This window comes from Arachis hypogaea, chromosome 18, assembly GCF_003086295.3.
Source record: "Arachis hypogaea cultivar Tifrunner chromosome 18, arahy.Tifrunner.gnm2.J5K5, whole genome shotgun sequence".
In the NCBI taxonomy this organism is placed as follows: domain Eukaryota; kingdom Viridiplantae; phylum Streptophyta; class Magnoliopsida; order Fabales; family Fabaceae; genus Arachis; species Arachis hypogaea.
The window spans coordinates 39936126-40008214 of record NC_092053.1 but is presented as its reverse complement, the minus strand read 5'-3'; the positions used below and the strand labels follow the sequence as shown (position 1 = coordinate 40008214).

Sequence of the window (72089 nt, the reverse complement as noted above, 5' to 3'; positions counted from 1 at the left end):
TTCAACAGGGAGATGACAAGCTTTTCCATAAACTAAGCGGAAAGGACTCATCCCAATAGGTGTTTTGTATGCTGTTCTGTATGCCCAGAGTGCATCTTGTAGCCTGGTGCTCCAGTCTCTTCTATGAGGTTTGACTATCTTCTGCAAGATACGCTTTATCTCTCTATTCGACACCTCGGCTTGCTCATTAGTCTGAGGATGGTAGGCTGTTGCAACTTTATGAATTATCCCATGCTTCTTCATTAGTCCTGTTAGTCTCCTGTTACAAAAATGGGTGCCTTGATCGCTCACGATTGCTCGTGGTGATCCAAAGCGACAAATAATATGGTTTCTCACAAAGGAAACAACAGTGTTAGCATCATCATTGTAGGTAGGAGTTGCTTCCACCCATTTGGAAACGTAATCCACAGCTAACAATATATAGAAATAACCATTAGAATTTGGAAATGGACCCATGAAGTTAATGCCCCAAACATAAAAAATTTCACAGAAAAGCATAATCTGTTGAGGCATCTCATCCCTCCTGGATATATTACCAAATTTCTGGCATGGAAAACAAGATTTACAAAATTCAGCAACGTCTCTAAAAAGAGTAGGCCACCAGAATCCACAGTCTAAGATTTTTCTAGCAGTTCTTTGAGGGCCAAAATGTCCTCCACTCTCAGATGAGTGACAGGCCTCTAAGATGGACTGGAATTCTGATTGAGGTACACACCATCTAATTATCTGGTCAACGCCACATCTCCATAAATATGTCATCTCATATATAATATTTAGACTCGCTTTTCAGCTTGTCTCTTTGATGCTTAGAAAAGTTCGGAGGAAAAGTGCGGCTAACTAGATAATTAGCTACAGGTGCATACCAAGGGACTATCTCAGATACTGCTTGCAGGTTATCAAATGGGAAATTATCAGCTATAGGAGTGGAATCATCTGTAATGTGCTCAAGGCGACTCAAGTGGTCTGCCACTAAATTCTGGTTACCACTCCTGTCCTTAATTTCCAAATCAAATTCTTGTAATAGTAGTATCCAACGTATAAGCCTTGGTTTGGACTCCTTTTTAGATAATAAATACTTTAGAGCTGCGTGGTCTGAATACACTACTACTTTAGTACCAAGTAAATAGGCTCGGAATTTATCCAGAGCAAAAATAATAGCAAGAAGCTCTTTCTCAATAGTAGTGTAATTCGACTGGGCGGCATCTAAAGTTTTAGACGCGTAAGCAATAACAAAAGGATCCTTACCTTCACGCTGAGCCAGTGCTGCTCCTACTGCATGGTTGGAAGCATCACACATTATTTCAAATGGTTGGCTCCAGTCTGGTCCTCTCACAATTGGAGCTTGAGTCAGTGCGGTCTTCAGCTTATCAAACGCCTGTTTGCAATTTTCACTGAACTTGAATTCAATATCTTTCTGCAGTAGCTTGGATAAGTGAAGTGCTACCTTACTGAAGTCCTTAATGAACCTCCTGTAAAAACCTACATGGCCAAGGAAAGAACGGACCTCTCTCACAGAAGAGGGGTAAGGTAAACTAGAAATAACATCCACCTTTGCTGGGTCTACAGAAATGCCAGTATTAGACACAACATGTCCTAGTACAATCCCTTGTTTAACCATAAAGTGGCATTTTTCAAAATTTAATACCAGGTTTGTACTGACACATCTATCTAATACTCTAGATAATCCATCTAAGCAAAGGCTAAAGGAATCGCCATAAATACTAAAATCATCCATAAAAACCTCCATATAGTCCTCAATTAGATCAGAGAAAAGACTCATCATGCACCTCTGGAAAGTAGCTGGTGCATTGCACAAGCCAAAGGGCATTCTCTTGTAAGCATAAGTCCCAAAAGGACATGTAAAAATGGTCGTTTCCTGATCCTCAGGAGCTATATGAATCTGGAAATAACCTGTGTAACCATCTAGAAAACAATAATGCGATTTACCTGACAGGCGATCCAGCATTTGATCAATGAATGGAAGAGGATAGTGATCCTTACGGGTTGCTTGGTTGAGGCGTCTGTAGTCAATGCAGACCCTCAAGGCGTTCTGAACCCTGGTTGTCAGGAGCGCTCTATGCTCATTCTTCACTGCAGTGACTCCAGACTTCTTTGGCACCACTTGTACTGGGCTTACCCATTCACTGTCTGAGATGGGATAGATGATATCTGCCTCCAGTAGTCTGGTCACTTCCTTTTTGACAACCTCTAGTAAAGTGGGGTTCAGTCTTCTCTGGGGTTGACGGACAGGTTTTGCTCCCTCTTCTAAAAATATTCTATGCTCACAAACTTGAGGGTTGATGCCTACTATGTCTGCCAAACTCCACCCAATTGCCTTCTTGTGCCTCCTCAGCACACCGAGTAGCTGCTCTTCCTGTTGAGAAGTGAGTTCCCTTGCAATGATAACCGGAAACTTCTGCCCATCTTCTAGGTAAGCATATTTGAGGTGTGGAGGAAGGGGTTTTAATTCTAACTTCTGATCATGTTCAGGCTCTGGGTTGTCTGGAGCTGGTAACAGTGGTAAGGCACTGTCATTGTCCTCTGAGAATGTCCCCACACTTGGACCTTGTCCTGTGTGCTTCTCTTCAAATTTCTCCTGATGAACTTCAGCCACGGTTTCATCTATAATATCACACTTGAGGATAGAGTGATCCTCTGGATAATGCTTCATAGCTCCATTCAGATTGAAGATTACTACTCGGCCATCTATTTCAAAAGAGTATGTTCCTGAAAAAGCATCTAATTTAAACTTTGAGGTCTTCAGGAATGGCCTTCCGAGTAGGATTGATGATGGCTTGTATGAGTCATTTTGGGGCATTTCTAGGATATAAAAATCAGTGGAGAACGTGAGTCCCTTAATGCCTACTAGTACATCTTCAGTAACTCCAACCACTATAATAATGCTTTTATCTGCTAACACAAAACGAGCTGCCGACCTTTTTAAGGGAGGGAGCCTCAAAACATCATATATAGACAAAGGCATTATACTTACACATGCTCCTAAATCACACATGCATTCAGAAATTATCACACCACCAATAGTACAATTAACTATACAAGGACCTGGGTCACTACACTTTTCAGGTAAACCTCCCATTAAAGCAGATATGGAACTTCCTAAAGGAATAGTTTCTAATTCATTAATTTTGTCTTTATGTATACATAAATCTTTTAGAAACTTTGTATATTTAGGTACTTGTTGAATAACATCAAATAGAGGAACAGTTACCTCAACCTTTTTGAATATCTCTACCATTTTTGGATCAGGTTCCAGCTGCTTCCTGGGCTTCCTTGCAAGTTGTGGAAATGGAATAGGAGTGGTATTTTCTGCAGTGTCTGCGCCTTTTAGTGCTTCCTCATGTGGTTGCACTTCTTCTTCTTCAGCTACGTCCTGTATGTCCTCTTCTTCTTCAATATCTTCTATTTCCACTACCTCTTCAGCTGAGGCGTGTTCTGATTGGTCTGGCTCCTCTTGGTTCCTCTCCTGCAGTGTGGTTTCGGATCTCAGGGTGATGGCATTGATGCCACCCTTGGGATTGGGTAATGGTTGAGAGGGAATACCACTGGAGCTCGAAGGTTGATTATTGGAGTTGTTCATTGATCCAATCTGGGAGACAAGAGCCTGCAAAGTAGCGGTCAGACCATTTAGAGTGGCAGTAATATTGTTTTCCATGGTCTGCTATCTCCGATCAATAGATTGTAGTAAGTCATCATTGGCAAATGCAGAAGGTTGGGTAAATTGAGAGGTCTGCTGTTAGGTATTCTGTGGTCCTTGGAATTGCCTTAGGTGAGGTGCTGTGTAAGGCTGATTCCGATTCTGCTGCCTGTTGTTGTTGTTATTTCACCTCTGATTTCCCTGATTATCTCTGCCTCCTCTGTTGTTGTTGTTGTCCCTCCAATTCTGGTTAGAATTGTCTTGCCATCCGTGGTTGTAATTGCCACCTTGATTGTACCCTTGGTTAGGGCGGTCATAGAAGTTATGTGTGGCTGCCACGGTGTTGTCTTCCTGCTGGAGCTGCGAACATTCATCAGTATAGTGGCTATAATCAGCGCAGATTCCGCAAACTCTCTGTGGGACTAACTGTTGGTTTTGCTGTGGTGGAGAAGGTTGAGCTTGCTGAACTTGTTGTTGATTAAATTGCATTTGCTTCAGCAAGTTGGTCATTTCACAGATACTCTGAGTTAAAGCAGCCGTCTCTCTGCTAGAAGATACTTCTGCCACGGCTTTTGCACGGCCTTATTTCTGCCTGTGATTCCTAGTAGATTCAGCTAAATCACTGATTAATTGCCATGCCTCATCAGTGGTCTTGTACTTTTTCATGGACCCATTGCTAGCACTTTCCAATGTGGTCTTATCTTGGGGCCTCATGCCCTGTGTAACATAACCGAGTAACACTATCTTGTCAATCATATGGTGGGGGCAAGCTTCCAGAAGATTATTGAAGCACTCCCAGTACTCATAAAGAGTTTCAAAATCATCCTGAACAATCATGGAAATGTCTTTCCTCAGTTTATCAGTAACTTCAGCTGGAAAGAACTTTTCCAAGAATTCTCTTCTCAGTGTATCTCAATTGGATACAATTGCTGCGGGTTGAGTGTAGTACCACTCTCTTGTCTTTCCCTCAAGAGAAAATGGGAAGGCTTTTAGCAAAATTGAAGTTGCATCTGCACCATCACGCTTAACAGTAGAACAAGCTGCCTGAAAGTCTCTCAGGTGCTTGATAGGCTCTTGAGTAGGTAAGCCATGAAACTTGGGCATCAAATTGAGCAATGCGGTCTTTATTTCAAAATCTGTAGCTACCGCTGGGTGATGCGCTTGAAATGGTTGCATTGTAAAATCAGGGGCTCCAGCCTCCTGGATAGTAACACTCCTGGCTGCCGCCATGTTACATGTGCGTGAAACAACCAAATCAGTAGAACGGGGGCTAGTTTCTTTCTCAAGTGACGTTTCAGATCCGCCCTCAGAGAGGACTAACTGACGCCGAGCTTGCCTTATTCGTGAAATAGTTCTTTCAATCTCAGGATCGAATACTAGCAAGCTTGGATCAGGAAGCAAACGTGTCATCTAACGAAAGAAACAAGCAGCTCATAGTAGCAAAATAAAATAAAATGCAAATAAATAAATTCCAATTAATAACTTTAGCACTCTATTGCAACTCCCCGACAATGACGCCAAAAATTGATGGGAGCGGAAATTGGCAAGTTAAAAATGATTATAAAATGTGCGTTGCAAGTATAGTTCTCAACCAACCAGAAATCCGCTCATCAATTTAGAAGGGTGTCACAGAAATTAAAATTAAAATACTGGGAGTATGAATCCCAGGTCGTCTCCCAACGAGTTGTAGAAAAGTGTGCTATTTTATTAATCAAATGGTTTCAAAAAGGTTTGAGTTGAATGGCAGAAAATTAAATTAGAGAATTTATATAAATTTAAATAAAAGCCTTGACTGGGAGTTGATTAGCTGGAAGCCCTATTCTTGTTGCAGTACTCTCAAGATTAACTGATAATTGGGGGTTATTCTGTTTAGTTGTCCCTTACTAAGTAAGGGGAAGTCAAACAAGTTAGAATGCTATTCTATCCACAAGTTCCAATCCGCTCTTGGGAGGATTGGTGTTAGTGACTAGAGAGCAATCCAACAATAAACCCAATTACAATCTTTCTCTTGAGCATCCCAACTCAAGGGTTTCTTTCAATCAACTCCCCATCAAGTTAGGGAACTACTCGCTCATTGTAAATGAAGAATTCATAACATAAGAAAGGGGATTAAGGAAAGACATGATAAATAATGATCAAAAGATTAATTGAAAATAAAAGTAATTCTTGTATTAATAAATGCTAAAATAATCCAATAGTAAAATTAAGTAAATTAAGGAACATGGAAGAGTAAGAGACAAGTAAAGAAAATGAACTAGAGTGTCGAAGTCTTGATGAGGCAATAACTCTTCTCAATATCTCAATGCAAAAACAATGAACATAACAAATCCTAAAAACTATGAATGTGTAGAGAGAAAACCTAGAGGAGAGAAAAACTAGATCTAAAAACTAAAACTACGCGGAATGAAAGTTGTTGTTGGTTTCTGCATGTTCTCTGACTCTAGTCTGCTTTTATCATGTCACGCGGTCGCGTCATCCATGCGGCCGCGTCACTGCGATTTTCTCTTCTTCGCGCGGTCGCGTCATCCATGCGGCCGCGTCGCTTCTCGCTGGTCATCTCCTCAATTTCTTGTGTTCCTTCCATTTTTGCAAGCTTCCTCTCCAATCTCCAACTCATTCATGCCCTATAAAGCCAGAAACACTTAACACACAGATCACGGCATCGAATGGAATAAAAGAGAAATAAAATACATAATTAAAAGTCTCTAGGAAGCAAGTTTTCAATCATGCAATAACTTCAGGAAGGAATTATAAATGCATGCTTATTTAACGAATAAGTAGGTAAAGATCATGATAAAACCACATAAATAAACACAATATAAACCATAAAATAGTGGTTTATCAGTGCACCATCTTGTGCATACGCACGCGTGTTCCTTATCGCGCTCTCTGTGCAGCCGCGCAGATGTGTGCGTCCGTACGCGAGCTTGCACTCCCTCTGTTGGGAGCGTTGGCACAGCCTGTGCGCGTGAACCCCTTTTTTTTTATCTAGTGCGTGCGCACGGTCCTGTGTGCGCGCACACACATGATCATTCAAAAAAAAAAAACTTTCGGCCTTCTGTGCATGGGCACAGCCCTATGCCCATGCACACCTCAAACCATGGCCTCTGGTCGCGGCGTTAGCACGCATAGTGCAAACGCACAACCATTCTCTTTTCGTCCATCGACGCGTACACGTGACCCACGCGTACGCGTCGGCTTGCATTTTCACCCATTCACACGTACGCGTCAATCTTCATTTTTCGCCGCACCACGCGCATGCGTCCATCGACGCGTACGCGTGACCCACGCGTACGCGTCGCCTTGCATTTTCACCCATTCATGCATACGCGTCGATCTTCATTTTTTGCCACACCACTACGCGTCCACGACGCGTACGCATGACTCTCTGTGTGTGCGCACATCTCTTTGTGCGTACGTACGCCCCTGTTTTCACCTATTACACTTCTTTTTCTTCTCTTTTCTCTACTTCTTCTCTTCTTCTTCCTTCCACCCCTCTCTTCTCTTGCTTTTGCCCCATTTTGTACTTATTCTTGTTATTTTTCATTGCATCTCATTTTTTGCTTTGGTAATTATATTTGTTTCACTTTAGTTGTTTGGTAATTAAATAAGTTGCAAGTATTTTTTTGACATTGATTGGGTTGCTTCTTTCTTGAATTTGGTTGATGAATATGTGCACTGGGCATTAGCTCTCTGTTTAATTGCCTAAGGAGATTTTGAGTTTGATACATATGTTGTCACGACCATATGTGCTAGACTTTATCCTTGTTTGGCATCTTGAATTATGCACCTTCACTTTAGTGAATTGAGTTGAAACTTACTTGTTCATCATGATTTCCATATTAAATTCATCACATGACCGATACTTGCTCCTTGTTAATGCTTTGCATTTGTTTGAGTGACTTAGCTTGATTCTTATCACGCTTATCACTTTTTGTAACAAGTATCTTTACCATGTGACTTGTTTTGAATATTTCATGATGAATAAGTGACTTTCTTTTCACCAATGGATTGGTTATTGTTTATTGTGTCATTTTATACCAATTTTGAGCTTTCACTTACACAATTTCAATATCCAATATCAAATACTTAATTCACTTTTGTAGTTACCTAGGATTGATTGTACCTTCAGTTTGCTCACTCTCTACTTGCAAGCTAGGCAACTTAATTGAGCAACCCGGAACCCCCGCATCCGCCAACTGAAGGAGGAGCTCTTGAGAGACTTTCTCCCCGGATTGTGTTCGTGCACGGAGGACCGTGCAATGCTTAAGTGTGGGGGAGGATTCGTCTTTGGGGAGTAAACTTTCTTTTCCCAAACACTTTGCACTTTATTTTTGCATGGTATATATTTATAGATAGAAGTTGTGAGTGGATGATGTGAATAGCATATGCCTAGTTCATTTTGATCCTAATTATTCATGTTAATTTTTGCTTGTTGAAAATTAGGAATAGAACTAGAAAAAATTTTTATGAAATTGCATCCATCACAACATATATACATACATATAGGAAATAATTTTGGTGAAAAACAACAAATATTTCCAAGAATTTTGTTTTAGGGCATTCTATTGAATTGATTTAGAAAATTATTTTTAAACTTGCTTGAATGAATTTTTGTGGAACATAGAAGAGAGAAAGAACAAAATACCTTGTGAGTCTTTGAGCTTTAATGAGTGGTTACACATTTTAACCACTAATTTTGTTTATTGTGCGATATATCTCTTCTATGATTGTAATCTTGGTTCTGCTTGATTCTCTATTTCCAATGATTGATGTTTTGAATTGCATTGAGCATGATTGAGGCCATCTTTGCATAACTCACTCACCCATATGGCCTACCCTTTCGCATCTACCATTGTTAATCCCTTTGAGCTTTAATTATCCCCATTGTTCTTGATATTAGCACATTACAACCTTAAGCAGAAAACTATGAATTTAACTTGGATTGTATCCTTGATTAGCTTAGGTTGAGGAGTGTGTATCATTTAAGTGTGGGGAGAATTTTGGGAAACATTGGTAATAAATAAAATTGTGCATTTTGGGTATTTCATTAAAAATTTTGGAAAATGGGAACAATCATATATGAACTACTAAAGCCATATGCATAGCACTTTTACTTTCACTAAAAAAAATCATCATAAAAAGGGGATGAAAGTTACCCCTAAGTGAAGGAAAATGAATAAAAAATGCATATGTGATATGAATGATAAGTCATACATGAGTGTTTGTGAAAAAAAAATTGATGGAAGGTTAGGATTGTATTTTATTTTGATTTGGTTGATATAGGTTGGGTTGGATACTTAAATTAATCAAAGATTCAATCATTTTAGTCCACTTAGCCATATCTATCCCACCTTAAACCTAACCCCATTACAACCATATGAAGTCCTCATGATAATTGCATTCATGCATCACTTGTTGTTGATTGTTAGATGAAAAGCAATTCCTTGAAAACATGATTAGAAGAGACTTGAGTGATTAAACCTTTAGACACCGAGTGCTTAGAGTGTATATACACCTAGTGAGGGTTCGATCACTCAACTCTATGTTTCCATACCTCTTATCATGTATTCCAACACGTTGCTTCATTTTTGATGAGTAAATAAATTCTTTAGATTTTTTATTGCATTGAGTTATTTCTTTGCATAGCCCTACATGTCCATAATCTTGCTTGAAAATTTGTTTGTTTGTTCTCATATATATATAGTACAGACATACTTGCATGCATATAAGTAGTTGCATTGATAAGTTGCTTACCCTTTTGTCCCTATCCTTTGAGTGGTTTAGCATGAGGACATGCTATTGTTTAAGTGTGGAGGAATTGATGAGTCCATATTTTCCGGTATATTTTGGTTTGATTTGAGTGGATTTCATCACATAAACCCACATTTATTCATCTAAATAGCATGCTTTTGTGTTTTCTCCCTAAATTGTGCTTAATTGTGAAAACATGCTTTTTAGGCCTTAAAATAGCTAATTTTATTTCACTTTTATTCCATTTGATGTCTTGATGTATTTGATGAGTAATTTCAGGTTTACAACGCCAATATGGATGCAAGAAGTGATGGAAAAGCATGGACAAAGGGAGAAAGCATGAAGAAATAAAGTTTTGGAAGATTCAGCTTCCGTGCGTGCGCAAAGTAATGCGTGCGTACGCACGCGCACGCAAGTTTGGCGACGCGTACCCGTGACCCACGCGTACACGTGGGAGTGGATTTCACTAAACGACGCGTACGCGTGACGCTGCAGTCACGTGACTTCATTAATTCAGCACGCTGGGGGCGATTTTGAGGCTTTCTTGGCCCATTTCTGAAGGCTTGGAAGCTGAAATCAAGTGCTATATGTAGGGAACTTCATGCCATATGAAGGGGAGCTCACTTGTAGGATAGAAACACATAGTAGGAGTAGGAGTAAAGTAGTATAGAAAATTCTCTCTTAGGGTTTTAATTAGGTTTTGTAGCATTTTATACTTCAAATTGGATTTGGATTATAGCAATTTTATTGTAAGTATTTGTTTAATTCTCTCTTTTAATTACACTACTTGTTCTACATTTTCATCTATTGTAATTTCCTTTGTCAATTTACATAGTCTTGCAATTTTGGATTCCTAATTTTTTAATTTGATGTTGATGGCTTTTATATGTTTGTTTGAGTTGTCTTTATTGATTTTGATCATTTATGGTTCATAGTTTTTATTAAATTACCAATTTTGCCATGTTTTGTAAATATGCATACTAGGTGCTTGATGAAATGTCAACCCTAGCTATGGGTAAATTTTCACCCCTTGGCTTGGAAAAAATCAGTCCATGGATTACTAGAGCCATAATGTCCAACATTTAGTGGTAATTCTTGGGAAGTTAGTTGATTCTTGTTTCCATTAAAGCTATCCTTTTATCAACTATTTTGGTAAGTTGGTTAGAATTTATGGATTAAGATCAATTATGCTTGCTTGACTTACTCCTCGATGTTTGGGGTTAACTAGGGGAGATTAACTCATGATAATTATCATAGTTGTGGTTATGGCAAGGAAGGGATTCCATAACTCATCCTAAGTCAAGGTTTCTTTTATGTTTGAACCACCTTTCCATCACTTTATAGCATTACTTGTTTATATTACATACATAGTTCTTTTATTCCTTTATTGCTTTGTTAATTGCGATTTTGTCTAGTTCTTTTATCTCTTTATTTGTTTGCTTCCTTATCATTGAAAACCCCTTTAATCTTCACAACCAATTTTATGCACTCATTGGCATTAATTCCTAGGGAGAACAACCTGAGGTTGAAAGACTCTCGGTTTATATGTTTTGTATTTGAATATCTAAACTTTGATGTTGAGAGTTAGTTGTTGGTTTAGCTATACTTGCAACGAAGTGATCTTATTTTAAGAAATTCTAGATCAACACTAATTCTCACATCATCGGGCGACACCAATTCATAATTCTTTTCATCCTCCCTACACTCACAGATCTTATGAAAACACCTAAGTTTCTCACAATACTCAGGATCGGCTACAGTAACACACATCAAGACTATGGAGTCTAGCCAATCAGCCATACCAGTAGGGACCTTGGTGGACATCTCGACAATATTCTTACAAGAAGACATAAAGCAACTACACCTACAGCAAAGAAAAAAAAGGAGTCATTACCAAAAATAACTCAGACAGCAACAGAAAACGAAGGAACAACCAACAGGTAACAAGTATGGCAGCAAAAGGGCACCTCAGGATCCATGCAAAGAAATCAAACACCAAAAAACCTTGGGACACCCTTTGGAGGCAGTACAGATGCAGAAGAAACCTATAGGAAGATCAAAACCCTAGCCCCTTCACCAAAAAGAAAAAGGTTCACCTAAAGCGCCTACATTCCCCCAAACCAAGCAATGAAGAATAAAAGATCGCGATTTCAAAGAAATGTAATCACCACAAAGCTCTCAAAAAGCCCAGCAAGATCAAAACTTTGTACAAAAAAGGCATGTAGCAGTAAAGTTCAGAGAAGCATGATAATCAAAACGCGTAAAATAAAAAGGCGTGAAGTGAAAGCACCAACCTGTGGAAGAAGCTAAAACGAGCAAAGCAGCGAGCTATGAACAATCTTCACCAAAGATAGTGGAAGCTCCAAAAACCAAGAAAGGAACAATCTTGAGGATGAAGGAAAGGAAGCTCCTTTCGCTGAGCAAGAGAAATGCACGAACAACCTAAAAAGCAAACTTCAAGAAAGAAATGAGCTTAGGGGCAAGATCGAAGGACGAAATGAAATAGAAAGGAGAAGGAAACTGAAACTAAGAGCAAAACCTCTTCTTTGATTTCAAACAAAAGTTTAAAGAGGGAAAAGAAACGGCAAAACAAAATGAAAGCCCAATTAATAGGCATTAAAGGCGCGTGCGTATTCCCAAGAAAGTAACCTCTTCAAGAAACAGATGCGGCAATAAAGGAGCGAAAGCAAAAAATACTTCGCATTCAAATACAACTCGCGAACAGAAGAACAGATTGGACCAAGATGCTTGAGCACGACTTCCCAAAGAGATCAAAAGCTCAGAAAGCACGATCTCATGGAAAGGTCCGAGCTCAAGCAGGGGCACTGTTCATACCCTGGGTCGAGCTAGGCGATCCGAGTTGGACGAAGACAAAAACGACCGACCTCTTATAAGGTTGGCTCGTCACCGACCTCTCCCCAAAGAGCTCGGCCAAACCGTTATAAGGGCCTAAGCAGGCCCAAAACAGAAGATCACAGCCCACCTGAAGGCGGCTGGCCAAAAGATAAGTGGACTCACCCACAAAAAGATAAGATAAGATAAGATAACAAACTTAACTCAAGGGAGGTCACTCCACACTACTATAAATACACTGGAGCACCCAGGTATAACTCATACTCTGATTCTACACAAAAAAAATTGCCTAAAATCCGTTCTAACTTAAGCATCGGAGTCTCTTGCAGGTACCACCACCCTCCGGTGACCAAGGATCAGCAGCATCTCCAGATTCAACAAGTCGGACCCAACAGCTCCGATCACACCCGAAGATCTCATCGGAGATCGACCTTCAGTTTCAGGTAACCCTCGAAATACTACCCATCAGTAATGATTGAGATATGAGATTTTTAACACACTTAGATGAATAAAAATTAAGCTAGATTGGTCAAATAATCAACTCATTCGTTCGATTAAGTGTTGGGATTCAAATCTTGCCTTATACATGTAATAACTCATTGACCAGCAGTTAAACCTTATATGAAGTTTAGATCTGTGATATATTAGTGTCTTTAACTTATTGTGCCATAAAATACTGTAAGAAAAAAACAGAAAATGAATACAAATTTAAATATACTTTTAGAAAGTCTAAGGAGTCAGCAATTTTATTAAAATCTGGCCAGCACTTAACCAGCAAAAGAAAAGTGAATAATTCCACACTATTGAATGAAATCTCATACCATTAAAAACATCAATAATAGTTAATTAATAGCTACAAATCACAAAAATTGCTGACCTCTAATAGTTCTTGTATACTTTATTTTATAAAACCACTAAGAAGACAAAAAAATTATTTTTTATTTAAAAACTAAAAGGATAATTAGAGTAATGAATAATTATGATCTAATAATATATATAGTAGTTATGTTACTCATACATTAAAAAGTAGTCATTAAATTACTTATTTAAATAAAATATATATTAAAATATAAAATATACATTTAAAATAAATTAGATAATATATAATAAAAATATATAATAATTAATTTGATAGTTAATTAGTTTTTTTTGGTTCAGTTAACATTTTTGATATATATATATATTTGGACATGTATATGTATTTGTGTACTTAGAATAATACTGATTTCTCTAATATGGTTCTTCTGAGTTTCTGAAAAAAAAAAAAAAAAGCCTCCGTCCATTACAAATGAGCTCATCATTTCTCACAAAAATAAAAATAACTGTTATAAAAAAAAAAACATTGATGCTCCATTATTCCTTTCTTCTTTCTTCTTTCTTCTTTCTTCTTTTCTTTTTTTTTTTTTATTTATTTCCGCCTATCTCCATTAAACTGCATTAAAAATTCCACAACCAAACATAAAAGTACTGTAAAACAAAAAGCATCAAATTAAAGCTCTTTAATTTAACCTAGGGCTTAATAATAATTTCAATGACGGAAGCACTTGAAGGAGGTAACAGTGAGGGGAAGCATTTCGGAGTTGTAGTACTTAAAGAAGATAGGATGTCCTCTAATTGGTCTGCCATTGTTGACAACGCAGTCAGTGTTATTAACTGCCCTTAAAACGTAGGGTGGGACTGGAATATATTTCATTGATTTGATGAATGCTCCACAATCCACATGTAGGTCAGTTATTGTAACGGGGCAAGTGTTCACAATTTCTCCATTGATCACTTTGTTTCCATCATATTTACCTTGGAATATCTTGATGTACCTATCCTTGCATTCCACTGCGGCACAATCTGCCAATACTATACCATTCAATCCTGAAAATATATATAAAAAAACAAAACAAAATGGATAACTGGAAATAATCAGTTTAAAAAGAATTATGCTTTATTCAAAAATTTTGAGATAAAATAAAGTTGTTGATTTCAGTTTTAATTATTATTATTATTATTATTATTATTATTATTATTATTATTATTATTATTATTATTATTGGATTAATAGACATTAATAAATTATACAAACAAAGTTTTAAATTTTCATTATATACCGTAAATAGTAAAAGTAGATTATTATTATTATATAGAATAATATTTTATCCAGGAATAACTTCGTAAATAATATAGCTTTCTATTTTAAAAGTATTTCTATGGATAGATAAGAATGTATGTATAATTCATTAGTTAGTGGCAAAATTTTTAAATGCTAAGATTAATTCTTGTTTTGTTGGATTGGAAATACTAGGAAAAAAAAAACTTTACAAAAATAAACTGCTAGATTTTAAAGCTACTTGCTTGAATATACTACCTTTGTGAGCTGACTTACATGTTTAATCTAAAAAGGGGACATTTTGCTTATGAACTATACATGCATCAATTTATGGTTCTTTGTTTCTCTTTTTTCTTTCGGATATTTCAAATGCATGCCTTATTTGGTGTTTTGAATATATCTTCCTTCCGCATAGGCATAGTATGATTTAAGTTAGCATTGTACGTGTGCGTAGGAAAGTAATCCTCTAGGACAACTCAACTAATTTGTGAGCGAAATTAAAGTCCCCTTTTCTTTTAAAAATAAAGTAAAGTAGTTTCAACACATCTAAGACATGGATAAAAACAGAAAGTAAATAATAATAAAACTACTTGTTCATCATCCATGAAACCACCATGATAGATTAAAGTTGATGACCTCCAACATTAATCAGCAATCACATCTTTAGACTCCAAATCCTAGTTAGGATTTCGTTTTAAATATATATAATGTGGTATCATAATTTATACATAACTAGAAATGGATACAAAAGGGGTCATATGGAATCATTTACCTGTTCTCTCATTAAGTTGTCTTGCATCTGAGACAACAACAAAAAAGGTAAATTGGTAAGCTTTTAACCCACACGCATCAAAACCCAAAAGAAATTCATAAACAGTATAAAAATAGTACAGCAACAAAAATTAAAAACATTTGAACAAAAAAAAGGGTTATATATCATACACCAAAAGGAAGGGAAATAATATAAAATTGTTTTTAATTTTTCTTCAGAAAAAAAAAAGAAAGAAAATAAAGATCAACACATTCAAGAACCAACCTGAAACAAAACCATTGACAAGCATTAGCAGAACTAGAGAAATGGCCCTGTAAGAGATTGACATGGTTACGTTTCTTTTTGCTAGAATAGTAGAGTATAATATATGTGCTCTCTCTTTGGTTAAAGTATACGAATTAAGAAGAATAATGGCGTATATATATATATGTATTGGTTTTTAGTGCCAAATATCTTGTTACATGTAACTTAGTTTAGTTTTTGTTAATTAGGAGGAATTCGTTTTTATTAATCAACCACCCAAGCCAATCACAGTTTAGGCAAAAAGAATTAAAAAAAAAAAAACAAGTTTGAAGAAGTATAAGCATTATTGTACGGAGTTCACCACACGAATGTAACTGTGTCCGCTTTTCTCTCGAACTGCCGTAATGGCTTCTGACTGCCCCTCTGTGGTTGGTTCATTGCAACCAAAACGGAAGTTTTGTGCTACACATTATTGTGTCATTATATTGTTGGATAATTTCAGTTTCGATTTACGAGTTTAGTTTTGTCTTTTTTTTTTCTTTTTTTTTTTCACTAAGCTAAGGGTATGCTTGTAACTGTTAGAATGAGAATTAATTTGATTTGTAAATTTTATGTATTTATATTGTAACTTTTTTTTATTTAGCTAAACTTGTATTCTAACGGCACATGTTAAGATTATAAAATGAGTAATTTTTTATTAGCAATGCCACATGGTCAGTAATTATTATTTTTTTTTGTTAGTATGTGGTCAATAATAATTTACACTCATATTTATAGGTATATAAAAATATATAATTTGTATTTATATTTATCAAAATTTTGCACACATGAATCAATACAGTTTGTATCCATATTTTAAAATTGACACATAAATTAGTAAAAAATTTTTGTTAGACAATTTAATATTTATTCTGGTCAAATGATGGAAAAAAATATTAAAACTTGTTTGTCCTCAAGAATTTTTCATTTTTTATTAAAAATACCAAAGTTTAAGTTTTTAATGTATTTATTTTATATTTATTAAAAAAATTAAAAACTTTTTTATTTTATAAGTTTATCATGTATCTTTAAATAATACAACATTAACTAAATATCTTTTTAATATTAGGTTAGAGTTGAATTTATTTGGTAAATGGAAAAAGTCTTTTTATCCTTTACACATATATTAATATAAAAGAAAAAAAAAATTGAAGATAGAAATCGGTGGTAGTTAGAGAAGTATGTCGGTGATCTAGTTACTAACTGATACGAGCATATGGTTGCAGAATTAAGTAAAATTTTGTTTTTTTCTTAAAAAAAAAGAGATATAAATGCGACACTCAAGAATATATGAATAGGTGAGTGATAAATCTTTATTTTGACCACCAGAATTTGTCTTGATAAGGTTAAAATAAGCGCCACAAACAACCTTGATAATATCATATGATCATTATAATTTTTTTTTTTTTTTTTTTGTATGATTTAAACCTCTCAAGCGCCAAACTGGCAAATAGTACAACAAACAAATGTAAAAGACATACAAGCACAAATCACAACTACAAACAAAAGATTACAAGCTCATAAATCATATAGAAAAGGTTACAAAGTGAAAAAGTAATGCAACACAGGGTAACATGATAAAAAAAAAAAAAAAATTAGGCTTGAATCTTGCACACCTTGGACAGCAGCATATTATAACTTCATTTATACGTGATACATATAATATCATTTTTTACTCTTTCTACATTTAACTTCTTAGCAATGAAAAACTTTTTATTCTTTGCAGATCACAAGCACCAAATTATAGCATGAAAGAACTATTTCCATACCTTATTGAATTGTCGTGACATCTTATGATCCATCCAAGATCCAAAGCACCCACTTATATGAGCAGGTCACACCCACATCAAGTTTTTTGCCATGAGAGCTTGACCACATTTATATGCTCAAGGAAAATGTGCACGAGAAAAACGAATGGAAAGTAGTTTCAGTTTTATTATTATAGAATATACACCTCGAGTTTTCTTGTGCCACAATACCACATTTGATTAACCTATCCTTTGTGTTGAGTTTCTGTTGGATTTCAAACCACAACAACAATTTCACCCTTGGAAGGACAAGATTAATTACTCCATAACTTCTTATCAATTTTCCTACATAAATCACCAGCATCCATCCCTCTATATTTATATAATTCCTAAATAATAGATTTCACCTTGTGTACTCCCTGGTTATCATACTTCTATAGCAAGTTGTCATCTCCCTCCATCTATATTGCCTCTTACTCTTGCTAGAATAGCAAGTAACACTACAAGAAAAATGTTTAGTACCATCAAATTTATCGTCGGATTTACCGGCAGTAACGACGCCGAATTCTTAAAGTTAAGTAATTACCGATAGATTCTGTTTTCGATGGTAACATTTGGAGGGAAAATAAGTTAAATTGGCGTGTCCATTATCGTCGAAAAAATCCGATGATAACTCCAATTAGTAAAAAATGCGTTTTGGTGACCCGTAATGGTTTATTGTCGAAATTTTTCGACGGTAAAAGGGGCATAAATCCAAATCACGAATCTCTTCCCCCTCATTCGAACCCTCACCACCATCACCTCTCTCTCTCTCTCTCTCTCTCTCTCTCTCTCTCTCTCTCTCTCTCTCTCTCTCTCTCTCTCTCTCTCTCTCTCTCTCTCTCTCTCTCTCCAGTCACTACCCCTCTTGCCATCTGCCGCTATCGCCGAGACCATCGCCGTCGGCATCCCCTCTCTGTCACCGTCAACCCTTTATGCTGACCCCTCATTCTTTCCCTCAATCTCTCTCTCCTTGCCATCATCACCATCTGCCGTCACCATCATTTGCCGCCACCGCAACTTTGGCGACCACTGCTGCAATATCTACCTCTTCCCTTTTTTCTTGTTCTGTTCTTTGTTACAGGTTCTTGAGAAACTCTTTTTCAATTCCTTTAATTTTAGTTTAATTTAGTTTAGGTTTGAGTAGAATTTCAATTTTAATTTTGAATCAATTTTAAATTTAGTTCAATTTAGTTTTCTAATCTTAGCGAATTTAGGATGATTAATTTAGGTTAGATTCAATACATTAGGTTTTGAATTGTTGAAGTATTTGAAATTTTCTAATTGTGTTAATTGTTGCGTTGATGACTAATTTGCTGAGAAATTATTGCTAAAATTATTTGATAATTATTTAATTTTAGTTTAGTTTAGTTTAGGTTTGATTAGAATTTCAATTTTAATTTTGAATCAGTTTCAAAGTTAATTCAGTTTAGTTTTCTAATCTTAGTGGATTTAGGTTGATTAAGTTAGATTAGATTCAATACAATAGGTTTTGAATTGTTGAAGTGTTTGAAATTGTCTAATTATGTTAATTGTTGCGTTGATGACTGTTTTACTGATAAATTGTTGCTGAGATTTTTTGATAATTTGATATTTGCAGACATGATGATAGATAGAGGTACTGCGGATCAGGCTACTGATCATGGTCGTAGTCGTGGTCGGGATAGAGGGAAGGTTTCTTTTGGTATCCTCGATACTTCTGGATCCTCTCCCTCTACTAGGACCACCCCAGTGACGCCACAGGTTGGGGTTTAGTATACCAACATTCATCATGGTCCCTAACCCTAAATACATACCTCCGTCTACGGCAACAATACCGCCTCCTACTGTTCAGTAGCCTGCATCCACATCGATGTTGCCTCCAGCGACAGATGCTGTGGCCCCAGGTCCAACCACGGAAGTGAGACAGCAGCTGATGCCCCTCCACTACCTTCCATCATACAATTGACCATTTGGCCTGATGGCTGCATGGGATAAATATCACGTTCAAAGTCTCATGTATTTTCTGTTTATGGTTATCGCTGAAAGTATCTGAAAATTGATTCTAGTTTAGTAGATTTATGTTTGAATACTGGTTAGTATTTTTAAGTTACAATGATTATGATTAACCTTATTGCTGAAAGTTCCTGAAAATTAATTCCTGTCTAGTGGATTTAGATTAATTTGGTTTCCTAGTTATTTTTTCATGTTTCAATTATTCTAGTTGTTGCTGAAAGTTTCTGAAAATTAATTTTTGTTTAGTAGATTTAGGTTAATTTGGCTGCTTGGTTAGTGTTTTCTGTTTCATTGATTACGATTGTTGCTAAAAGTTCCTAAAAGTTTATTCCTATTTAGTGGATTTAGGTTGATTTGGTTGCTTGGTTGGTGTTTCCTGTTTCATTGATTACAGTTGTTGCTGAAAATTTTTGAAAATTGATTCCTATTTAGTGAATTTAGGTTAATTTGGTTGCCTGGTTAGTGTTTCCTGTTTCAATGATTATGGTTATTACTAAAAGTTCCTGAAAATTGATTCCTGTTTAGTGAATTTAGGTTGATTTGGTTGCCTGGTTAGTGAAAATTTCTGAAAATTGATTCCAGTTTAGTGGATTTAGGTTGATTTCGTTGCCTGGTAATTGTTTTAAGTTTCAATGATTATGATTACTGTTTAGTGAATTTAGGTTGATTCTTGTTTGTGGGTTATTAGGTTTGTGCCGAATAACAACACGTGTACTTAGGAGATGACCAATGTCATCAAGCTGATGTACCACCATCCTTAGCCCAGCTACACGAATATCCCCGCTGAGACCAGGGAGCGATGGTTTCAGAAATTGGTGGTAATCACTTTTTTTTTAATTTTAAACATTTTTAGCTAGTTTATATCTTCTATCTTGCTTAAATAATTTTAAAGTTTCTTTGTTGCAGCTGCACTTTAGGTGGGATGCTGAGCACGACCTTACCATCAGGAAGATATTCGACCATAGAATGGGTCGGCGGCTCCAGCAAATACTGGATGATGTTCGTCAAGGGCGGAACCACCGGACGACCTGGCTTCGACCGGAAATAAAGAAGGCTCTGTTTGTTCATTGGGAGACCGATGAGAGGTTCCGACATCGGTGTCTCACCCACAGAGCTAACAGGGCCTCGGCTAGGTCGTTCAAGTATACTGGCGGCTCAGCCACCTTCATGAAGACAAGGCCAGGCTGGTATGTAAAGTGACTTTAATTTTGTTAATAACTTAGTTATATTCTTTTGCATATCATCACTAGGCATCCTAATCATATTGTTTCAATGCAACATGTGTAGTCGAAGTCGTTAGATTACGAGACGACATTGGCAGAGATGTTCAAGTACACCCACCCGTTGAAGGGGAACAAAGAGAGATTTATTGATCAGCGGTCTTAGGACCATTATGTGAGTAAACATATATCTGAGTATCTCCTGCTATAAAATTATTAGAGATTAACTCTGTATATCTGTCGTGCTAATCACAATAACTTGTGTTAATTACAGAAGAGTCCTACAAATAGAGACTAGAGGTTGCGACCTAGCAGTTTTAGCAAAGTGGAGAGGACGCCACTGATGGATCTGCAGCTTCAGTCGTCAATCACAATGCGGTTTGGCGCGAGACCGCCTCAGCGCCGTACAAGAACCGCGTATACAGGATGAGGTTGTTCTTCACCAGCAGCCTCCGCACCTCCACATTGAGGCCGTTGTTAGACTCTGCTGTGAGTCGAGCCATCAAGCCCGAAAAAGGCGTGAATTTAAGGTATATTAAAAATATATATTAAAATTTAAAATACACATTTAAAATGAATTAGATAATATATAATAAAAATATATAATAATTAATTTGATAGTTAATTAGTTTTTTTTTTTTAGGTTCAGTTAGCATTTTTGATATATATATATTTGGACATGTATAAGTATTTGTGTACTTAGAATAACTACTGATTTCTCTAAGATGGTTCTGAGTCTCTAAAAGAAAAAAAAGCCTCCGTCCATTACAAATGAGCTTATCATTTCTCACAAAAATAAAAATAACTGTTATAATAAAAAAACATTGATACTCCATTATTCTTTTTTTTCTTTCTTCTTTCTTCTTTTTTCTTCTTTTTTTTTATTTCCACCTGTCTCCATTTAAATTGCTAACCCATTAAAAATTCCACAACCAAACATAAAAGTACTGTAAAAAAAGCATCAAATTAAAGCTCTTTAATTTAACCTAGGGCTTAATAATAATTTCAATGACGGAAGCACTTGAAGGAGGTATTAAAGGCGTGGATTTAAGGCTACAGGTGCAGAAGCTCCAACAACAACCTTCAGCAGCAGGCTCAGAAGCTTAACGATTATTGGGAGAGGTATTAAAAGATCCTCGCCCACGTGATATCTACGGATGAGCTCAGGCTGTAGTGGAGGGAGTCACTAGAGAGGATGCAACTTGTGGAGGCTCAAATGGAGGTGTACCAGGTCCAGATGCAAAACTATTGCAAGCCTAATCACAACAACTTTAACTTATTTAACATAGTTTATTAACTATGTCCACTCACAACCTTATGCACAACACTCATACATCCAAATCTTCATCAATCCAACAATAATTTACTCATGGCACATTCATTACTTATTGTGACTTACCTCATAAAGGACATTTTACCTTATCTCGGCCTCCGGCCCAATTTTTACATACCAATTGACATCATAATCAAGAATATCACAAATCATATTCAATACAACTCAATAACCACTCAATTCACAATTCACCACCAATTAATACAACATCAACCAAATTCCGTTCAATCCTATCTTAGGGACAATCAACTTAGGCATTCACATAATCTTACAAAATACCTACTCGAAACTAAAACCCGTACTTCTTTAACGGTGGTTCACACCCTTGAATCATTTCCCTTTTCGGTAATTCCAAGCTTTACCCAACGTCAATCAAGCCTCCATAAATGCTCCACAACCAAACCGCAATACACCAAGCAAGGCATCATATTCATTTAATCTAGTTACACCAATTTAATTCGTATTTCAAGCTAGGATTTTACTTAAGATTATGGATAATAAAGAGATTAGGCTTCTTTACCTTAACCCACTTGGAATCTATGCTAGAGTATCCCTAAAGAACCAAAATCACAATATCTCAACACTATATACCCAAAAAAATGCGAAATTAAAGAAGATAGGAAACTGGGAAAGGCATTCAAGGCTCCTTACCACAATACTTAGATAGAAATAAAGAGGAATCCGAGACGAATACATAGCCACAAATAGCTTATCAATCAGAGCTCCGGAACAAAAGTTATGGAGGTTTGAAGGTGGTGAAGTTAGTGTTTCTTTTTTCCTCTCTCTTCTCTCTTCTAGCTCGAGCTCTCTCACTCAACTTGGGGGGGGGGGGGGTGCTGAAATTCACTAAGTTTGAGGGTTATATACTTTGAACTTGGGCCCAAGTGTGGTCTGACTCAAATTCCTAGCCTTTGGCCCAATTTTGGGCAAAAACCTTTAAAATTAGTGATTTAATTCGCATTCTAAATATTTTATCTTTCCAAAATTTATATATATATATTAATTTCTTAATCTTCTTTTCTCATAATTAAATTATTAATTATAATTCAACCAAATTTTACACTTCTTGCCTAGCTTTTGCATCTTCTGACTCAATATCTCTTGCACAGAAAAAAGTTGAGACATCCATCCACTAATGATCTACCCCATCGAAGAGCTTATCTGTTAGTTGTCCACGTTGTTCTGCAAATATTTTGTAACAATGATGAGTCCACCTAAATCACAACTCAAATAAAGATTGCACAGTAATTAAGTACCCATGTAGATAACAATAAATAATATTAACAAACATTAAGATCATGCTCAATGCATAGCAAATACCTTAAAGGTATGTAAGATGTCATCCTGAACTTGTGGTCTGTAAACACCACCGTCGTCAACAAGGATTTTGCAAGCAAAGATTAAGATTCAAATCTGGTTACTTGGTAGAAGATCCTCCTCTAAAGTGGAAACGAAAGTTAGAGCAACTCAAAGATGATGTGCTCACGTCAACAGATTGTCGTGAAACATCAGGTGTGGCATTTGACCAATCGTGCGCGACCTGTCTTTGAAGTTGGCCATTATCTACAGAAGCTCTTAAAGCATGCGATTGAGGATACTATTAAGGCCCATGTTGATGGTGATTGTATAGTCAGACGGCATAAACTCCCACATCGATTGATTGGGTAGAATAGTAGTAAGATGTTGCCACAACTCGGGAACTTGATCAAGTCTTAGGTTGTGCAAGCGAACCTGTGTGGCCAAAAATCCATGTGATTCGTGCTGATGATACCAATCCATATATATGTCAGAAGGTCTATAGTCAGGAGTAGGGTCTCTAACCATCGATCTTTGCATGCCCCAAGCCGTAATCCAAACAGAATGAATGTCAACCTAATTTTTGTAGTTATGACCTCTTAAGTCTCTATTGTGGCTAGTTTTGAGATCCACAAGGTCTTCTGGCTCTCGTTGAGACCATCCAAATTGATGCATCACCCGGTTAGCTAGATGTCACTCAACAATTTCAAAACAAATTACCAGGCAATGATAAGCACAACCCTGCTCAATGTCATGCATGATATCTGGTGAAATTTGCATCACCACATGCGCATTTTGGCAAGGTCTCCATTTGAGTTGTTATATGAAAGCAAAAACCAAATTACATAACACCATATAACCCACAACATATAATAAAGTAAATTTACTTTTAATCTTACCTCATTTATGGACATGTGGCCTACTCGATTCCTAATTACAACTATGCTATGGAATTTCAGGTGTCGAGGATGCTCCCATCCTTCCCAATTGTGTAAAATATGCAAACTCGGCATTTTAATATGGAAATATAATTTAAAAGATAAATAATGTTACTATGATACAAACTTTGATGCTAATGAAAATGAGAAAGGCAAATGAGGCACTGGACATAGCCACGGAAGCCTAAGCCATGCCCACGATTGTAGCAAATAGTGCAACTACTGATTTGATCTACCCTGTTGCGTGAAACTTGACCTAATTCCCGGTATGGCGAGACATATAGATCTCCAACTTAAAATTCCTACAGTGGTCTAAATCTACTACCAGTGGAAGATACTTTCCATGGACTAAGTTTCCTAATTTGTCTAGTAATAAACGAATACCCAACATCAGTAGTACATAAACTCGGGCCTTTTCCTCTGGGGTAACACACTGCCCATAAATACGCAAGAGGGACGTGAATTTTATTTTGTTACCAAAAAATCCGAATCCTTGACTTCAACTCTAAAATTATCAAAGTACAATAATTGTTTAACTTGATCAACAAGTAAACTAGTAACTCTAGAGACAAACTCTATATTTATTTGTAGACCAAGGTGTACCGCAACATCTTCTAATGTCATAGTGCACTCTCCAAAAGGGAAATAGAATGTGTGACACTCGGGTCTCTATCTCTCGACCAGTGAAACAATAAGAGCGTAATCTATGTTATAATTTGGAATGTTGGTAGCGTACAACATTCTTTCTCTAATCAATTCACTACAGGAGAGGCGGAGCCTAGCGGCGGCTAAATAGCGGCCCTGACCAAAATCGCCGCGAATTAGAAAGATCCTGGCAGAAGTAAGCGGCGGTCTGGCAGAAGCTGTAAAACGCCCCCTGGATAGCGGCTGTGCAATCAGAACCACTGCAAAATTGGGGGTATATATCTTCAAGCTTCCTTATTTTACCCTATCCTCTTGGCGCGAATAATAGCGGGAGCAGAGGCGCGAAATTTCCCCCACACTCCCTGTGCCGCAACATCCCTGGCGACTACCCCCAGAAACGCCACTAGGTCAGGAACTTATCAGAAGTCACAGTTTCAATTCCCCTTTTAAGCTTACAACCAGTTATTGATTTTCCCCAAATTTGTAGTTCTCGCAAGTTGAGCCTGATAGTACACCAATCAAGAGCGGGAGCAGAGGCGTGAAACCTTGAACTCACCCAGGTGAGGATCTTATCATGATACAATTTTTCCATTCCTCCTTGTCATCTTACAACCATTAATCGATTCCCCCAATTCTGCAGAAACCCCAATTTTTCAAGCCTTTGCGTCTCAACCACAATCCCCAAAACCCAGACCTCCCTCATTCATGGTGTGCAAAATCCCTGACCTCTGCTCCACTCTGGGCCTCTGTGTGGGTGGTCGAGTCGTGCAGCTGCCATCTGTGCTTCTCTCACTGGTCTTGAAGTTGAGCATCTCCTCGATCGTGCGTGAAACCGGTATCTATGTTTTGTTTTGTATTGTCTTTATTTCCAAAATTTTGTTCCGGCTTGATTTTGCATCTCAATATGAGGTACTTTAGTTGGCATTCTTGTTATATCTGTTCTGTTATGCTTCCTCCCTGCAGAAAATTAGGATTTCCATTAGATTTATGGGTCAAGTATTAATTAATTTGTTAATGTGTTCCTCACAAAAACTGGAGTTTTATATGTGGGATTTTATTTTGAATATTTTTTAATTCATGAAATAACTAAGAAAACAGGTTTAAGATATGTGATGGCAGGTTGGTGGATTAACAATTAGTTTTGCAGTGTGTATGATTCGGTACATGGGGGAAGGAAAAAAAGTTGCTGTGTATGGTATTATTAAAAACCTTGTGATGTTGTTGTTTGGTGAATATGTTCCTTGACACAGTGATATAGCTTATTAGCTTCTGATTGTGATCTTAGATACCATGGTACTCATCCATCCCTCTCAAGTTTTCATGCTTCTTTCCTTTTGTTTTTCTGGAACCCTGTTGGGATCTCAAGTGGAAAGCATATCCTTGCACTAGTAACTGCACGTCTTTGATCAGATTTGAGTTCTTGAATGTGTCCTACAACTTAAAAGACTTTCAAAATTTAGTTCCTTAATAGTCTATACTTATCCCTAAAAAAAACATTCATTCTATACTTTGCACATATACATTTTATATTTATAAGAAACAGAGGTGAATGGGGGTATATAGTATTTATCTTAAAGTAGCAATGTTGATTGATGGAAGTAATAGCATTATTGCCACCTTGGGATGATGAGACCAAAGTAATAGCTTTGTTTTTCTATGGACTTCCCTGTTTTCAATTGTTATGAGAAACGGTGAAACTAATCCTTTATATGAGTTGTGTTTCCCTTGCAGCTTTTAAAGTAATACAATAAAATAAAATAAAACCATGTTAGAGTTTGAACTTATAGTCCTTTCGGATTTGGTTATTTTCGCATTACTTTCATTCTGAGTTAGTTATGAAATGCTATTTGGCTTGTTTGATCCATGAGATTTTTATGGAGAGTAGAAACTCCTTCAGTTGTCACTATCTTTATCTTCAAAATCTTTGAAGTTCTTTGGCGCTGTAGCATAACTGGCTAGTCTGCTGAATAAATACCTTCTTAACATGTTTTCATGAAAACGTCAGTGTTAGCAATTACCTTAACGATGCTTATAAGTGTTATGCATATGTAATCTTCTTCTTCAACAATTTATGAAGGACTTTGATAGTTTGATTGGATTCATATGGCTGGAAGTTGGAGCCATTCGGACAAAACTCATTAATAATATAATGCTCATCAAGCTAGCTAAGTAGTCAAGGCTTCATTTTCTTTGTTCTCCAAAAAAACACTAAAATCTACAAAGGAAATTGTCCTTTTGGAAAATTGAATGACTATGAGTCATATTTGAAGAATTATTGTTGACATGAAACTACTACATATATCATTTCCCAGTCAATAATTGTGCATTGGCCAACCTTGCATGCTAAGGCTCCAACATTTTTCCTTCTTTTCAATTTTTCATCCACTATCATTATTATTAATTAGTAGTCCTCGTAACTACACCCTAATAGCATCAAGGAGATAGAGAACTAGTTTTGAATTTTTCATGTCATGTTATTTTCATCGACACATATAAGTAGTTATATAATAATTAATCAGTATTAATTAATAATAATACTATTATTCATGAAGCCATCATCACTTATTGTTGTGATACATACTGCAATATTATATTTCACGCACTATATTTTGTTTTATTTATTTTATTTTTCTTAATTTTTTATTGGCTTCATCATCATATATCTGAGTTTATTGTATATCACTCATCTGTTCAATTCCTTGCATTTTCATACTACTCACTCCTCCTTTATATCTAATTTGATCTTCACTTTTCTTCTCTTGTATTTATTATCTTAATTTATTTATTCTCGTTGTTAATTAGTACCCCACATAGTTTATAAGTGTTATGCATATGTAATCTTCTTCTTCAACGTATTTATAGGCTTTTGCCACTGCATGAGAGATTTTGAAGTAGTTGCACATGAATACTGATAGTAATCTATTTATATAAAAAAGAATAGTTAAGTGATGTTCAAAAAACCACTTAGGTCCTAATGAAAGAATGCTTAAAAAAATGGTTCAATGAAATCAACTCTAGAAAATCCTACCAACTAGTTCAAAATCAATGTCAGGAAAAATACCAGATACTATTGGCAACTTGCATAAGCTAACTACTCTTAAGTTGAACATGAACAATATTTATGGTGTTAGACCATATTCTATTAGTTCTTGTGTCTCTCTTAATGAAATAAACTTTTCTGGTAACTCTCTTTCCGGAGAAATACCAGTTGGTATTAGATCTTTGCTCACACTCAACTCATTGAACTTGTCCTCGAATAAACTTTCTGGCGAAATTCCATCAAGTTTATCTGCACCAAGGCTTAGCCTTCTTGATTTATCAAACAACCAGTTGTCTGTTCCCAGCATAAACATAAACATGCCAGCATGCTTTGCAAGAGAATCTTGGGAGTAAATGTTTAGATTTATCTCCAAATTTTTTTTATTAAATTAATTTTTTCCTAAAATGAACTTTTTATTTTTTTCAAGTGATCTTTTTAATCAAATTTATCTTTTAAAGAATTAAAATTAAACATAATAGAGGATATTATATCCAGCTATTTTCTTCTTATTTTGTTGAGTTAACCCGCAATTAAGGGCAGAAAATTTGCATTTGAGGTTTCTATTCTTTATGATTGTTTAGTTTCTTATTAATGAGTTACATAAATCTAACTTTTACTCCTTTTGTTTTTTTTTTCTCATTTTTTAAGGTTTTGTTCCTTCTTTGTCTTTTCATTTTTTGGACTTGGGATCAGCAATTCTTTCTACCAATAATTTTTTAGAAAGCACAGAATTTTGACAATGAGTAAGCAACCTCCCCAATACCTTTCCACATGGTTTTTCTTGCAATATATTGTCGAGTTTATTACGTATGGTACTCTCCCATCTCATAATTGTGATAAACTGTTACTAGTTTCCTTGACACACACCCCATTTTTCATTTTTTTAGTTCTATGTATTTTTTTACTATTTTTTTATTTGTTTCTGCTATTTTATTCATTTAGACATTGATAAGAGTTGGATTACAAAGCCACGAGGTAGTGCAGAATATAGGGATGGTCTGAATAGATTCCTTGACTTCGCATTTGCCAATGCATCATCCGATGGGATGATACATTGTCCATGCCCTTTGTGTGGGTTCCGGTGTTACCAAACTAAAGAGGACGCGTATGATCACCTTCTGATGAAACCCTTTCCCCCTAACTATACCTTTTGGTTACATCACGGTGAGAGGATCGTAGACAAGAGATCCAGCGCTAGGGAAGAACTAGAACCTAATGTAAATTTAGGAGATCAAATGCGGGACATGGTCCACGACGCATTCAACTTCCCGGGACTGCAGAGTGACGATGAAGACTCGATGAATGGGCATGTCGGAGACATTGCGAAGGGGTTGCCGTACTTATCTGATGAACCTAACTGCGAGGCTCGTGCCTTTCACGACTTGCTTGAGGACGGCAAACAGGGATTATATCCGGGATGCTCAAGATTCTCGAAGCTGTCTTTCTTGGTTAGGCTGTACCATATAAAGTGCATGTGCAGAGTGAGCGACAAGGATTTCAGATTGATTCTAGAGCTACTGGGGGATGCCTTTGAGCATGCAAGGATTCCGAAGACCTTGCACGATGCCAAGAGGATCATAAAGAAGCTCGGCATTTGGTACAAGAAGATAGATGCATGTCCAAATGACTGCATGCTATACCAGGGTACAGACCAAGACTTGTCTAGATGCAAACGGTGTGGGGCATCCAGGTGGAAGCAAAAGACCAGGAAGAATTCTTTAGTCAGAATCAACGCCATTGTCAAGAAGAATGGGAAACCTCTACCGGCGAAGATTCTCCGTTACTTTCCTCTGATTCCACGGTTGCAGTGATTATTCATGTTCAGCAAGACATCCGTTGACATGTTGTGGCACAATAGAGGAACCAACTCTGACGGTTCCTTGAGGCATCCCAGGAACGGTGAGGGTTGGAAAGCATTTGACAGGAGATATACTGACTTTTCTGGCGATCCACGCAATGTTCGCTTAGCCCTGGCTAGTGATGGCTTCAATCCTTATGGAAACCTCAGTTCAAAGTACTCAATATGGCTAGTGATTCTTATTCCGTACAACCTACCCCCATGGATTTGCATGAAACAAACCAACTTTATTCTCTCTATGATTATTCCCGGTCCTAAAATGCCTGGCAATGACATAGATGTCTACCTACAGCCCCTGATCGATGAGCTGAAGGAGTTGTGGGCTGGTGTTGATACCTACGATGCCAGTGAGAAGAAAATGTTCAAGATGCGAGCTGCACTAATGTGGACTATCAGTGATTTTTCTGGCTTGGGCAATTTATCTGGCTGGAATACTTACGGCGGGAGAGCTTGTCCCACGTGCAATTTGGATACCGAGATTATGTGACTCACCTTCAGTCAGAAATGGTGTTATATGGGTCATCGTCGCTTCTTGAATCGCGATCACAAATATAGACAGGACCGGATTAGATTTGATGGCAAGGTAGATGATAGATCCCCACCTACCAAATTGACTGGTAGGGATGTCCTGAGACAATTGGAGGGTGTTCTTGTCTCACAAGGCAAGGTGCAAGCGGTGGGCGGTAAAAGAAGGCGCGGACAGCAGACCATGGTGCAAGACGAGTCTCCCTAGAAAAAGAGGAGTGTATTCTTTGATTTGGCGTACTGGGAGAACAACGAGTTACGTCACAACCTTGATGTAATGCACATAGAGAAGAATGTATGCGACAACATTGTTTTCACCATGTTGAACGAGAGCGGTAAGTCCAAAGACCACCTAAAAGCTCGAAAAGATCTCTAGTTGATGGGCATCCGGCATGATATGTGGCCAGTTGAAGGTGAAAAGTATCCCGCTGCAATCTTTACCATGTGGAATCCAGAGAAGGATGTCTTTCTTAGGACAATCAAGAATGTGGTCTTTCCAGATGGGTACTCTAGCAACATCTCTCGCTGTGTTGATTTAAAACAGCGCAAGTTATTCGGCTTGAAGAGTCATGACTGCCATATTCTAATGGAACATTTACTGCCAATTGCATCAAAACACGTGTTGCCCACCCCAGTGTCCGCCGTCTTCGCTGAGTTATCAGCCTTTTTCCGAATAATATGCAGTAAATCCATAGATCCTCAACAACTTCCTCTCCTTCAGGATCGTGTAGTCTATACCTTGTGCCACATGGAGATGATATTTCCACCTTTCTTCTTCACAGTTATGGTTCATCTAACGGTGCATTTGGTCGAGGAGGTCCGTCTCGGTGGCCCAGTGCATTACCAGTGGATGTACCCAATTAAGAGGTATTGATACACTTAAGCTTTCTCGACCTGTTTATAAATGGATAGCTGTCATCTAGTAATTTGTACGTTATGTTCTCAAAGGTACCTATGTCGTCTCAAGCAGTACGTGCGTAACAGGGAACAACCGGAAGGATCGATTGCAGAGGGCTACTTATCCAAGGAGATTCTCACATTCTGTTCTAGATATCTAGATAATGTCGAGACTAGGATCAACCGACCGACACGCGTTGACGACCGGCCGATCGATGCTCCACCAAGCGAGATTGCCAACATGTTCCCAGTGGTTGGAAAGGCGGTCGGGGCAAGTTTATTTTTTAGTCTAACAGCAACCGAAAAGCTTCAAGCACATCGTCATGTACTGGTCAATTACATTGCTGTAGAGAAATTCTTGGAGTAAGTACAGAGCCTGAGCTATAAAATTATACAGTGAGCCAATTTGGTACTGATACTACTAAACTTGAACAAACCTTTTGTATGCACAGTGAGTACAGAGCCATCACAAAGAGAAAACTGCGAAGTAGAACAAGGTCCCAGTCTCACATAGATAGCGTTGTGCACAGAGAATTTGCCAACTGGTTCAGGCATAAGGTAATCTTTAATATCTCAGGATCCTACTACCCTTTGATGCCCTCTTGCCTCTAATGGTTCAATGCCAGGTCCCATTTGGAAGCACCAATCATTCGAACGAGTTGCAGTGGCTCGCCTGCGGTCCCCTCGCTCAGGCCAAACGCTAACCAGCTTACAACGTCAATGGATTTAAATTTAGGACCATGTCGAGGGAGGAAGGGATGAAAACACAGAATATCGGGGTTTATGTCACTTCGGATACTAGAAGTTATGCAAGTAAACGGGATGCCAATGTTGCTGTCGGCGGCATCTCGTATTACGGGAAATTAGTAGACATCATCGAGCTAAATTACAGTGGTCAATTCAATGTAGTCTTATTCAAGTGTATTTGGGCAGACACCACGTCGGGCAGAGGCATTCGGCAAGACGTTCTGGGCCACACCTGTGTCAATTTTGCCAATCTGATTCACACCAGTGATCGAGAAGACGATGAGCCGTATATATTGGCATCTGAGGCTCATCTTGTTTTCTACGTAGAGGATGAGGTAGAGAGCGGATGGAGTGTAGTAGTCCATGTGAAGCCAAGAGATTTGTTTGACATGGGCGAAGATTATGAATATTGTGAGGTCGACCTTAATCCACAGGCCTGTATGACTAGCTTGCCTGAATTTGATGTCGAACGGCCGCGTTGACAAGAGACGGCGATTTAGAGGAGTCCACTAGTGAAAGGGTTGAAGATTGTGATGAGGCTGCCGATTCCTAAAAAATGTTCTCCACCATGCATGTAGCTCATATACATGGCAGTTCTGGATATATACTACTGTCCTGATTCACCTACGATAGATATTGGATTTTATTTTTGTCATATCATTAGATAATAGGTTGATTATAGTGACTTATTTGAGATTTTTTAAAACTTATCCTCTCATATAAAGCTCTTTTATTCAACTATGTCTTCACAATGCTATTACCTCTCCAACTAGACTTCTTACAATCACATTTTTATATTGTCCTTGTACATTCTTTCTATTTTTGGTGGACTATTAGAGAAATTGGAGAGCAGAGACTTCTTTCCCATTACTAGAAGCCGTTAGTTCGCAGAGAAGATGATAGCTGAGTCTCCATTCTCTTTCTTGGACCACGTAACGTCCTTTGCAAGACAGTTGTGGTTTAAAGAGTCTCGCATACAATCATGATTGGATGCCTTCTTTGGACAAAGTCACCTCTATCGAGCCATAGCTCATGCGCCGGGATCAATGATGAGAGTTTGTTTGCTGCTGGGATCAATTTATTTTTGTACTCCATTTTCTTATTCGTGGAAAGCAACCATATTCATGTGATAATTCTAAAACTTTAGAAAATGCTTCATTGGGACCGAAAGTACCGGGCTAAATTTGGGTTTGAGTTTGTAACAAGTACGGAGACGTGGTTCTCACAGAAGATACTTGACGAGGTGAAGGTAAATATTCACTTATTATCTTGCTATTTATTTAACGTATCACAATTTTACTCACCCTAGTTTAATTAATTGCCAACTAAAATGAAATTCGGTGCTTACATGTGATTTTCTGGTTGACGTTATAAAGATGATAAATAAATATTTTATTAATAATGACCTCTACCATTTATTTTTTGTATGTTGTAAAATATAATGTGAGTGTAAATATAACAAATCAAAGAATATTATTGAAGAGTGTAATATTACATGAAAGTAAGAAAAAAAAAACTGAATATAATTAATGTTAATGATTTTGGCTACCCATTAATTAGGCCATTATAATAAAAGAAAAAATTGTAAAAACAAACTTTATACTAATAATTGAAAAAATAATCACCTGGGATGAATTAGAATGAGTAGTGACAAGTCGATACTCACGCATGATCCAATGAGTTCTAGAGCCATTTGGAGATTTTCCATGATAGAATACAAGAGTTTTTCTTATCCCAACAATATTACTATTATTATTATTATTGCATGATGTTGAAATTATTCTTTTGTCTGATCCAGTTGCTTTCCAATATCCAGATTTCGTTATTCTGTTCATTCGGTTACCGTTTCTATACTTAACTTCCTTTGAGCTGAACAAGTATCTATCTTCTTGCTCCCCATAATTATTATTATTCCCTAATAATAAAAAAAATAATAAGATCATAGTTATAAGAGCATATATATGAGTTAATTATTCCTAGAGCTATATGTAAAAAAAAATGAGTAAAGTTAAATAATATTTTAATTTAACTTAGTTTCATTCTAACCTTAGATAATGTCAATTTAGTTTCAATTTAATTTAATTAATTTAGTCTATCTTTAACTTTTTCTTTTTTTGAAGAAATTATTAAATTAAACATTTTAAGAAGCAAAGACTAAACGGAATTATACTTCACTATAATTTGGTAACTTTAAGAGTGAAACTAAAACTTTAAAAAAAAAAAGGAGGTAAAGATTTTTATATTGATTAATATAATTTGGTAACTTTAAGAGTGAAACTAAAACTTTAAAAAAAAAAAAGGAGGTAAAGATTTTTATATTGATTACCTGGCAAATCTCATGGATCGTAGTTGCAAACATTGATCTCAGAAATGATTGAAGCTGGCAACTGAAAAGAGAAAACCTTACATTTCAAATACTGAAATAGAAACTCCTCTTCTGTTGGTTGGAACCGAAATACAGGTGGCAATAATCTCACTCCATTCTTGTTAGGTTCAAAAAACGAACCAAACCAGTTGAGAATAAATGTAGCCCGCAACAATGCAGGAGTCGCTTATATCTTGTATCAATTTGAGACCTTAATCTGTGTGCATGAGGCATATTCTTTGATCTGACTTGAGCAGAAAGAGCACTCCAAAAGATTCATTCTGTTTCTGGTGTTACTGGTGTTCTCTTTCTTTGATGCCATAGTCTTCTTGCTATCTAATCTGTTTGCTATCTCAAGAAATAAAATGTAATGATTCTACTGCTGAGTCACCTGATTTTTTATGTTTTAGGTTCGGAATCATTTGAATGATTTTACATTGTCCCAGATTTTTACAAACAGTATTTCTACATTATTTTTGTGATGTGTTGTGCAGGCACGATATGAAAATACTCTTGTTGTTAAACTGGATATTGCAGCACAAGAGGAATTTAAACTCATAGAACACGGACTTGAACATATATGGGAACGTAAGAAAGACAACTTTACTTGTTGTTGATGTAATATGATTATGTTCATACACTAATTCTTGAAATTCTACGCCTATTTTGTGCTATGATGTACCTCTCAAGGTTATCTCGATCCCAGATTCAGGAGGCATCCCAAGCTATTGGAGAGGTGGTTCCGGATTCATTGGAAAAAGAGGACGACGTCCCCTCCGGTGGCTCTGAAGAAGCTGATTCTGCTGGACAAAATGCCTCGATGCTGTCGTATGACCTCAATAAAACGCCGAAAGAGAATGATTATCCTTATAGTGGAATGTCTCCTGATAAGAAAAATACCTGGCACATAGCTATGTGGGAGACTAGATACTTGAATCCTTGAGGATATTGCAATAGTTTAATTGAAGAATTAGGATTTAGATTTATAGGATGCCCAAGACTTGTTTTTTGAAGTTGTCGTGACTTTATAATTCTTCAGATTGTTATTAGGGATCGTTAGTATGCTGCATTGAAAGTCCTTGGTCTACTGCTTTACATATTTCTGCACTTTATTGAAAGACTATCGCAAGATTCTGATCATTAAGCAATTTTTGGCACAATGATGAGCGAAATGTTTTGCTATGATATTTTCCGAACAAACTAACAAATAAAAATCTATCTATTTTTTTTTTACTTTCTTTTAACGTCTGAAAAAAGTACCTAGAAATATGCTAGTAATTATTATTATTATTGTTATTAATAATATTATTAATATTATTATTATTGATAGTTATTATTATTTTAATAATTACTCACCTTATTATTATTATATTCACGTCCTTCTTATTTTATTAATTATTATTATTATTTAATATTGGTATTTATTACTGCCTATTATTATTATTATTATTATTATTATTATTATTATTATTATTACTTTTTTTGGCCTCATATATTTTTTATTTTTCAACTTAATATTCACAATTTTTAACACAAATACATCTTTATCACATATTAGGTATGACCTTCTATCTATTTATATTATTTTTCATAAACTACTTTAAAAAAGTAAAACTTTACCAAACCAAGCCTATTCTTATCACAACTTAATATGCTTACTATTATTATTGTTCATTTTACCTATTATTATTATTATTATTATTATTATTATTATTATTATAAAATGTTAAAATGAAAACATAGATTGCTAATCTTAAAGGAATCAATAGCTAGTGAGGGCTAAATTTAAATGTTAAATTTAAAGTTAATTGAAAAACAAAAATGAAAAAAGTTGTTGATAAAATGTAGAATTTTATATTATAATTATTATTATGTTTAACCCACGTACCGTATTATTATTACTATAATTGTTATTATGTTAAAATTTAAAATATCAACAGCAAATTTACGTTGTGCAATATTTTTTGGTTTTAAGATTTTTCAAATTATATTCCTCCCGGTTATCGTTCTGTTTTTTTGGCAAAATATTTTTATGGTTCAAATTATTATTATTAGAATTAATATTATTAGTTCCCTCTAACAATCAAAATTAGGAATTTCGTTTAATATCAAATATTTCAAACACCCGCCAAACTTGATTACTCCTCATATGAAATACCCCCGTCCGTAACCCACCCTCTTCTTCTCAATTCTAATACACTCCAGCCATACTTCACAGCACTTAGTCCTGAATACAGTGAACGAAACCCCACCCCCAAAGAGGAGCTCTCAACTCTCGCGTTCTGGCACCTCGCCACCCCCAAAGAGGAGCTCTCAACTGCTATTAGGTCGTCCAATCGGGTCAGCTGCTACATCGTCCTCTCACTGCTGCGGTAATCACCAGTTCTCTATTAATTTATGATGGTATAATGCTTCTTTGATTGGACGTTCTTACTGCATATGAAGATTGTGCATGTTTCGATAATGGGCTGATTCTGGTTTTCCTAATTACTCATGTCTCATCTTTTGATGAAATTCCACTTCATTATTTGAATCTAGGTCAGTGATTATAGCCCAATAGGTGGTATTTACTTATATGGTTAGAGATTTGAGTGTATTGCTAGTTTAGATTTGAAAAGAAAGTTCTTCTATGATCAATGAAGTGTGAAACTATACGTTCATGCTGTGGGTTGGTTCTCTGAGAATCAGTCAATAATCATCACACTACTCAATAGAAACCAGTAAATATGGTTAGTACACCAATTAGTGTGGTATAAAATTGGGCTAATTAATTTTTTTTACTGTGCATCTCCCAGGACTGTGGTAAAGTCTAGGAGCAGGATTTAGTTAATAATTGGACTGCTGTGAATGAATGTTATCTTTAATTTGAATGTCCTACTTTTAATCCAAATCACTACTACTTGTAGTATATAAGGACCTTAAACATAGATGAATATCCAGCTCACTCTTTATAAGTTATTGTATTAGTTTTGATGTTGTCTCTTAGGATTGGACACTAATCAAAATTAGTTCAACAGCATTAATTCTTCAATTATTAACGTGAGTATATATCTTGTTGGCTGGGACATATAACTTTTATTTGGTGCACTACTGAAACAAAACATTATCTGATCACTTTGCTTCATTATTGAATCAATTTCACTTTGAGATTTAAGACTTGTGTGGTATAAATAAAATGACTGAATTTCCTGATTATGATGGTTAATCGAGCTTCAGCTGTCATCTTCACTTTGTTTATTACTGTCATGAACCAAGTGTTCCACCTGATTACTTAGTAATATTCTAAATTATGATTAACTAACACCTTATGAGGCTTACCTTGAAGGATACTATTCAATTAGTATGTAATTTTTTTATAGGAGCCTGTTTGTGAGGATTATTTGAATGTGTGTTTACGAAGGGCATTCTTCCAAGCCCACTTGGTTATCCTATTAACTAATTCATGTGTTATGGACCATGACTATATTTATTATTTTTTGGGTGCTTGTTGGCGTCAAGAGTTTACGATTGGTTCGGAAAGGTCGATTCACGAAAAAATCAAAATTGGGACCAAGATCTCAGCAACCTCAAACTGGAGCGAATGCGACTTTGGACTCCCCCCATGATGGCTCTCAAATTCTTCCGACCAATGGCGAAAGTGTCCCCGCTAGTGGTGATAGTGTCCCCGGTACTTCACGCCCTTTCCATCCCCCGTGAAGTGAACCAAGGCCTGCTCCACAGACGAGCACAAATAGTACCCAAAAATCGCTGACAGGCCATCTCAACTTGGACGCTAATGCTATTGAGGAACCTCTTGTTGAAGAAGAAGTTGACGAGCTCCATGATGCTCCTGTGGTTCAGAGTCGCAGAGGACGTAAGACTACAGAGTTTTGGACTGTTAAGATCATAGGTATCTTTCCAAATTATTTTTCTTCCATCAACATCATTTAAGCTCCACCCATTATTAATTTACACAATACTGAAATTCGTTCATCCTAAATGCTTTCAGTTGCAAAATAGGTCAATGACATTTGACCTTCTCCATTTGTTTGCAAAGTGGTTTTTTAATTTCTTGTATCATAATCTTTAATTGGATAAAATGTATTCTGTGGCCTGTCAAAATAATTATAAAAGATTCTGATTTATTATATTAATTTTATTTTTGCCTACATTTCAAATAAAGCAGTAAATTTGTTCTTATTATTAGTTTTCTAAATTAAAAGTCGGTAATTTTTTTTTAAATTTGTTTCAAGTGTTGCAAATCTACACCAATTTATGCATGTTATATGTTGAATTGATCCATCATAATTCTTTTGTTAGGTGTATACTAAGGTAGTATTTTAATATTATTATGTTATATGTAAATTTTTTCTCATGCTGTCCACAACGCAAGTGTTATATTTGGCTTATAGATTTTGACGGCACAATCAAGCCGGCAAAACTAAGCGTGAGGGATGCTATGGCACATCCTAATGGTAGGAAGATCGTGCTCAGGTTCAACAATGCAAAGCAAGCAATTGGAGACGAAGCTGGATTGTTGAGTGGCGTGCTTGGTCTGCTGGGATCTGATTATGGAAAATTTCTCATCTGTAGGAAAAGTTGGCATCAGATTACCACTAAAGACAAGGTTTATAACGAATGTGTCAAGGTAAAAGTTTATATCCCGGGTAAATTAAATTTGCTTATTTTTACAATTATTGACAACTTGTATTATCTGTGTAGCAAATTTTTCACTTTGATGAAGACAGCGAAGGAATTATTAAAAAAGTATTTTGAAAAGTATGGGGAAGGCTTGGAAGGAAACAAAGCTGAGGTTGTATAACCTTTTTTATGAGCCAACATTCACTACTGATCAAAATCTTGAGAATCGACTGCCGGGAATTGATCGAGAGCATTGGAGATGGTTCCTTGACTATCGTGCCAAACCTGAGACGAAGGTAATATACTGTATCGTTGTTACACAAGAATACCAATTATGCTGCATTGAGTCCTTTTCTATTAGATTGTAATCGCCCTTTGTCTCTGATGGACCAATAGGAGAAGTGCAGGAAAAACGCGGAGAATCGATCAAAACAACAATATACCCACATTGGCGGTTCGAAAAGCTTCACACGGCGGATGGAAGAGGAGGTAATTTACTTGTTTTATTTAGTTATGCTAGTATCTCTGTGACTAAATTTTCATTGATTTTGTGGAAAATTTTAATGCAAAATCTTTGTTGTTACAGTCGGAAGAACAAGGAAGGATAGTCGGTAGAGGAGAGTTATGGATCAAGGTGCACAAAAAGAAGGATGGCTCATATATGAATGATGAAGCAAGAGCAATTGGTGTAAGTAGTACTTGTTAATTGATAAAGGTTAACACAAGTCAGTTTAGGAGAATTACCCCTTTTTTTGTGGTTTTGGTTGATAGTGCATATCTTTCCATGTTACTAATTTGTGTATGTAGGAAAGAATTGAGGAAATTGAGCAACAGGATGAGTCTGCCAGAATGTTGTCTCAAAATGACTCCATTGCTCAGGTTTTCGGAAAAAAAAAACTGGGTAGAGTACGTGGTGTGGATTTTGGACCGACTCCTAATCAACTCTTCGGTCCGAATTCACATGCGCCTGGCAACGGAATCCAACTAGAGGAGACCCAGAGGAGGCTGCTTAAACTGCAGGCAGAGCTGGAAGGCGAGAAGTTGAAGAGGAAGGCGATGGAGGACGAGGCAGAAGCAGAGAAGAAAAAGATGAAAGTAATGGAGGACGAGGCAGCAGCAGAGAAGAAAAAGATGAAGGCGATGGAGAGTGCTCTGATTTATCTGTTTCAAAGGCAGGGTGTGGAGCTACCACCAGACATTGCTGCAGGGATGAGTTTCATAGAATGATAGAGTGAAACTAGAATATTATGATTGGAGTTATTTTGCATTGAAGTAAACATTTTATTGAATTAGACTGAGCAACTCTACGAAAGAGATTTATTTACTTTGTATTTTGATGGATATATTAATTTTTTTGCTTATATTTCAATTTTGTTTTTGCTTCAAGTTTAGATTCTATTTTTGTTGAAAATTTTCACTCTTATAATAATGAAAAATAAAAAATAGTTAAAAAGAATAATTCAATAATATTTTAAATAAATTACGCGTGTTTTATTTGAAAAACGAAAATTTCTTTTTTTATTTTTATTAAATTAGCGGCGGTTTTAAACCGCCGCAGTTTGGGTTCAGATATAACAAAAACCGTTACATTTGGCGGCGGCTGCAAACCACCGGTAACTTTTAACATAAACTGATGTCCCATTTGGCGGCGGTTTAAAACCGCCGCTAAACTTGTGGAAACTTGCACTCATCATGCCAACTTGCGGCGGTTTGAAAACCGCCGGTAAATATGAAGGAAACCGTGAAAGACTCATTTGGCGGCGGTTTTCAATTTTGTGCCGCAAAATTTTGATTTAGCGGTGGCGATACCAGCGGTTTATGAAAATCGTCGCCAAACCCAATCCCGACGCCCATATCCATGGCATTTCTATAAACCGCCGGCATTTGACTTTGCGGCGATTTAAAACCGCCGCTAATAAAAAAACCGCCGCCAATTCCCGACTACCTTGTAGTGATTGCAAATGTACCTCTTGATGTAAACCTAATTTGACATGACTAATGCAAGGCCTAAGATCTCTTGATTCATGTGATATTTATCAAAACACAATATAAATATAATTTATTTTATTTTAAAAGTAAAATGCTTTACAAATTTATAACTATTCTAAAAGCTAATAAAATTATAGAATATTAAAGACACTTTGAATATTTTAAACGTCTCACTTACACAAAAATAACTTTCTTACCAATTTATTGAATATAAAGTTAATATATTTAATATATTAAATACCTAATTAGAATATTAAATATTAATATATTTGAAATATTTAATATGCTAAATATATATTATTTATTTAATATATATTTAATGTATTAATTATATATATTAGTAAATATATTAAATATATATTAATATATATTAATTGTATATTTAATATATTTAAATACAAAATATTTTTTTAGATAAGTAGCATAAAAGTTAAAATACACAATAAAAATCGGTATAAATAATCTATATCAATAATTTCCCAAAGAAAACAACAATAAAGAACTCAAATGAAACTAATATATCAGCTAACCAGCTATTTGTATCATACGTAAGTTGCACATTTAAATTAGATAACAATTTTTTTAAAAGATTGAATAACAACTTTTTAAGCATAAAACGTTGCTGCTTTTTTTTATTATCATTATTATATATTTAAACCCTATCTAATATCTTTTATTTATTGTTATTATTTATTATTTGGTTTCTTTACATATTACGATACTTGTAAGACTCATAATTTTTGAAAAATATTATTATCAGTTAATTTCAATTTATTTATTTATTAAAGAGTTTATTTTTAAAAATTATTTTATTAAAAGTATTTAAATCAAGTTTTGATAATTAAATTAAAAATTTTACTTAATCTTATAATTATTGAATAATTTTTTATATTTAAATTATACAACTTAACAGTTATAAAAGAATAAGAATTTTATAAGATTTAGTTGAATAATTGAGATTTCAGAATTTAATACTTTAATTTTTATAAATAAAAAAAATTAATCATATTATTTTTAATTTTAAATTAGAACACCTAATTAAATGCTAATTAGCAAATTAATAATTAAATAATATTTCTATAGTAATTTTAATGATTAAATTAGATTTGAAATTAATAAAACATATCATAATTTGATTAAAATTACTAAAGCCAAATATTCCCAAACAATATCCAAACCCTAACTTTAACTAAATTAACCCTAACCCCCTCCCCCTAAACTAACTCTAGCCGCCATTCATTTTGTTTTCCTAACCTAACCTACAGAAGAAAGAAACAAAGAAAGGGAAAGAAAGAAGAAGGGCGGCACAGGAGGAAGGGAGAGCCGAGAAGAAGAGGGGAAAGGGAAGGGGGCGGCACCGGCCGGCTGGGAGTCACCGTCGCCGTCGAGTCATTAAGAGAGAGAGAGTCCGCAACTGGAAGGAGAGAGAGAAGCTGCCTCGCGTCTTGCTGTCGCCGCCGCCGTCGCCCTCATCGCGAATCCCCTACGTCGCCGTTGCGGGGAAAACCGGAGCTGAAGGAGAGAACCACGTGAGGAGAGGGAGTTGCTGCTGCCAGTCACCGCCGCTGACGTAGATGGAGGTCGTTGCCGTTGCTGTGCACATCATCGGAGGAGGACCAGAACGCGATGGAGGGGAGGAAGCCGTGCTGGGTTCGCAGTCACTGCCGTGTGTTGTGTCGTCTGCTGCTAGCACTGTCGCCACAGCCACTGTTGCCAATAACTGCCGGTGGAATCCCTGTCTCCTTGGTAAGCGTCTTGTTTTTGAGCCCTTGAAATCAATATTCTGTTATAGCCTGGTAGAGTTTCTGAGATTTTGGTACCGTAGGGTCAAGTTCCGAGGAATTGCATGTCAAATTAAGGTTGCCATTAAACCACCGGAGTTTCTGGCCGCTGTCGAAGTTGCTGTTGGGTCAGCTCTGGATTGCGGCTGCTCTGTCTTGTTGTTACGTACCGTAAGTGTACTTTATTTTGAACCCTCGCCATTAGTTTTCCGTTATATGTTATTAAGGCCTCCGTGATATTTATGTTTTAGGATTGAGTTATCGAGATTGCCTTTTTAGATTAAAGTCGTTTCTGCTATTGCGGAAGTGAGCAGACCTGTGGTTAAAGCTGCAGTTGATTTTGGGCTGAGAGAAAGGGTTCTTGTGACGCATTTAGCTTATGGGTTCGACTTTTCAAGGTAGGGGTATTTTTCTAAAAAGCTTATTTTATATTTTGGAATTGTTATAAATGGATGTGATAAATACAATTTTTGGTGATCATGTAAATCTTATGTATTGTCTGGTTGTTTTGGATGAATATGACTGTTGTTTGATTGGATTATTGTTTGGTTTTGTTAAATTAATTCTATAAAGTTTTGGAAATGAGTTTGGTTCGTAAAAATGATTTGATTTTGAATCGATTTCCTTGGGATACGAAAATGATATGAATTTTTGGAATCAGCTTGATTTTAAACTGATTTGGTTTTAAATCGATTAGAAAGGGTTGTGGAATGGTTTGGTTGGGACCCGGAAAGGGTGGCAAAGTCCATATTTTAGGGGGGATGTTGTCGAAATTCCTATAAAATATGAGATTTTATTGAAATGTTATTTGGAAAATTATGAGTTTAAGACTTTTACTATTTTACTTGAATTATTCAAGAAAGTGATGAGCCATGTTTTGAAATGAATTATTGAAATGAAAATTATAATTTAGTCTTGTTTTCTTGAGAAAAGTATTATATCTCTTTTGAGAGCAAGTCATTTCGAAGAAACTTATGTCTTAAGGCTGTTTTAAATGTGAAAAGGGTTTATGTTTTTTTGAATTTGACTTGAGGATTTCAATTGGAGGAGTATTAGTGGATTTAAAGGAAATTGGACTTTGATTGAGTAACTCTGTTTGTGATGTCATTTTGGAAGAAGTAAGAGAATTGGTTTTAAAAGTGAACTTGAAGGTGGTTTTGATTTGAATGGGCTGGTTTTGTTCTAAGTGATTCGGCTTTGAAAATTGTTTAGGACTTCTAATTTCTGTGATTTGATTTTGATTCAAATTAGAAAAACAACGATTTTTAAGGATCTTTAATGAATTTAAGAAATTAAAATTTGGTAGATTCTTCCTCAAAATCTTGAGACTTTGTGGTGGTAATTATTTAATAATTTCTAATTTAAAGTGGTTAATGTAACAGCCCAGACCATCCGCTAGCACGATATTATCCGCTTTGGCACACAAGGCCTCACGGTTTTGCCTTTGACGATAGGGATGATAGCCGAAGCCCCCCACACGCACTCGTCAAAACGCGTCATGCTAGGGAGAGGTATCCACACCCTTATAAGGCATGCTTCGTTCCCCTCCCCAACCGATGTGGGCCTTACAATCCACCCCCCTAAGGGAGTCCAGCGCCCTCGCTGGCACATCGATCCGGGTTCTGGCTCTGATACCATCTGTAACAGCCCAGACCACCCGCTAGCACGATATTGTCCGCTTTGGCACACAAGGCCTCACGGTTTTGCCTTTGACGATAGGGATGATAGCCGAAGCCCCCCACACTCACTCGTCAAAACGCGTCATGCTAGGGAGAGGTATCCACACCCTTATAAGGCATGCTTCGTTCCCCCCCCCAATCGATGTGGGCCTTACAATCCACCCCCCTAAGGGAGCCCAGCGCCCTCGCTGGCACATCGATCCGGGTTCTGGCTCTGATACCATCTGTAACAGCCCAGACCACCCGCTAGCACGATATTGTCCGCTTTGGTACACAAGGCCTCACGGTTTTGCCTTTGACGATAGGGATGATGGCCAAAGCCCCCCACACTCACTCGTCAAAACGCATCATGCTAGGGAGAGGTATCCACATCCTTATAAGGCATGCTTCGTTCCCCCCCAATCGATGTGGGCCTTACAATCCACCCCCCTAAGGGAGCCCAGCGCCCTCGCTGGCACATCGATCCGGGTTCTGGCTCTGATACCATCTGTAACAGCCCAGACCACCCGCTAGCACGATATTGTCCGCTTTGGCACACAAGGCCTCACGGTTTTGCCTTTGACGATAGGGATGATAGCCGAAGCCCCCCACACTCACTCGTCAAAACGCGTCATGCTAGGGAGAGGTATCCACACCCTTATAAGGCATGCTTCGTTCCCCCCCCCCCCAATCGATGTGGGCCTTACAATCCACCCCCCTAAGGGAGCCCAGCGCCCTCGCTGGCACATCGATCCGGGTTCTGGCTCTGATACCATCTGTAACAGCCCAGACCACCCGCTAGCACGATATTGTCCGCTTTGGCACACAAGGCCTCACGGTTTTGCCTTTGACGATAGGGATGATGGCCAAAGCCCCCCACACTCACTCGTCAAAACGCATCATGCTAGGGAGAGGTATCCACATCCTTATAAGGCATGCTTCGTTCCCCCCCAATCGATGTGGGCCTTACAATCCACCCCCCTAAGGGAGCCCAGCGCCCTCGCTGGCACATCGATCCGGGTTCTGGCTCTGATACCATCTGTAACAGCCCAGACCACCCGCTAGCACGATATTGTTCGCTTTGGCACACAAGGCCTCACGGTTTTGCCTTTGACGATAGGGATGATGGCCAAAGCCCCCCACACTCACTCGTCAAAACGCGTCATGCTAGGGAGAGGTATCCACACCCTTATAAGGCATGCTTCGTTCCCCCCCAATCGATGTGGGCCTTACAGTTAAGCGGATGGTATAAGAATGAAATGAGTTTTGAGGGTGGTTTGGGAAAATTAGATGCACTACAAGAAAATAAGCCTTCTGCCACGCTTTAAAAGCGTGCCGAAAAGTGCAAAAAAGTGTGCCGATAGCTTTTCGCCACGCTTTTTGAGCTATCGGCACGCTTTTGAAAGGGTCACATCTGCCAGCGTGCCGGTTGCTCTATCGCCACGCTTTTCTTGTTGGCACGCTTTCATCTCTTGCCATGCTTAAAAAGCGTGGCCATAGGTCTTAACCTATAGGTATGCTTAAAAGCGTACCGAAAAGTGCACATATCGCCACGCTTTTAAAACGTCCCAGAATGTATGCTTTGGGTACTCTTTAAAAGCGTGCCAACAGATGAGTATATGGCTACGCTTTTAAAACATGCCAGTTGCCAAGTTATGGCCACGTTTATTAAGCGTGCTTGTTGATCCCAAGATTAAGATATAGCCACCCTTTTTAAGCATGCCCATAAGTTTGGTCAGAATTTTTTTTTTTCATTAATCTTCCTAGTATTTCCTTAATCTTCCTAATATTTCTTGCAAAATTCATATATAATTTTAAAATCATAGACCAAAATAAAATTATATATATTTGAACTAATCCAACAAATATAAACTTTCCCATAAAAAAAAACATACATATAAAACTTGTCACCACAAAAGTAGACTTTGATGACAAAGTACCAAAAAGTAAAGTCATAACAAGTAAATAAGAATTGCAATTCCAACAAGTGTCACATATCTACTTCTTTTATATACTTAGTTACAAAATATCAAATTTCATGAGTAGTATGATCATCCATTATGATGAGCTCCATTGTTTTTATCACTGCCCTGCAGAATTTTAAATAATCTTGTGTTAGTACATGTTATAAAAGGAACTTCAATTAAGTCCAACAAATCCAATTCCAAATCCAAATTGATTAAACATGAAAATGGCAAGACAACTTTTTTTTCTCTTGTTCTAATATTGCAAAATTGAGCTGCCTTTAGAAATAGAATAGGATTTAAATTATTTTCCAAAACCAAACCACCTTGCTAAGAAGGAAGTGTTTTTCCCGCGAAAATTGGATTCCTTTTCAACACGTGCTGGCGCTGGTGCTGATACTGGAGCAGGAGATCGTGAAGGTGGCGTAATAAGTTTGGCTGTAACCATCAAAATTTAAAAATGATGTCATATTTATTTATGTTTGGAACTGTATATATACACTAATAACACTATTAAGGGAAATGAAGATAGAGTGAAAATTGAACCTGTTCTTGGTGAAACCATGTTACTTTTGACGCTTTTTGTGTCGCTGGAATTCGTTTTTGTACTTGACAACATGGTTTCTCTATCAGATATAGACTTAGAGCTTGATTTTCTTTCTCGAAATTTATGCTCCGTGTTTCCTTCGCTGTTCTTGTCACTTATAAAAAAAATTACTAATAGTAAGGATAATAATGCTCTAATTCTTAAAGACCACCACAAAATAATCTTATATAAGTTAAAACTATATTTATAGAAAAAGTATCCTTTGAAGATAAATGTACATATACAGATATTACTTGGATATTCCGTTAACTCGCATAGTCACATACATATATATCATCATATACTTTTGAAAATACAGAAACTTGCGGCTATCACCATTATTATATTAACGGGCAACTACTTTGTAATCTTTGCTTATTCCATATTGAATTTGTTGATTAATCTTCGAGTTGCTTTAACAAAATTAAGGTTCTATATTATGATGATGTCTTCATATTAATCTTTATCCAGTTGTAAGGAAGAAGGAGAAATTAAATATTACACAATTGGCAATAGGAAAATTTAAAATGCTGCAAACCATATATATATGTATGGAGAAGTCATTAAGAGAAACTTACTTTGATCATAAGGTTTCCCATAGTTAAAGTTCAAAGCTTCCACAAAAGTAGATTTTTGGTCTTGTAGCACTTGAAGGAACCAAAGATATATGGAAAACAAAATCAAATACATCAAAATTTGATTATCAATAAATTATATATAACTATGTAAAAATAGTTGAAAGTTTAAGAAACCAAAGTATGAAAATATTAACTAGTCCCTGAATCTTAGCAGTTAGCACCACACAATAAAAAACCAGTGACCCTTCTTTTTCTTATATTATATCTCTAGTCCAATATTAAAGAAACAAGAATATAATACTCTACTAAATGCTATGATGCTTTATTAATTTATGCAAACATTATTGCACTAAGCCAATCACAAACATCAAAAAGAAAAAAAAAATAGTAGTTCTAAATACTGTTGAAACATGTATAAAATTATGTTCAGTGATCACTCTTTACTTGACCCTTCAGAACACACTGACACAACAAGATTATTAGTTCACATTAAATACTTAAGCATAAAAATCTCGAAGCAACAAAATTGTTCACGACTTGTAAATCCCGCAAAATAACAGCGAGTAAAGGCCATATGCAAAAGTATATCCACCTTGTTTGGAAATAACACTTTGATGAAAATTATAACAATATTAAAGAGCATGGTGCTACTAATACAAACTCCAGTTGGTTGGCAAGGGTCTCAAAGTTGCTTAAAGGCAAAACTACACTATCAGTAGTGTCTCAAAGTTGCATATAAACAGTAATGTGTCTCCCACCCTTAACAAATCTTGGTAAGGAAAGAAAAACTCACCAGACTTGTGACATTTCGCTTGTGGGAACTTGCTCATATAAACTCATAGAAAATCCTGAGAGGATCTTTCTGAAATTTCACAAGGAAACAAACACATGCAACACACTGATTACAAAAAACTGAAAAAGCTATAAGGAATAAGAGAATAAAGCATACATGTATAATGTATATAATTGTATATCTACCTCCTCCAGTGGATCTCGTTTCTGGCCAGGTAAATCATACACCTTTTTCTCTTTCTTCTTCTTCTGTTGCTGCTGTGAAGTAGAAGAAGCAACAGCATATGAGACTTACAGAGAAAATAAGCTACTTATTTTTCTTACAACAATTATCTTCAGTTCTCACAATTTCATCACACACAGCACTACACATTCCCATATGCAATAACAATTTAAGCAGATTATACCAAAAAAATGTAATGAATCATAAATCATTCTCCTCTAGCATTGTGTGTTGGTCAAAATACATGCCTGAAAACCAAACATGGCTTTAAGCCAATCAAGCATATCTAAGTCTCCTGTTCTCTGTCTTTGTTGCTCGAAAGAACTAGGCCAGTTCAAGCCTTGTGTGTTCCATAGCGCAGAAACAGCAGCTTTAATCTAATAAGGAAAGAAAGTCGAAGAACTCAACAAAATCAGGCATCATTGCATATTTGCATCATGTACTCCACCAGGATAAGCATCTAAGCAAGTCTTATTTAGGTTATCAAACCTTATATGTACCACATTAAGACTTCAAAATAAGTATATAAAATACAAGAGTAGGAACATGTAATAAGTTTTTCAAAATAAAAATCATGTTAGTAGTAAAACAGCACAACTGAGCACTAACCTTCGAGCAGCACGGCGAGCAGAACTGCGAGACCTGGCGAGCAGAACCGCGAGACAGAGGCGAGCAGAACTGCGAGACAGAGGCGAGCAGAACCACGAGACAGAGGCGAGCAGCTTTCCGAGCAGAACGGCGAGAGGGACAACAAGCCAAACAGCAAGGACGAACCTGGTTGCGATCTTGAGGGCCAAGGGTGGCGACGGTGAGATAGATGGCGGCGTGATGGAGGTTAGGGTTTTCTGAACCTTTCAAGGAAAAGCCATTCAAAGCAGCGTCGAGGAAGACAACGACTGCTCGACGAACATGACGGCGACGGCAAGCTCGAGGAAGACCATGGTGATGGCTACGGCAAGCTCAAGACAACGACTGCTCGACGAAGATGACGATTACAGCGATGAAGGCTGGGTGCGACGAAGGCGATGCAGGCTGGGTGAGATGAAGGGCAGTGATGAACGCGATGAAGGCTGAACGATGAATGCAATAGGTTGAACGATTACAACGATGAAGGCTCGAGGAAGCTGCTGGGTTCGAGAGTGAAGATGAAGTGACGGTGCAATAGGGTTTGAAAGGAAATTTTAGGGTTAAAAAGATTTTAGGGTTTGAAAGGGAATTCTTTAACTCTGTTCTAACTTTTATCAAAACCAAAGAAACTAAGAAATTCAAATGATAACATTTAAAGTTTTAATTCATACTTTAATATCAAGTTTAGTTTAAATATGAATATTGAGTTTACATTAAATACTTTTGATTTTAAATTATAATTTATTATATTTTTAAGAATATTAAATGACTAATTATTAATACAATGTATAAACTGTAAAATTAATTAAATTATTTTAAATTAATTTTGTTAAGTATAATTTAGTAACATAAGAATTAGGTGTACTCTAACAAAGTTATGTGATTTAAAATAAATAAATTATAAAAAAATACATATTTTGTAATGAAAAAAAAGATACTGAAAAAAGAAGAAAAAAATATTGAATGGTGAAAAAAATAAAATCACAAGTCATCTTAAAATTTAGGGTTAAAAATAAGTTAAGTGTGAAAATTTGAAAACTTATCATTTAGGGTTAAAATTTGAAAACTTAGGGAAAAAAGTTAAGTGTGAAAAAAAATAAGTGGGAAAATAAATTTTAGGGGAGAGAACTCTATCGGCACGTTTTTTTTACGGTGCCAAAATAAATACACTATAGCCACGCTTATAAAGCGTGCCGATTTCCTTCTATGGCCACGCTTTTTTAGCGTGCCAAAAAAAAGTGTGGCCAAATTTTAAATCAGTGGCCACCCTCGTAAAAGCGTACTGATTTTCCTCTATGGCCACGCTTTTCAAGCGTGACAATAAAAAAGCGTGGCCAAATTTCAAATAAGTGGCCACCCTCGTAAAAGCGTGCCGATTTCTCTCTATGGCCACGCTTTTCAAGCGTGGCAAAAAAAAGCGTGGCCAAATCACAAATCAGTGGCCACCCTCGCAAAAACGTACCCATAGACCATTTTTGGGCACGCTTTAAAAGCGTGGCAAGAAAAAAGGGTGCCGATAGACCTTTTTTCTTGTAGTGATGGTGTGGAAAAGAATTCTATAAAGAGAAAGGATTTTTAGTTTCAAGGTAAAGTGATTTGAGAAAAAAGTGATATATGGCATTGAGATACCTGGGTAATAGCAAGGATTGTGGTTCGTCCCGCTTGCTCCAAGTCAATGCTTGAGATTTGATAATAATGATGATTGATTTGGACAGAATGAATGTATGTTTGAGATCTTGGGGAGTAGCAAGGATTGTGGTTCGTTCTACTTGCTCCAAGTTAGTAATTGTGACGCCTGGGTAGTAGCAGCAGTAGTGGATTATTCCGCTTGCTCCAGGTTGAGCTTTTAAACACCCGTCTAGGTAGTAGCCGCAGTAGTGGTTGTTCCACTGGCTCTGGGTTATGCAGGTAGTAGCAAGGGGGTTGTAGCTCAAACTCACTTGTTCCGCAATGGGTGTTTCAGTCCATAGTTAGCTACTAGGACGTGTCAGGTTAGCTATATAACCGACAGATGATATCATCAGCTATAGGACACGCATTCATCATATGCATCTATGTGACATTATTTGGGTGTGCATATTGTAATTGGTTTGGCTATGTGAATAATTATATTTAATTGCTAATTGCTCTACTTGATGTAACTGCTTGATTGTGTTTGAACCTTCTTACTTGTGTTTGTGACTGAAAATTGGTTGGAATGTGGTGGATTGGCTGTTGATTGAATTGTTTGGGCCTATGGCCGTGAATGATTTTTGGTGATGGGCCGAAGGCCGTGTTTGGTTTGTGTTTCTGGTTTAGAAAAGTATGAAAAATTAAACTGGTTCAGTATAGACTTAATAAACCTATGCTTGGAATAGCTTGGTCATTCATACCGTCTAGGGAAGACTTTTAAAAAGGATTTCGGATTTTTTTTAATATGAATCTTTGGTTTGGAAAAGATACATAAGGCAGCTATTAATCACTGTAGTTTTGAAAACAGTTTTATTCTACGTATTTTATTATAGCAATTCTCTAACCTTATAGTGAAAACCAGCAAGGACGATGTTTTCACTCCCCTACAGGTCTTTTCTTTTCCAGGATATAGACGACGGAGTTCAGAAGAGTTTATTTCATTTTCTGTTTACATGATATTTTTGTATTGCTTTAGATATTATTTTTCCCTTGCCTTTAACTTTTCACTATTTGTAAGAGGGATAGGTTTTGTTCTATGTAAATTTTGTAAGTTACTACTATGTATATGTATATGGTTGTACGTATGGATTTATATTATGCTTTAAACAGTCTTTTGAAAAATAAGGTTTAAGTTTTAAACAGGCTCAAATTTTAGCATTAAATATTTTAAGAGTCGTTGTAATACCCAAGCTATCAGAGTGGCGCAGCTGGAAACATGACTTTTTGATAGTTAGGATGTTACAATACTGACATAAAAAAATTTAAATAATAATTTCTAAATTATATCTAGAATAATACTGATAATATAAAAAAAACATATAAAATATTTCTTCAATTTCACACACTAGTTTAACAATATGTTGTTCTACTTCTATCGTTATATCGCGTTTATTATGACATCAAGGGAGCATTATTTAAATTTATTTACACCAAAAAATATACTTAATATAAAATTAATATATTCTCACACACTAATTTTAATTAATAAAAAACTTTCTCACACTAAAACACACTCTGCATATTTCTTCTACCCAAAACAAATTCGCTATTCTTATGCTCCAACTCCTTTTCTACTCAGTCTTTATATACTCACTTCTCTAACCATTTTTTTATTAGCCCATTATTTATTTTTTGAAAATTTCAATACTTTTCAGAGAGTTTCAATTTAACGTTTGATTTTTTTTTCTTTTTGGACAGATTCCTGCTGTGTGCAGGTGGAGCAAAGACGCCAAATGTGCCCATGGAAGAGGAGAAGTATGCATCAGTTGTGAACAAGGAGAAAGAAGGCACACACATGGCGCGTATTTCGCAGGCCATCTCCAACAGAAAAAGCAACAGGTTAATTGGAGTTGTTTTAGTTAGTGAACGAAGAATGCGACATTCTAACTAGCGTATTCTGAGTAAGTACGATTTAAAAACATCATATAAATATCGCGTTTTGAAAACTATAAAACATTTTTCCTTCTGCATGAAAATTTCTACTATATTTTATATAAAATTTTTGAGGAAACGTGCATCTTTTAAACATGGCCATTCTTATTCCAAAAGATACATTAAATGTGAATCGGTATGAAAATAAAATTATTTTTTTATCATAAAACAAAATGATAGATTTATAGGCTTGCAAGTTACAAATGATTTTTATCTATATCTGTTAACATATTTGATGAAAATGAATTAAACATCTATTCAAGCATTTATTATAACTAGAGATTTGAATGAGGGAAAAAAAGAAATTACATTTGGTAGATTTATTTTTTAGTGAGTTTTGTTTTTGGAAAATTTGTAAATAAATTTGTTTTATTACGATTTGTCTTGATCTATTAGTGGTTTATTAGGTATATTAGAACTAGCTTTGAAGGATAATCATGAGGACCAAAGGTTAATAATTAATATACAAAGCTACAAATCACTACAAGATTAATATTTAATTTTGGGAGTATTTTAGTGGGGGTCTCTAAAAACCTCTACAATATATTTTATTTATGACAATTTAAAAAACCTCCACTAATAATTAATTCAAAATTAAAATATAAAATTCTCCCCCAAAATATAATTTCCCCTAATCGCAGAAACGAGAGGCAGGTTCATGGAGAAGAGAACGGCGCCTCAAACCCTAAATTTTCTATCGCCATTTTCGCCACCGTTCTCGCTGCCGTTTTCGCCGCTGGCGCCATTACCACTGCCATGTTCGTTGCAGTAGAGAGCTTCTGGATCGAGCCACCTATCTTATCAATGCGTTTTCAGATCTGTCTCTTTATACTATCGTTGCTGTCATTGTTGTCACCGCAGTTTCCGCCGCCGTTGCCGCCACAATTTCCGCCGTTGTCTCTCTATACTCCCGATCTTCTTCTTCAACGCCGCTTTCTCTCACTCTGATTTCTCCTTTGGACTACCGCTGATACTTCTTTTTTTTCTTCTTCCATGTTAATTTACTGATATTTCTTCTTTGTTAATGATAAATTTCTTCTCTGTCTTGCCTCCTCAGTTCTGTTGCAATAATAGTTCAGATATATAGGACTTAAGTTCTTCACTGTTTCCATACGCAGTTTTTTGCACTTCATTAAGGATCTAACCTATTATATTATCGATGCAAGATTCTTAGAGATATTATGTTACATGAGTTTTCTTTTATCATTATTTGTTTTTCATTTCTGACAGATGAAGACATTAGAAAGGAATTTCTTAGTTCATGGAAAACCATGTCAATGGCAGATGATGATGCAATGGATTTTGGCTTTGACTCTATTTCTAAAGGGAAGAAAAAGACATTTGACTTTGAGAAACTGTGAGTCTTCTTGAATTTTAGAGTTTGATTTTGGCAAAGTGAAATATGAAGTCAAAGGATGCTGTTATTGGTTTCATTCTGAAACATTCTTCATTTTAAATGTTCCAATTGACTGATAAGATGTTTGTGTTTAATATTTATACTAGAGAAGGGTTATATGATACATTAAATTTTTTATTTCACTAAAGGCAGGATATACATATATGCAAATGTGAATTAGTAGCACCTATTTATTTATAAGAAACACTCTCTTGCTGTAGGGACATGAATTTTAATTTGGATGGTGAGTTCAAAAACATATCATCATTTAAGATGGACATGTCTGACCTTGATTTTGCATGCACACCTAAAAAGTCTTCCCAATCTAAGGACAAAAAAGGAGAATCTTCTGGTGGTGGAAAAGCAGGAAAAGAAAATGCATTTAATTTCAGCTTTGATTTTAATGAGTAAGTGCCAAAGTACTCAAGACAATAATCATCTGATGTGGAACAATGTTATTGTTGGCTTCAGCTATGGTAGTATGAGTGTTTTGAAGGTTCAAATGTATTATCATATTTACACGCCTTCTATTGGCATAGGTTGGATAACTTCAATCTTGATCCAAGCTTAATAAAAAGAGATACTTCTTCCAACAAGAACCTTAGGGAAAAAGTAGTTACAGCAGAAGAAAGTGACAATGCAGGTGCTAAAATGCCTAAAGCTAGCAATGTTGAAAATGCTCATGCATCTACTGATAGCATGGCTATAAAACCAATGATAAGGTAATATATATGGATTCTGATGGAGTTGACTTGCATTTAGAGCCTTCATCTCTGATGCACACCACTGAGTCAGATAATACTGTTGGAGAAAATCTAGGTAGAAGTACCCAGGGTGTAACAAATGACCCTCAACATGAAAAGAGTGATAAAAGCCTTGAAGATACTGCTAAAAGGTGAATGATTATTTTATTATTATTTTCTTTTGTTTTTTTTCTCTATTTTTTATTTATTTTGTTATTGCTAAAAAGTACACCCACGAGAACCATATAAAACTTTATTTATTTATTTATTATTTTATTGCTGGTATAATGATGAGGTTTGTTTTGTAGAATGACTCTGTTGTTAGGACCCCCAGTCTCAGGGAAGACCACATTGCTATTAGCTTTGATTGACATTTTGCTAGAAAACTTGGCAAATATTTAAAAGTAAGCAAATCAATCAAATTTTGCTACAATAAGTTCATACATTGTAGGCCATAGTTCCTTTTAATTTTTAGTAATTAAATTATTACACATGGATATTCTTGTTCATATGTGTTTAATAAAAAAGGATAATAATTGGGTTAGTTATGATGATGAAAAAATCAGAAATTAGGGAAAGTAACATACAATGGGCATGGGGTAGAAGAGTTTGTGGCACAGAGAAGTTTAGCTTATATTCGGCAAAATGGTTAATTAGATGAATTAGTTTAGTACTTAAGTTTGTGGCCAAAGGTAACATTTTAAGCTTTTTATTTATTATGTGCTTGACATTTTACCAAAGGATGATGATGTTATTAATTAAAAGTATTTATTTATTGGAGCAGATTTCATATGGAAAGGCAGCCACTAATAATAATAGCAGAGGCAGAGGTAGAGGCAGAGCTTGTGACACAGACCTCTGTATACCACTGGTCAATTGAAGGTGAGATAACAGTGATATGTTTAACATTAATACTTTGGCCCTTCTATACTTCCCATGTATGCATATTCTCACTCATTGTGCTTGTTTGAAAGTTATTGACTAGCATGTTTAACCTTAATATTGTGCTGCATCCTTTGCTCAATTTAAGGTGAGATTTGATATGATTATGCGCTCCTGCACTTAGTGTTCTCTTGCTGCTCATATAACATTTAATTTGGTCTAGTTCTGGTCTCTGGTCAGTTGATTTAGAGTTTTCTCTAAGTCAGAATTATCATATGTTCTTGTTCTATATTCAAATGAAAAATGGTGCTTATCTACTTCACTATTGGCTGATATATGACTTTGTGTTCAACAGATACTTTCATGACTGCATCAAATGTAAAGAAGGAAAATCACAGAACAGCTTTGGTACGACATGCATAATCTTTTTTTTTCTTCGCTTTTTCTTTTTGCTCTCTTCTGACTAGGGGAAATTGCAGTGCCTAGAAGAGTCTAAAGAAAGGATCACAAAAATGGTATTTTGGGATTGTATTCATATTTTCATTTTGAGACTTTTATGTAATTAGATAATATTGAAATATTGAAGTTGTTTTATTTTACTTTTTAAAGAAAAACAATAATAGTTATGTAGAACAATACCATATGTAATTATGTTTGAAACTATTAACATTGAGAATTTTTTTATAGAGAGTTATGTCTTATATTGAGGAATTGTTATAAAATAGTTAGTTTTTAAATTTTGATATTAAAAAATAAATTTTTAATTTGAAAATATGTAAATGAGATGAGATTAATAAATGATTTAAAATTAAAAATAAATAAATAATTATAAGATTTGTGGAGGTTTGAAAATCTCACAAAATAGTTAATTTTTGTTAAATTAAAAAATCAATTTGTGGGGGTTTTAAACCATCACAAAAGTGATTTAAAATTGGCACAAAAGTATAATATATAACCCCCACTAAACACATACAAAACCTCCACTGAATAGATTATAGAGGTTTTTAAAAACCCCCACAAAAGACCTCGTGGCACCTCAAATTTTGGGGGTTTGGAAACCTCCACAAACCATCTGGTGGGGTTATAAACCTCCACAAATAGGAGAAAAAACCTCCACAAATAAACAAAAATCTTGTAGTGAATGGATGAGTATTTCTTTGGTAACTATATTTTTTGGGTTGAATAATGGGTTATTTTCAAAGTACTTTAGTTTTTATATATATTTTTTAAAATATAGAGGAGGTTAAAAACGGCCACGATTTTTTTTTAAGAACATGCTTAGCAATTAGCGGCCACAAAACTAACAGTTGCTGAAGATCGCCGCCAAAACATTTTTTCCGCGCCTTAAAGGACGAAGGTTCCTAAAACGCCAATAATTTATTTTGTGACAGATTAAAACTACTGTAAAACATTAAAATATCGTCATTATTTCCAGCCTCTTTGTAGTGATAAGACATGTTTATATTTTAATTATTTCTTTAAATAAATTATGCATATTAATTCTCAATAAAAATATTAATTTCAAAATGATTTTGATATTCATATGTGACAATGCAAAGTGTACAATGACAACAATAAAAACTTTTGAAGATATAATTTTTAGCGATGGCTTCCTGCCTATCAGATTGACAATTTAGGTCAGTAACTTTGTTTCATCCAATAAGTGTTCTTGGTGTCAAGTTGCTTAGAAAAATATATATTTCTGTATATCATGTTAAGTATAACAAAAATAACTAATTCAACCAGAACAACTAGGATCTGAATACCAAATTGGTCTGGTTCATGAAAAAAAAAAAAACGAATACTAGCAAACCGTCCACAAATTGGTTAAAAATTAAATTAATCGAACCGATTCGCTTTTTTAACAATCAAAAAATGAAAATTATAAAATGTTATCTTATTATATCTGGTTCAACTTTGGTTAAATTTCAGTTGAATCTTTAAACTTTTGAACTTCTAATTTTATTAATTCAGCGGCTCGTTCTATTTTCATAATCTTCACAATAATAGACAATAATGGTAAGGAAAATAATTGGTATGGGCTAACTCAACTAAATTCTTATTTTGGTTCTGAGATTCATGTCAATTGCTGTTTTGGTCCCTAAAATTCAAAATTTCTAATAATGGTATCTAAGATACAGCTCCGGGCACCATTTTGACACTACAAGGTTTTTGTTTATTTGTGGAGGTTTTTTTTTCTTATTTGTGGAGGTTTATAACCCACACCAAATGGTTTGTGGGGGTTTCTAAAACCCCCAAAATTTGAGGTACCACGAGGTCTTTTGTGGGGGTTTTTAAAAACCTCCACAATCTATTCAGTGGGGGGTTTTGTATGTGTTTAGTGAAGGTTTTATATTAGACTTTTGTGGCAATTTTAAATCACTTTTGTGGCAGTTTAAAACCTCCACAAATTGATTTTTTAATTTAACAAGAATTAACTATTTTGTGTAATTTTTAAACCTCCACAAATCCTGTAATTAATTATTTATTTTTAATTATAAATCATTCATTAATCTCATCTCATTCATATACTTTCAAATTAAAAATTTATTTTTTAATATTAAAATATAAAAATTAAATCTTTTATAACACAATTCCTCAATATAAAACATAACTCTATGTTCCAAACATAATTCCATATGATATTGTTCTACATAACTACTATTGTTTTTCTTTAAAAAGTAAAATAAAATAATAATTTTAATATTTCAACATCATCTAATTACATAAAAGTCTCAAAATAAAAACAGTAACATAAAAGTAGCACCATCTCACATATAAAAACAGTTTAGTGCATTTTCGCTTAGAGCATCACACATTCTAAATTGGGGTGAAGAAATGTTTATCACAGTCACCATTACTCACAAGCTCAATTACTTTCTCTGGTGGCAGCCATGACCATTCACCGAACTCAGCTTTCTCAGTACCATCACCCAAATAATTGATTTCTTGATCTTGACTAGTGAACTTAAAAAGAAACCTATGAATATCAAGGGATCAAGAATAGTATTGCCAAAACCAAGATATCACTTCTTCCCCAAACTAATACAGACAGCTTTAAAGTATATCTATATATAACTCTCTATAAACTCATTGAATAGGGGATTAAAAAGTTGTTAGAAGCATCCATCGGTTATAAAATGTTATCTGACTAGTATGGGATTGTTAGCAACATAATTTAATATGGACTGAGCAGATCCAATTGTTTACCATTTTTGTGCTTGACCCTTCCAATCAGATCCCCATTGAATATTCAATTTCTCCCTGATTTGTGGTGGGAAGTCATATGTCAACCAATGAGGTGCCTGCAAGAAAAAATCTAACACGATGAGTATGTAGAGGTTCTTCCACACAGAGAGGGGGAGAGAGAGAGAGAGAGCACGATGAGTATGTAGACGTTCTTCCACAGAGAGAGAGAGAGAGAGAGAGAGAGAGAGAGAGGAAAATAGATTGGTAAGACTCAACCTTAGTACCTTAGTAGGAATGATGAGTATTAAAAGCATGCAGCACACAGAAAAAGCTCAACAGCAACAAATACTATTAATTAATAAAAAGGGTAATAGTGATAACAATATCTCGGGTAACAATTCCAACTTCAGTACAAAGCTCTGCCTCTACTATTATTATTAGTGGTTGTCTTTCCATATGAAATCTGCTCCAATAAATAAATACTATTAATTAATAACATCATCAACTTTTGGTAAAATGTCAAGCACATAATAAATAAAAAGTTTAAAATGTTACCTTTGGTAAAATTTTGAACAAATTTTCATTCAAACATATCCCTTGCCAAGTTAGTAGCTACATTATCTTCAATAGCATCGCTATCTAATAAATTGGTAGCTAATTGGATGTACTCATTATTGGGGTCAAATAATTGTTCAAGTTCTTGCTCTTGATATGGCTCATTTTTCGTACACTATATCTTCATTTCCTTGACACATGTCATACATATCCCTTGGCTTGACATGCATAGCAATACTCCACCCTTTATTTACCATATCATCAACATAATACACCATTTGTGCTTGAGATGCTTCAATATAAGGTTCATGTTCTTCACGCTCACCCGTGTGAATTAATCTATCGAAATTGACGCAATTAAAATTTCAATAGTCTTTTTTATAACCTCTGTCCCTAGTAGTGTCAGCCCATTTACATTTAAAAAGAACAACAGCAAATTGTCCATGGTAGTTAAGTTCAATTATATCTTCTAACTTGCCATAATATAGCAAATTTGCTTGTCTCATATTTCTATCAATAATACTTGCAATGCAGGGTGTGTTAGAGACTAAGAATACTCCACTATTTTGTGTCTTAAGACCAAATTCTCTAGTCAAAGTTCGAAAACTATACCCATTGATGTCATAAACAGAAAATCTCCTTGCATTCATCATTGGGCCTCGTGCAAGAAACTTTATATCAGTTGACATTTCGTATGGATTATCTGGATTCACACTCTACGAAGTAAAACAAAAAGTATCAGTCCAGATTATTTAGTTGACTAATATATAATGTATACTTTATAAAGTATGAATTTTCACTTACCAATGCTTGAAACCAATCAACAAAGTCTTTATTAACTTTCTTTTCTATCTCCGCAGGTGAGAGTCTTCTTCCTTTTGAAGTTCTCCTAATGTGGTCTCTAAAGGCGTTGATATATGGTTTCACACCTTCGCGATTGAAAACCACATAACGATGAGCTTGCAACTTCTCTATTTTAGTTAAATTGAAGTTTGAATGACCTCCATGTGGAGTACCTAACTTGGGCAAGACTGAAGACATTTCATAAGGGGGATCATAACAAAGACGACTAGGCCTGTTAAATCTAGTCTCCATGTCATCAATATACCGAGAGCAAAAAGTAAGAGACTCTTCAGCTAAATAACCCTCAGCAATAAAACCTTCTGGATGTGCTTTATTTCGTACAAAGGACTTCAAGTGTCCCAATTCCCTACATGAATGAATTGTCAGTGTACTACAATTTCATCAAATGATTTTTATTTTAAAAAGGAAAAGCATTATTGTACCTTTCGATGGGATACATGTATCGATAATGGACTGGCCCCACAAGTTTTGCTTCCTCAACAAGATGGACTGTTAGATGCACCATAACAATGAAGAATGATGGAGGAAATAACATTTCCAAATGGCAAATAGTAATCACAATGCGATCTTGGAGCTTATCAAGTTCTGTACGACTTAGACTCTTACCACAAAGTATTCTAAAAAATGAGCAAAACTCAATCAAAACTGAGGTAACTTGGTTTGGTAGCACATTACGGATTGCTAGCGGAAGCAACTGCTCAATCAAAATATGACAGTCATGAACTTTAAGTCCAATGATTTTTTGTTGTGCTTCATCAATACATCGAGATATATTACTTGAGTAACCATCGGGCACCCTAACATTCTTCAAAGTTGCAAGAAATATCTTTTTAGCATCACGTGTTAGTGAATACAAAGCAAGGTGATATTTTCCATTATCATCTGGCCAAAGATCACGCCTTATCCCCATGTCTTGTAGATCTTTTCGGGCATTGAGATTATCTTTTGCTTTAGATTTCTCATTGAGCAAAGTATACAAAATATTATCGCATACATTTTTCTCAATGTGCATAAAGTCAAGGTTATGACGCAACAAGTTGGTTTTCCAATATGGAAGTTCAAAAAAGATGCTTCTCTTTCTCCACTACATAGTTGCTTGCCTACCTCTTTTTCCTTTCTTGTTCAACTTTTCTTTCTTCCCGAATGTAACATCAAGATTTTCTACTTGTGCCAGAATTTTGAATCCTGATAATTTAGCCGGGGATCACATTCTTCTGTGTGTCCATCAAAACAAACTCTACTTAACCTGAATCGATGTTGTCTACCAAGAAAACATCGATGACCTATATAACACCATTTTTTGCTATGATTAAGATAACAAGGTTTTGCATCAAAATTACAAGTTGGGCAAGCCAAACCAGTATATGTGTTTCATCCGGAGAGCATGCTTAGGCTAGGAAAATCACTAACTGTCCATATAAGACCTGCATGGATCTTGAACATTTTATGTTCTGATGCATCATAAATTTTCATACCCTCATCCCATAATTCTTTTAACTCTCTGACAAGTGGTTTAAGATATATGTCTATATTATTTCTGGGACTATGCTTGTCAGGTATAACCATTGACAGGATAAAGGAAGTATGTTTCATACACATCCAAGGAGGAAGATTATATGGAATCAGAAATACAGGCCAAATGCTATGAGTAGAACTCATTGATCTATAAGGATTGAAACCATCACTAGCAAGTCCTAAACGAACATTTCTAGGTTGCAATCCAAACTCTCTGTGTGTCAAATCAAAAGTCTTCCATGCCTCACCATCTCTTGGATGCACCATTTTGTCATTTTCTCCCTTCGCTGTTGCATGCCATAACATATGCTCTGCAGTTTTACGACACATGAACAATCTTTGCAACCTTGATTTCAACGGAAAGTATCTCAAAATCTTGGCAGCTTGCTTTTTCTTCTTCTTCTTCTTAGAATTCCACCTAGAAGCACCACAATGACTGCATGTTTGCTGGATGTTGTTTGGGTCTTCATCCTAGAATAACATACAATCATTGGGGCAAGCATCTATCTTAACATAGTCAAGACTTAGTTTTTGAATTAGTTTCTTTGCCTGATCAAAAGTCGTAGGCAAATTCACACAACTAAAAGCATCCCTCACCAACTCAAGTATCATGGTAATGGCCTTGTCACTTAGTCCACACAAGACTGTAATATGATACAATTTGACTATGAATTCTAGCTTTGTGAAGTCGCTTCCTTCCTGTAGCTTTTGATTGCCTTCCTTGAGAAACTCATCAAAGTCTTTACGATTTTCTCTTGGCTCATCATTTACAAAATCTTCCGTGCCTGAATCCTCACCGCTCTCCTGATCCATATGTATCCCGAAAGCATCATTTACCATGTTATCTAGGGGATGTTCAGTTGCCAATGTCTCGCACATGACATGTGCACTTGTTGAGAATTCGGTTACTTCTTTCTCGCCATGAAAGTTCCATACAACATAATTCTTAGGGAATGGTTTGTAAAGTAAATGATCTCTAACATCTTTTCGAGCATGCCATTTGCGAAACTCACAACTTGGACATGGACATATTATCTTACTATTCTCAATTGCTCCATGTTGAAATGCAATCCAAGTTTTCTAGACCGACTATGTATTCATCTGAGTTTCATGGCTTAGCAATCCAAGATTTATCCATTGTTTCTAGTTAAACTTTAAGTAGAAAAAAATAAATACTAGACGTGTACTACTAAAAATATATATGGGACTTCTAACATAATAAACTACAAAGCTATAATAGACTTCTAACATATTTAAAATAAAACAGGATATAATTATTATCTTACCTCAACAAGCGCTTGTTGAAAAGCAATAGTAAGAAACTGGTGAGAGAAAAATTAGTACCCACTTTAATCCCAGAAACATAAGAAACCTAAGCAAATGCATAATAAAACCAGAAATAAAATCAGTACCCACTTCAATATTGAATTTTCCAAACTAGAGTAACAACTAGTCCTCAAACTCAAGAATAAAAGCATCAGTTATTAAGTAGAACATAACTGTGATAGATAAATAAGCATAGATATAGAACGAGAATAATGAATTAAGGGGGAAACTATATATGAGGGTGAACTCACTTTAGCTATATAGATAGATGGGAGATATGCTTTTACATTACAGCTGTATAGGATTTCAAGCGAACAAAAGCAGTCAAAAAAGGTTTTAGACCCAGCTTTCTACATTTTCTCTCAATCTTTTAATTCTATACTACTAAATTACAAATATACTTGAGTATCAAATCTCCCAGCAAGTACAGAAAAAATATTACCTAGACGACCAATGATTATGGTGGTGGCATCAGAAGTTTTAGGTTTCCTTTAACTGTAGATGAGGAAAACAACTTATCACATGAATAAGCACACAATAAAAAACTTGAATGAGCTAGAGAAAGTTTTTACAACTCTATCAATGTGAAATAACTACTGCTAAGTCAAATATTGGAGAATGTCCTAGAAATCAGTATGGTTTGTCCAACCACATAAAAATTAAAACAGATCAAACTCTATTTTTCTCCAAATAAATCCCCCTCCCACCAGAAATTTCAAAGCTGTACCTTTTTAAGGTTAAAAGTCATGTAGTTGCTTTCTGCATGGTAAACCAAGTAATTTTAAAGCTACAAACTCACCTCTTCCAGTTTCCCATCTTTGGCAAGATGGATGATCTTGTCTTTTTTGCTGTAGACATATGATCTCTCTTTCATGACAGTCTTTGCAATATCCAATGTCCTGCAGGATCTAGAAATAACAAGTACTTGCAAGCTAGTTTACTAATTAACTAAGAATAACTAAAAAGAAATTCAAAATCAAAATTTAACCATATAATTGAATTGGTGCCTCAAATAGTAAAAGAACATTGCTATCAGTAAATTAAAAGAAAAAAGCATGGCTATAAAATCTTGTCAATCAATTATGGCTAACTCAAAGAGGAAGTTTAATTTGTTGTGTACATTATTATATAGCGCATGCAAACTTCAAAACTATAATGTATGCTTTTGCTTCTTATATATGCTAGTAGCTCAATTAGCTTAGCTTATTGTATTAGGCATCATTAATTATTATTAACCGATTAAGGTGCTTGAGGGTACCACAAAATTCGCGTTTATTGTGGCTTCAACTGAGTACATTATGAGAAATCCAAGGTCACGATTCTGGAACCTGAAATTCTGATTACCAACATAGTAGTACTTAAAAAATTAAATAATAAATATATATTGGGAGAAAGTGAAAAATAATTAAACATAAAACAAAAAGAGAAGGGAACAATCATAAAGCAAAGCTACAGGTATATTTTTCTAATGGGTTTGTGAGACTAAAAATTAGATCCTTTGTGATAATTGGAAAACAAACAGACAAAGCTTCTTTGATAACATTATACTTAATTTTCTTTCTTAAAATACTCTTCAACATATATATTATATTTTTTAAAATAATATTATACATATGTTATTGTTACAAGCATCTAATAAAAAATACTAGTGCTTGTTAATACTTAATACGCTAAGATAAAAAAGTTCTAGTTATGAGAGACATAAAAATTAAGTATAAAGGTACACTAATATGGTTAGTAATAAAGGACTAAAGGATATCAAGCATTATCCAACAAGTGGAGTCAGCTATGATTAAGAAAGGTAATGCAAGTGGAAGAAAGATAAGACACAGTGTGTATAAAATAAGAAGAATATGCTGGTTAAAAGAACTTCTAAAGTCTTAAATGAAACTGATTATCACCTTTCAAAATATTATAGAAAAGGAATATGTACTTCAAATTGATGCAACCAACCAATCAGTTCCTCAGTCCAATTTTAGCAGGAGACTTTAAGCTCCTTCAATTAAGGTGCATAAGTTCACAACAGATTTGTTAATAGAATTAATTTAAAGTTTTATTTACACAAGGCATACACCAGTTTGGTCTACTGGCAACCCAGCCTGAAGAATGGAACCAAAAAACCCACTTGCAGCCAAACAAATAATTAAAACTAATATTAAAACTGATATCATAATTCTTATGTTACCTCAACAAACTTGTTCAAAAGTAATAGTAAGAAATTGGTGAAGTATAAAACTCTGCTTCTGCTATTATTATTAGTGGCTGTCTTCTCATATGAGATCTGCTCTAATAAATAAATACTATTAATTAATAACATCATCAGTACTAACAATTAATGAAATTAAAACCATGTAAGAAGGAAACAATAAAAAAGGTAATAAGAAGAAATAAAATGATTATTTTTATCTTCACATGATTTCTTCTGCCGAAAGAATTTTGTTTGGAGTCCCTCAACAATTTCTTCAAAAAATAGTTACAATTATATCAAATCACCTAAGAACAGCAGAGCAACTAGAATAAAAGCATAATCCTAAGCACTAAATCTAAATCAGTAATGCCAAAATGGTTTCCTCTTAATCATAACACAACTCAACTTTTACCACTTGTTGAACCAAATTTTAAACATATAAACAATTTTAACTTACATCCAATTTTAAACATATAAACAACACGTCTCATAAACACAGTCAAAATGGTATTAGTCCAAACCATGAGTTACCACACATGTGTCCATTAACTAAAGAAAAAGGGACAACATATAATTATTATATAATAAGATTTAACTAACAAATTATCTTATAACGGTGTATAATACGGTTTATGAAAACAAGCAGCAACTTTAAAAGTTAATATTGTCCTGTGAACACACTGGGATGGGGATGGACCCATGGAAGCAAAAAAGCACGCATGCTAATATCCCAAGATCCTCAGAAAAATGTTGATAAATTAAGTAACATTCAACAAAATAACAATGATCTTCCTTGTAGAAAAAAAAAGCCTCATGAAAAAGAATCAAATAATCGAGAAGTGATTGAAATTGAAGAAACAAACATGGCTGGCATTCTTTCCAATTCCTGTTTGTTCGAACAATGCAATACTGAAATATAATAAACAACACAACCCTAAAATATATTCCATTAGAAAATAAACTAATATAACATAATTCTAATATTTTTTTTATCAATTATCATGTCTTCCCTGCCTCGTTTCCAAGATTCTTTATCAACACAAATGAAAAACAATAAAAAAAAAATACAGAACAAGAGGGAGTATCAATACGAAGTTACATCAAAACTGAAGAGGCAAGAATTTATTGTTAACAAAGAAAAAATATCAACAAATTAATTGGGAAGAAGAAGAAAAAGAAGTACCTGCAGCAGTTCAAAGGAGAAATTGGAGTGAGAGAAAGCGGCGTTGAAGAAGCTCGGGAATGAACAGATCTGAAAATACGTTGTACCACGGCAACTACGGTGACATCGACGGTAGAAACTGTGGTGACAATGGTGTGGAAACTGCGGTGGCAGCAGCGGCGGCGATAGTATAGAGAAGAGAATTGATCCAAAAACACGTTGATAGAAGAGGTGGCTCGATCCAGAAGCTCTCTACTGCAATGAACACGGCAGTGGTAACGACGCCGGCAATGAAAACGGCAGCGGAAACGGTGGCGAACCTGGCAGTAGAAAATCTAGGGTTCCATAGCCATTCTCTCAGCTAACTAAACGCCTTTCATTTCGGAAATAAGGGAAAATGAGATTTGTTTCCTAAATTTTGAATTTTAATTAATTATGGGTGGGGGTTTTTAAAATTTCCATAAATAAAATATATTGGGGAGGTTTTTAAAAACCTCCACTAAAATATTCCCACAAATAAATATTAATCTTGTAGTGTGATCCTTGATGAGTATTTTGTTGGAAAAATGAATTTCTCCCAAAACACACAAATCTAACCGGCAAGTGTACCGGGTCGCATCAAGTAATAAAAACTCACGGGAGTGAGGTCGATCCCACAGGGATTGAAGGATTGAGCAATTTTAGCTTAGTGGTTAATTTAGTCAAGCGAATCAAGATTTGGTTGAGTATTTTGTGATTTGCAGAAATTAAATTGCATGGAATTAAAGAGAACAGGAAATAAATTGCTGAATCTTAAAGAACAAGAAATTAAATGGCAGAAACTTAGAATGCAAGAAATGTAAATTGCGGGATCTTAAAGTGCAAGAAATGTAAATGACTTGAATTGTAAAGGGGATTGGGACTTGGATTTGCAGAAATTAAACAAGAAAAAGTAAATTTGCATCAAGCAGAGAAGTAGAAGAGGGTTTGGGTTAAATCGGATCTTGAAGCAGAAAAGTAAATGAATATGAAAATAGTAAACAGAGAATTAGAAATTGAAAGTTCAGATCTCAGGACCCAGAGACTAGAAAACCGAGTCTAGATCTCAATGCCTTCCTAGATCCAACAAGAACAATTGCAAGGGAAAAGTAAATTGCAAAGAAAGTAGATGAAGAGCAATTAACAGAAATTGAAATTCAATCAAGCAGTAAATAAAGCAGAGAGATCCAAGGTTGAGATTGAAACAGAATTTCTTCAATTCTCCAACCCAAGATCCAAGACAATTGTAATTGAAATTGAAAGCAATAAAACTGAGAGGAAGAGAAGTGAATTCTCCTTCCCCAAGACTAAGAAATTACAGATCACTTAATATCCAAAGCTCTCCCAAAACTATTATGAAAATTCAAAGGGAAAGCTCCCCGAAGAACTTGAATTCTATCCTATTTATACACTTTCTTCAAATGATCTTCAAGCCTTGAGTTGGGCCTTTGCTCTTGGTGGAATTAGGTTGAAAGAGGCCTTGGTTGATTGCTCTTGAAGTTTGGAGAAGAACCAAAGTGAACCAATTGAACCGGGTTGGAGTTTTGCAAAAGTTGGACCAAAAGTTGGAGCAAAAGTTAGGGTCTAACTTTTGGTCCAACTTTTCATATCAGCCAACATAACTTGCTGATACTCACGTTGGTGCAAAAGTTAGGGGTCTAACTTTTGCACCAATGTTGGCCTTCCCTGGTGCACTTGTGGCGCCAACGTTAGCCCAAAAGTTAGGGGCTAACGTTGGCGCAAACTTTTGCTCCTCCCCTTGTAGTTTTCATGTGCCAACGTTAGCCTCAAAGTTAGGGGCTAACGTTGGCGCAAACTTTTGGTGCCCAGGGAGTGTTTTTCTCATGCCAACGTTAGCCTCAAAGTTAGGGGCTAACATTGGCGCAAACTTTTGGTGCCCAGGGGTGATTTTCATGTGCCAACGTTAGCCTCAAAGTTAGGGGCTAACGTTGGCGCAAACTTTTGGTACCCAGGGAGTGATTTTCAAGTTCCAACGTTAGCCCAAAAGTTAGGGGCTAACGTTGGGGCTAACTTTTCACCCAAAAGTTTGTGCAAAAGTTTGAGGCTAACTTTAGGTCCAGCTTTTTGCTTCCTGGTTCAATTTCACTTATTCCATTGTCTTCTCTTTACTCCTAGCTATTCCTTCTTGCTTCAACCTTTCTCCAAGCTTTCTTCACCTATCATTAATCAACCAAACACATCAAAGCTATGCTTAAAATCATGAGATATTCATTCTTTCATAATATGTGACAATTATAGTATAAAACCTCATGAAATAGCATGAATTCATACATGGTTGATTAAATCAAAGGAAACATGAAAATCTACCTAATTGGCTTGCTTGTAGCTCAAGAAAGTGCATAATTCTAATGAAAACAAAAGAAAAAGACTAGTTAAAATAGGCTAAGATGACTTGTCATCACAACACCAAACTTAAAGCTTGCTTGTCCCCAAGCAAGAAAAGATTTATTAAGAAGAAAGAATGAAATGGAAGAGGATGTTCATGCTAGCAGAGTATTATTGATAGTTCATGGGATTTTGTGTGGATATGTAAATACTCACTTCTTATTGACTCCTAGGCCTAAAAAGTCTCCTTCAAGCTTCAAGTAACATACTGCTATGACCTCTCATTATTCCTTTATCCTTGGATATTACTTTGTTTATAAGCTTTATTTGAGTGTCATGTGTAGCAAGTTCATTTCCTTTTCTTTATACTTGACACATTATTCACCATAGACACTTGGCTCACATTCCTTCTTAAAACATTGATGCCCAGCACCTCTTTGGGTTACTAAATGCCTTGTAGTTAGGTTGCTCTTGATAGTGGACTTTCAGCTGATGATCCCGGATTAGTTAACCCAAGTCACCGAGTGTTGATGCACTCCTAAGAGCTTACTAATCCAAGCAGATCCTAGTACAAAGACACCACATGCATATATTTTAAAGTTCAAGCTATTGGTGTCCAGCTTTGTTTTTTTTTGTTTCCTTTTGTTCTGCCACTTTTTGGCTATCTCTTTTCTTTCTTTCTTTTTGTTTTTCTTTCTAACCAAGGAATTTTTTTTTTAATTGAGATTCAAAGACAGTAGGCCACTCTTTACTTAGAAGGAGATATCCTGGCTCTTTATTCACTAAAAGTGAGCTATCATATAATCACACACATACCACCACTTACTTTTATTCTACTTCTATCTAACAGAGATCATCTTGCTTCACATTCAAACATTTCTTTTATTGAACTTAAAGATGCAGGGGACAAAACATGCTTCTTGTCAAGTGAAAGTAAACACACAAGCACACACATAGACTAGCTTACTTATTTTAAAAGAAATTTGAATCTGTTTGAACTAAATGAACACTTTAACAAGACATCAATCAAAAGTATTTCTCAACAGCAAAGGTTAAGTATAGATACAACCTATTGGTTTGCATTTCTTTTGTTCTTCTTTTCTGCTGTGCCCCTTTTTGAGTCTTGATGCATAGTATCTTCAATTGGTGGTTAACTCCCAGACTTAATTCCTTGCTACTTCTTCTGATTCAACAGGTTAACTCTGGGCAAACTTTTGTGTCCTTGCTAAAGGTTATGAAATTGAGACTAAACAAAAACAGTTAAGTTGTTTGAATAATCTGTTTGATTGCTTGGAACTAGCAATGTGCAGGAAGTTAGAATGTAATTTTAAATGAAGTTTTGGTGGAACACCAAACTTAGCATCCTGCATTCTCCCTTCGATTGTTTTTGGTGTGCAACACCAAACTTAGCCTCTTGCAATACATAGCAGTTATCCAACACTCTTATTGAAAAAGTTATGAAAAGAAAACTACCTCAGGTTGGGTTGCCTCCCAACAAGCGCTCTTTTATTGTCACTAGCTTGACATTGAGGCTTTCTTTTATGGTGGTTGGTGCTTGTAGAGCCTCAATTTGTCTCCCCTGACTGTGATCCTCTTCTTTGTTCCCTGGTGTTCAATTTCAGCATGCTCTAATGAGAGTATGTTGCTGACAGTGTAGTAGTCCTCAGTTTGTTGGTTTGCCCCCAGCTGTTGATATATCAGTTGCACTTTGTCACCTTTGGAAAGCCCCTCTGTTGGAATCTTTCTGTTCTTCCAACCCCTTTTTGCTTTGTTTCTGCGTTTCATCTTTCCTTTTGTTGATCTTTCTTTTCTGGCCGTAGGCTTTCCTTGGGGACCTCTCTTTTCAGTGGCTAATACTCTAATATCCTCTTGGGCTTCTTCATCAGTCTGCACAATCCTTAGCATTGGGATGTTGCTGTGACCTTCCTGGTCATTTTTCATATAGTCTTTCTTCTCCTTGCTAAATTGTGCCTCTGGTAATACCTTCAGAGTGACACTCTGGTCATGCATCCTGAGAATTAATTCCCCTTCCTCTACGTCTATGATAGCTCTAGCAGTGGCCAAGAATGGCCTTCCCAGTATAACAGAGTCACCATCATCATCGTTTGATTCTAGAACCACAAAATCAGCAGGGTATATAAAACTGTCCACCTTGACCAAAAGATTTTCAATTACACCCCTGGGGTATACCATTGACTTATCTACCAGCTCCAGAGACATTTGTACTGGTTTGACCTCCTCTATATGCAGCTTTTTCACCAGGGAGGATGGTATTAAGTTAATACTTGCTCCGAGATCGCACATTGCTTTAGTGATGGTCAATTCCCCAATGGTGCAAGGCAACAGGAAGCTCCCTGGGTCCTCAAGCTTGGGAGGAAGCCCCTTTTGAATCAAGGCCCTGCATTCCTCAGTAATCACTATGGTTTCTTTCTCATCCCAGCTTCTTTTCTTGTTGACAAGCTCCTTCAAGAATTTGGCATATAGAGGCATTTTCTCAAGTGCTTCAGCCAAGGGAATATTGATTTCCAGCTTCTTAAAAATCTCAAGGAATTTGTGAAAATGCTGGTCTTTAACCTCTTTGTTGAACCTCTGGGGATAAGGCAGTGGGGGTGTGATGCTCTTTCCTATTTGCTGCTGTCCCTGAGCCACTTTCTTTGAGCCATGTAGCTGGTTGTCCTTCTCTTTAAGTTTCTCAGTGCTTTTGTTTGACATCACAACTTGCTCCTTAGCCTCATCGTCCTTTGCTTGCTTCTCATCCTCTGTTGGTTCTTTGATGTTCTCTGCTTGTTTCTTTGTAGTGTCATTGTTGCTTATCAATGTTCTCCCACTCCTTAATTGTATTGCCTTGCACTCCTCCTTGGGATTTGGGATTGTGTCACTGGGCAGTGAGTTTGAAGGTCTCTCAACAGATACTTGCTTGGAGAGTTGCCCAATCTGCCTCTCTAGGCTCTTTAATGATGCTTCATGGTTTTTGTTTGTTATTTCCTGGTGTTTCATCATTTTCTCTATCAAGGTCTCTAAGTTGGTGAGTCTTTGAGGTTCAGGTGGTGCTTGTGGTGGGTTGTGAGATGTGGGTGGTGGTTGGTAAACATTTTGGTTGGTGGAATGGTTATTGGATTGGTACTGGTTGAGATTAGGGTAGTTGTTTTGAGGTTTTCTGTATGTGTTTTGGTTAGTCTGCTGCTGGTTGTAGTTTTGGTTGTTTCTTGGGTTGTTTTGGTTTGAGTTCCTCTGCCATGGGTGTTGGTTCTGGTTGTGAGTGTCTCTCCATCTGAGGTTGGGGTGATTTTTCCATGAGGGGTTGTAGGTATCACCATAGAATTCATTTGGGCTTGAATGCATGTACTGGACTTGTTCCTGCTGTTGCTCCTCTTGGATTTCTTCATTTTGCCCCCATGTGGCTGATGGTTGGCTGGTGTTAACT

At 35.9% G+C, this 72089-nt stretch overlaps 3 protein-coding genes and 1 long non-coding RNA gene across 10 annotated transcripts; 2 read left to right on the top strand and 2 right to left on the bottom strand.

The window, feature by feature from the left end:
• Positions 1-13790: 13790 nt before the first annotated feature.
• LOC140181362 (TPD1 protein homolog 1-like) lies at positions 13791-15460 on the bottom strand. Its single transcript, XM_072224906.1, has 3 exons — positions 15397-15460; positions 15133-15159; positions 13791-14128 (listed from the first exon to the last, which is right to left on the bottom strand). The coding sequence occupies exons 1-3, from the start codon at positions 15458-15460 to the stop codon at positions 13791-13793; spliced, it is 429 nt and encodes a 142-aa protein (XP_072081007.1).
• An 8995-nt stretch (positions 15461-24455) lies between these two features.
• LOC112771847 (uncharacterized) lies at positions 24456-35220 on the top strand. Of its 6 annotated transcripts, none has more exons than XR_011876208.1 (7): positions 24456-25035; positions 25116-25188; positions 25269-25463; positions 28317-28411; positions 32533-32944; positions 34555-34648; positions 34767-35220. XR_011876208.1 is itself a non-coding variant. In XM_072225224.1 (7 exons), the coding sequence occupies exons 5-7, from the start codon at positions 32846-32848 to the stop codon at positions 34969-34971; spliced, it is 414 nt and encodes a 137-aa protein (XP_072081325.1). In that variant the 5' UTR covers positions 24456-25035; positions 25116-25188; positions 25269-25463; positions 28317-28411; positions 32533-32845; the 3' UTR covers positions 34972-35220. The 6 variants fall into 6 exon arrangements, 2 of the variants coding, with proteins under 2 accessions (XP_072081325.1, XP_072081324.1); XM_072225224.1 differs by having other exon boundaries at positions 34751-35220; XR_003187246.2 differs by lacking the exon at positions 28317-28411.
• Positions 35221-37558: 2338 nt separating this feature from the next.
• On the top strand, positions 37559-39957 carry LOC112772911 (uncharacterized). The gene is made up of 6 exons (XM_025817923.2): positions 37559-37949; positions 38452-38687; positions 38762-38976; positions 39077-39169; positions 39267-39368; positions 39488-39957. Exons 3-6 carry the CDS (start codon positions 38821-38823, stop codon positions 39905-39907), a joined length of 771 nt encoding a protein of 256 aa, XP_025673708.2. The 5' UTR covers positions 37559-37949; positions 38452-38687; positions 38762-38820; the 3' UTR covers positions 39908-39957.
• A 6041-nt stretch (positions 39958-45998) lies between these two features.
• Positions 45999-48100, bottom strand: LOC112772930 (uncharacterized). 2 transcript variants are annotated; one of them, XR_011876231.1, is made up of 5 exons: positions 48030-48100; positions 47237-47305; positions 46619-46773; positions 46399-46510; positions 45999-46198 (listed from the first exon to the last, which is right to left on the bottom strand). It is a non-coding gene; the product is annotated as an uncharacterized lncRNA (long non-coding RNA). The 2 variants fall into 2 exon arrangements; XR_003187720.2 differs by lacking the exon at positions 48030-48100 and having other exon boundaries at positions 47237-48023.
• Between the last annotated feature and the right edge of the window lie 23989 nt (positions 48101-72089).

What these genes read in the sequence shown, in the direction of transcription:
- LOC140181362 (XM_072224906.1), bottom strand. Translation starts at nt 15,460, where the DNA reads ATGTCAATCTCTTACAGGGCCATTTCTCTAGTTCTGCTAATGCTTGTC. An exon ending in TGTCAATGGTTTTGTTTCAG is followed by an intron (nt 15,160 to 15,396) that starts GTTGGTTCTTGA and finishes TTGTTGTCTCAG; the next exon opens with ATGCAAGACAACTTAATGAG. An exon ending in ACAACTTAATGAGAGAACAG is followed by an intron (nt 14,129 to 15,132) that starts GTAAATGATTCC and finishes ATATATTTTCAG; the next exon opens with GATTGAATGGTATAGTATTG.
- LOC112771847 (XM_072225223.1), top strand. Translation starts at nt 32,846, where the DNA reads ATGCTTCATTGGGACCGAAAGTACCGGGCTAAATTTGGGTTTGAGTTT. An exon ending in AGATACTTGACGAGGTGAAG is followed by an intron (nt 32,945 to 34,554) that starts GTAAATATTCAC and finishes TGTGTTGTGCAG; the next exon opens with GCACGATATGAAAATACTCT. An exon ending in ACTTGAACATATATGGGAAC is followed by an intron (nt 34,649 to 34,750) that starts GTAAGAAAGACA and finishes GTACCTCTCAAG; the next exon opens with GTTATCTCGATCCCAGATTC.
- LOC112772911 (XM_025817923.2), top strand. Translation starts at nt 38,821, where the DNA reads ATGGGGAAGGCTTGGAAGGAAACAAAGCTGAGGTTGTATAACCTTTTT. An exon ending in GTGCCAAACCTGAGACGAAG is followed by an intron (nt 38,977 to 39,076) that starts GTAATATACTGT and finishes ATGGACCAATAG; the next exon opens with GAGAAGTGCAGGAAAAACGC. An exon ending in CACGGCGGATGGAAGAGGAG is followed by an intron (nt 39,170 to 39,266) that starts GTAATTTACTTG and finishes TTGTTGTTACAG; the next exon opens with TCGGAAGAACAAGGAAGGAT.